Raw genomic sequence first — 70,477 nt, forward strand, 5'->3', positions numbered from 1 at the left:
GAGCGTGGGCCCTCGTGCGCGGCAGAGCAGGCAGGAGGACGTCCCCGAGCCCACTGCCGCGGGAGCCAGCGCTGCCACCGCAGTGGAGATGGCACTCGCAGCTGGGCAGCACCACGCTGCTCATCTGTGCGAAATGCTTGCGGGTAAATATTTCATCGCCCATTTGTAAAGCGTGACTTAATGAACATCCACGTTCGGCAGCCCCCCCGAGCCTGATGCGGCTGCATCCCTAATGAATGTGTTTGCTCAGCTGTTGCCAATTCCCAGCACTTCACGGAGTTTCTCTCATCTAATCAAAGTTTTATTAGGTGCGATACAGACCCATGCACGCAACCTCTGCATCACTCCCGTCAGGCTCGCTGGCTTTTGCAGCTCAGGGTGCCCCGCTGGGCACAGGAGCCTCCAGCGGCTGCCGCCGCGGCGGGGAGAGGAGGTGCTGGCACTGGCCGCGGTCGCGGTGCCCTGTGTGGTCTCAGGATGCCAGCTGGTCACTCTGCACCGAGGACATCTGCTTCTCCTGAGAGGTGCCAAGGCCCCTCGCCCGCTCTAGCAGCCCACCAGCTCGCGTCAAAAGTGCCCGTTTGCAGTGAGCTTTGTGAACAGTTGTGCAACGCTCCTCCTGGCACAACTGATTCCTGAAAGTCTGGTTTGCTAATAAACCAGGATTCATTAAAATGGCCTTTTAATTACTTACATCCTCTAAGACAGCTGCCACCCTAAAAAAAAGGGACGAGGGGGCAGATGCCTGGGGAGAACACCTTATAAGCGCTCTTCATTGTAACAGAAACAGCAGAAACCCTCTAAACAACTTCCCGTCCCTCTTCTTTCCCCCTTTGCCACCAGCTTGCAGCAAGCAGCTGGGTAAGGACACGTCCCAGCCAGCAGCACCATCCCCATCCCAGGTGTGCTTTGCTTCCAAACACCGTGCAGACAAAGCTAAAAAGGCGGTGGCAGGGGCAGGGGCAGGGGCAGGGGCAGGGGCAGGGGGGGCACAGCCCCTGTCAGCCCGTGGGCTCCTGCTGTCAGGGCTCCGGACGTGGCAGGTTGTTGGAATGCAACAAAAGCAAGGCAGGAGAAGGCCAGCTCAAGCTCCCCGAGATGTGGCCGTGCGGCAGAGCCTGTGCCAAGGTGGTGGCTCAGGGACTGATCCTGACCTGCTGACTCAATACTGTTCCTCTGCTTTTGTTTGTGCCCCTTCAGCTGTGGCTGCTGCCCAGGAAAGCAGCCGCTGCACAGAGCGATAACGGCTTCTCTTTGTCTGATGCTGAAGGTGCTTGTCAGCCTCGGCAAGATAAAAAGGCCAAAGACATTTATAATTGTGTAATTAAATGGCTCCTGTGCCTTGCAGGCATCTCTTGCTGCTGGGGAGGTGGCTCTATTGTCAGCAGGCAACAGTAAGTGCAAAGGCAGGTAAGGTTATCCACGGGGGGCTGCGCGGGTGCCGCTGGTGGGCACCCAGCCCTGCGCCAAGGCCGCCTGAACCGGGACGTGCCGCAAACTTCAGCACTTGCTTCAGCCCGAGCCTGCAGCCTCTGCTTTAATTAGAAGTGGCTTAAGCGGATGGTGCTGGGCCAAAGCAAGGAGGAAGGCCAGAGCCGATGCAAGGCAGGCAAAGCCCTGAGTAGCTGAACCCATCCCCAACAACTCCGTCTCTGAAATTTGCTTATCACGCCTTCGATGACCGTGAAGTTAATACGTTACCTTCAGCGCATTTTCAGCTTTTGCAGTTAGCAAAAGAGCGCGAGAGCTGGCAACACTGCAGGACGCAGGCAGGACGCAGGCAGGCGCAGGGAGACCCGGCTCTGCTGCCTGCTGCCTGCCGCCCAGCCGGGGGTCACACAGGCACTCTTCTCCAGGAAAGCCTGAGAGCTGTGGGATGCGCTCCCCTCGGCAGTGCAGCCTCCGTTTTTCCCAACTGATGCGTTTGGCCGCTGCCATGTCCCAGCGCTCCCTCCGGAGCTGACAGCTGCCCGCGCTTCCCGGGATATCGCTCCACCGCCGGTCTGCCCATCACCCGCAGCGCTGCTTTACGTGCTCATCAGTCATTTTGCTAAGGAAAGGCTGATGAGCCCCATGTGGGTTTTTAGCCTTCCGTGGAGCCCCGGCTTGTGCTGACCGTCAGCAAGCAGAGCCGTTCAGCGCACCAAGGCATGGCTCAGAAAGCACACGGGGTGGACACCTTGTCCCTTGCTCTGCAGGACGCCGGGGTCTCCGCAGGGCTGCTCCGCTGCTGCTCCTGCACAGCTGTGCCTGCAGGATGGCCGTCCCTTCGTGCCACCACACAGGCCAGCGCAGAGGCACCTGCCTTGTCCAGCCAAGGCAGGCAGCACGCAGCACTGCCGGCAGCCCGGCGCGGCGGCTGCGAGAGGACCCATCCTTCGCGGCAAAGTCCTGGCGGGGAGATGGGCGCTGGGGAGGGGCAGGGGGAGCTGCGGGGTTTGGCCGTGCCCCAGCGTGTGCAGCACTCTTCTCGCACACCGAGACGGTGGGAGATTAATACGAGGAGGAAAGATGCATCTGTCCTGGTGACACTTGAACTGACAGATCGCTGATTATGATGATATATGGCACTGGCTCTTCCTGATAATTAGCAGTCGTTCATATTTAAACGTTGCTCTTCCTCCAGAGCCAGGCTCTTTTTAACATTCCCTGGGCATCGCTCTCCTCCTGCCCATCTCCTTCCCGTGTGGGGAGGACGGGGGACATGCGCCAGCAAGGCCGGGCTTGTCGATCCCACCACGCCGCTGTCACGGGAGCAGTGGCTTGTCCCAGCCTCGTCAGCCATCACAGCAGAGACGGGGCCACGCAGCCTCTCTGCACTAAATGTCCAAAAGAGGAAGGAGGAAGGTGATGGATTTTGTGTCCGAGGCCGCTAAGTGGGAGCGAGGGGCAAGAGGAGGAGACTCGGCTCTTCCTTTGCTCTCCCTGAGACACGGAGCTGCTGGCGGAGCTGGCCGGACGCTGCAGCCAGCTGCTCTCATGAGCACCATGCAATAAATGTTTTATTTAAAAAAATCCCCCTGTATGAGGCAGCACCTGCCAGGTGCTGAGCCCTTCCCTGACTGATCGCTGCTGCATCTCACGTTTTACTGTGTCTCAGCCGTAACAGCTTATTGATCCCTCCTTTGTCACCAGAGAGTAACGTCCTCCATTACAGCATGCTCTCCATGAGCGCCGGGGTGAGCCGGGGGCCCGGGCCCAGGCTGGGCGCACAGGGGTGCAGGGCTGGCAGTGGGAAGCTCGCCGGGGTGCAGGACCTGACACCGGCACTGCTCAGCCATGGGCCGGCCGTGCACAGCAGGATAGCCATGCTGTTTGCTATGATTTTCCAGACATTTTCCAGAGCTAGTTTTCTTCCTTAAAGACGCTGCATGTGTCAGAAGCTGGTAAGTCCATTGCTGGATACGCAAGACACATGCACAGTTGCAGACCAGACTGTAATTTTCCCCTCAAAATCCAGATCAGAGAAGTAGAATTAGATGGAGAGAGGTTTTGTCTGTTCTGTTGTGCAGAAAATACTTGCAGTCTGGTCAGCTGCATCAGCAGAGGGTGGGGGAAGAAGGAACAGCAGCTTCAATGTCAGCCTGTGCAATCCATCACCGCAACAGGGCAGCTGTAAAACTGTGAGCACTAAGTTATAAAGACAAAGCTTCCAACTCAAACAGGGCAGGGAGACACCGACACTGCTCAGGGCAGCAGCTTGACCCAATAAGCCAGAAAATCTGCCTCCACAGTAGGCGATGCAGTGAACTGCTCAAGTGTGGACCTGCGGCGGGACAGCCGGGAACTCTGCTCCCTGGGTGGCAGAGGGGAAGGAGCCCCTTTTGTGCCATTAATTAATGCCAGCTAATTATACAGGTGTGTAACAACTCATTTCTGGGCAATTGCCTGCCTTATTTTTTTTTTTTTTCACTCTTCACACAAGGCATCAGGTGAGATGAGCTCAAACCTGCCAGGGCAGACAGGAGAGGGGCTCCTGAGTCTGAAAGCCAGGACCAAGGCTTAGACCTGGGAGGGGGCCCAGAGCTGCTGGCTCCCACGTAGGCGGCCGTGGCCGTGGAGCCATGGCACGGAGCTGTGGCCAGTGCCCGCCCCGCTCCGACCGCCTTTCACGCTGACCTTTCCCGGTGCACAGGGAGGCAGCTGCTAATGATTTCTTGGCCACCTCTGCAAGCCGCCACACGCAGCCTACGGCAGACTCGTTTCCGTATGACATGATCTCAATTATTAATGGCTCTACTTACGCGGCACGCCGCAGCCTTCGCCTGGCACGTTCCCTGGGGGAGCCGCCCCTGCCCACGCACCACGGGAGCACCGCGGGGCCCAACGCGCGGTACCTTTGCCATCACCCCTGCCTGCCCACCGGCCCCGAGGGAGGGCGATGTCTGCAGCTGGAGACCCCCACCATCACCCATGTCCTCCACTGCACCCCCACGTTGTCTGTGCTGGGGTTAACCAGCCCCCCGGCAGCACAGGGGTCCCCAGCCCCCCCGTCGCAGCCAGGAGGGGAGGTGTCCTACGGCCCCCAGCCGAGACCGTGCCAGGAAGGTCACAGAGAGGTAAAACCATCACCCGTGGACCACAGGAGGCATGAGTGCAGGTAACTCTGGGCAAAAAATACATCTGCTTGGCTGTGACTTGCAATCCACTATTCATAACACCGCTTCAGAGCTCTAATTATTTCTTTATAGTGCCAATGTAGCCCTGGCCAGGCTCCTAGTGAAGACTGGCTGAATTAATTGATCGACAGAAGGCAAATAGACTTCACCCATTTTAAGCACCCATTCAGTTCCTTTTTCCTAGCAGCTGTCACTCTGTCAGCATACCGAAACGAGGCTTTTGTACATGTTCTTTGGCACTAAGCAGCCTAAGAAAAAGAAATGTGAACTAGTGAGAGTCGCATTGAATTATTTCTAAATATTATTGTTTGTGCAGTGTTTGCATTTAACATGCTGGCCATACACTGCTTTCATTTACTCAATTGAACAATTAATTACATGCCTTGAGCACAGTAACTCTGCAGTGTTTTCCCTCTGCTCAGCAGCATCCCCACACTTACGCAGCAACACGTATATCAGACTGACAATTGCACTTGTATTGACAGCTCCGCACTGCGAGCACTTCCAAGGTTATCTGGTCCTCTGGGTGACAGGAGGGATTCTTGCCGGCCCGAACAGCATCTGGCCTGACAGGCCAACCGATGGACCTTTCTGTCCACAAAACACACACGCTGTACTAGTCAAGTAATGGGTTTTTTCCCCCTAACAAAGTGCCAATAGCATGAAACCTCCACCCTGAGTTCCACTGTTGCTGCCACCTCTGCAGCAGGAGCAAAGGCTCTCATCTTAGCACACGTGCTATTTAATAAAACAATGCATCATTTCACACCTTGCTGCTACTAAAACTATTCCTTGCCTGACACTGCTACCCTTGCTAAAGTGGTACTTCTCATCAGAACACCTGAAATGACCCACACAGACAAGCCAGGGCAGAATCAGTGGTTGTTTTTACTTAGGTATTTAGATATCTCATTATTGCAATCTTCAAACATAGTTCAATAAATACAAAATTAACAAAAATGTCAATAGATCTTTATTACCATTTATTATTATTACTAATTATTCCAAACCAACTGTGATTCCCTGGAGATGTCTTGACTATAGTTCAAACATGAAATGTACACAGTGTCCCTTATGATATTATATTACATTTGTTTCAAGCTTATAAAAATATATATTGACTTCTCAAGTACATATTTACAGTATATAACACGTGGTTAATGAATATCAAAAAGCATCTGGAGATGAACCAACTTGATTCCAGGTTTGGTTTCACACGAGGGGGGTGTTGCAGGGTGCCGGCGATCGCGAAGCCGTGTGTCCTGCCCGCACCGAGCAGTGCCGAGCCATGCCGAGCAGCGCCGCGTTGGGCTGCGGCCGGAGCTTCCCCAATTCTGGCTCCAGCACATCGTTCCTACCCTAACGCTGCCTCAGGCCTTCGGCCATCCCTGGGGATGGGAGATACGTCCCTTGTCCCCCCTCACTCATGCCCCCCTATAGCCCCACGGAGTCTGATCCTGCAGGCGCTGTGCAGGACACAGTGCACAGACCGGCCGTGCAGTTAGGATCCGTCCTTCTGACCTCCTGGAAAACAAGACACAACACAGGAGGGGGACATTTGGGGACTGCAGATGAGGGAGCTCAGGGGAAAGGGCCTCTCCTGCAAGAGTCTCTCCTGGAAGGCAGAGCTGCAGCGAGCGGCAGGAATCACTCTCCAGCCACCCCAGGAGAGGCTGTGCTGCGCCTTTTCTCACCGGCGGAGAGGAACATCTAGTGGAGACGTTCCCACGAGGAGTATCAAGCAAAGCCCAGAAACAGGGGGTGCTGCCCTGATACAGTAGCAGGAAAAGTGCACTGTCCAGCCTCCCAAACGCCGACGATGCGAGGCTGGACACCGGGTTCGTGTCACGGCCCCCCCAAGAGCACTGGCCTTTGGCTGCTGACAGGCACAGCCGCCGTGCTGCTCTTCCAGAGGACACACGATGGAAACAGCATCCTGCTTTACAGTCGCAAGGCACAGACAACCGACGGGACACGCCAAGGGATCGGGATTGCTTTCCAGGTGCTTCCCCTCTGTGCAAGAACGGCCGACGGTCCTGTCCGCACACGAGCTTAGACACACGCGCTTGCTCTGCTCCTCTAATTCATATCTGGCCTCCACTCTGCCTGAGCATCTAAAATCTCATCCTCTCATAAGTGTATTTATTAGCTCCAGCAAAGCCCTCAGATTACAAAACACTTGTTCTTTTTTCTTCTCTGAACAAGTCAACTAACGCTAACACTGCTGCAGAGAAGGTGAGTGTGCTCGGCCAGTCCTGAGCCCTTTTTAGCACCGATGTGATCAGGGCTTCCCCACAGCCAAGGGAGGGGGAAGGAGCCTTGCACAGTGTCAAAGGCTGGATGGGCAAAGAGACTGAAATCATTTTGAGGCATTTCCCTTGGTTGAGCAGCTTCAAAACAGTGTTGCTAATTAATTTAATTATAAGGCATTGAATACTTCCCCAAAGAGAGGTGCTGAGAGGATGCAAGTTAATTTTAAAATCATAACAACATATATAGCTTAATCTGCTCATTTTGTTATCTTCAGTGTTGATGAGGAGCTCAATTAAAAGTGTTTCTTGTTGCAACAAGCTAGGCTAGAAAGCATACTTCCATTATGTGCTTTTTCTTTTCTTTCTTGAAGGAAAGGCCAGGAAAGCAAATACCTCTTGTGTCTGCTGAGTTAGAGCATGGTCCCATCCACAGAACCATGCTGTCTAAAAGAAACAGCTTCTGAAACACCACATCTGAGTCCCTCACCAGAGTAAGTCAGAAAAGTAATTAAACACTGAATTTCTTTTGGAAACAGCTAGAGAGACTCAGACAAAGAAATTACACCTTCAATTCTGATTGTGCTAGAGAATGTAGTATGGGAGCCTAATTCAGTGGGGGAAACACTAAAGAAATGATTGAAAGATGGTCTCATTTTCACTTGGAGTACTCTAGCACAGAGCGAGCATCACACAATCACACAAGCAAACGGCACAGGAGGCTGTGGGGCTGCCAGCCCCGTGCAGAGCTCAGCTGCCGTGGGAGGGCAGGGATCCCTGCCCGCACGGCCACGGCCGCTTCCCAAGGGACCCACAGCTCCCGGCCAGCCACCGGTCACTGCAGCCCAGGAGAAACTGCCACGGCTCTAGATAAGCTGTGCTGAGGTTTCTCTCTCCAGCTAGGCAATGTTCAGAGGGACTGAGCAGCAGATCCCAGCAGCTCTGAGAGTGGCTGCAGGCAGCACCCCGAGCTGGCCCCTCCTCGCATCCATAACTTTGGAGACAGAGTCATTCTGGGGGGTTCCAGAGGAACGTGTCGCTGTCTGCTCACGGCCAGGTCTGTTTCCCAGACTCTGAAGCACTCTGTCACCTCGTCACCAAGCCCTGGATTTCCTCAGATCTCCTCGAAAGCAGCTGCACCAACCTGGAGCCAGCCCCTCCGGCAGTGACCTCCCAGCACGGCTCCCTGCATCCCAACGCAGGACGCTGCTGGAAATCCCGGTGGACAGGAACAGAGCAGGGAGATGGGGGAGAGGATCCAGAATCAAGTTGGTTCAACTCCCTGCCTACAGAACTATAATATACTTTCTCTATAGATAAAATGTAAACATAAAGAGCATACAAATTGCACTTGATCCTTGGGATCTGGCATTTCTACCAAATGAAGGTTTCGGTTCACCATTATTACTCTTCTGGGTGTGAAACAGCAGGATGGCGAGTGACCAACCAGACCAGGCAAGGGCCAAACTTAAAGATAAATTATTTCCATTAAAAAACTAACCAAGTGACACTGGGGAATGCTGTTTTAAACTGCAGAGGTGGCAGGAAGGAGAGAGCTTGTTTACCCCAGAGAGCAGCAAACTCCCCGGAGCGCGCCCAGCACTCGCCCGCTGCCGGGGCGGCTCCGTCTGCGCCCACAGACTGACGGCAGCTCCGGGTCCCGCAGGGCGAGCGCTCCTGTCTGGAGCTCTGCACACGCGTGTCTGTGCTGGCTCACACTCCCCTTCGTGTTCACTACTGGGAGCTCAAAACCTGCGCGGAGGAAGGTGCCCTTCTCCCGGCCAGCCTGCAGCGCCGGGGCTGCGGGACCCGAGAGCGGCTGGGAGTGCGTGGTGCTCACCATGGCACAGCCTGGGAACACCGGCACAAGGCAGAAAATTGATAAACCAACATTAGCTGGCACCTTGAGACCACTGGTCGGTGAAGTTCAGGCAGAGAGTTCTGATCTCTGATGCAATCAAGCTAAAATATCTGAAAAAAGTGAAATCTTGTCAGTCTTGAGCACTCCTGGACCCAGCCTGGCCACGCAGCCAGGTCAGAAGAGCCCGAGGGCCCACGAAAAGGAAACGACAGCGAATGAGGCTTTACTAAGCAGAAGCTGGATCCCTATGGTGACGTGTTCTGCGAAGGCCAGCGGGCCCAGGACAGTCACCAGCACCTACAGTCGTGCCGCTCTGCTTGACTGCGCGACCGGGAGAGAAGGAAGACGCCCGGGCAGGGCAGGTGCCGTGCCGGCCCCGCGAGAGGCTGCCTTAGGGCCCTTCACTCAATCGTCATTTAGATCCCCATCCTCTCGGAGCAGGCTAATAGGAGGATCTGACTCGAACAGATTTCCAGCCGCACTGTGAACATCTCCCACAGCATTCATTCCCTTTGTAAATCTTTGCCTTTCATCACTAATAATTCACTTGCAATACTTACAGATGATAATAAAAGGCCTACAAAACTCTGTACAAGGCTGCAAAGACCCATTTAATTAACTAACTTCAAGGAAACTTGTATTATTAAGCAGATGCTATTTATGTCTTCCGTCAGGGATCATGCCTGCATCAGTGGGAACTGCCAGCGTGCAAGGCAGGCAGCACTGCGCTACCGTCTGCAACAAAATAAAGTGCTGATGCGCCCTGGTTTGCCTGGATTGCGTGGCAGGATTTCAGGGATCCCACGGATGCAATGGTCAGTTCTGCCCAAGCCCCAACATCTGGCTGGGGTGCGCGGTCCCTTCGGCACAGCTCCTGCAGCCACCTCAAACACCCAGACCTGGGGTGCGCCCCACTGCAGAGGCTGTGGGTGCTGTGGGGCGCGCTGGCACTGCAGCCCTCAGGCATAGACCTCTGCCCAGCCATTAACCTGTGCTGGAAAACTGACGCCCTGGCGTGAAAGAGCAAGACACTCCACGCAGACTGCTGCCTTTCCCTTTTCTGCTCCCGACCAGGCACGGGGCAGCCGGAGGAGGAGGAGGGGAAGAGCACTCACCAGCTGAGGTGGCCCTTCCAGCGGCCAGGGGCACGCTGCCAGAGCGGACACGGGAAGCGTCTCCCCAAAGCACAGCCATGCCCACTGTCTCTCTGGCCCCAAACCAATTCCCTGGTTTTCATCCCATTTGTGGCTGAATTGGGAGGTTCCTTTCTGCCGCTGTGGGTTGAATTAGTGCTGTTGATAAAACCTTGTCCCCTGCAAAACCTTCCAGGCCTAGAGAGGGAAGAGCACTCGTCCCTCTCTTGCTCTGAGGTAGAGCGGACACCTCTGAGCGGGATGCTCCAGCTCAGCTGACAGCAGGGAGTCCCCAGGCTCTGGCATCAGCCCACGGCTGCGGGCACACAGCAACGCTCTGCCTGCTTTGCTCTGCAGCCTAGGGACAGCAGTCAGAGCCCATCACGGCTGCCCACGAAGCCAGCAAAGGCAAGATGTGGGATGCTCTGCCCGCAAAACTGCAAGGCAGGAAGCAGGGAAGAGAGGCTAAAGTAGCAACCGACGCTTTAGCATCAGTCCTGCCCGGGCAGCAGGTCTCTGCCTGTGGGCTCAGTCTGCGTGTGGGCAGCACTGTGCTGCCTGCTGTTGCTCCGGTCTGTAAGTTCCTGCCCCACTGCTGGGCTCCAGCAGTAAAATGAGGGACCGGGACCTGCACAAAAGGCAGCGAAGGCTGAGAGCATCAGCAGGGCAGCCCAAGGGCTCCACTGCTTGACCTCTCTTGGCTATGGCTCTCTTCAAAGCTTTTCATTTCTTCCCCTGAAATTGTCTTGTCAAGAGAGCCTTAGAAACATTCAGCACCATTTGCTCTGCACTTTAGTGGAGAATAGTTGTTTTTGTTCACCAACTGTGCTGTCAAGACTCAGTGAAGTAACTCTTGGAGCAGAAGGGACGTGGCTGGGAAAGAGTTTCCTTCAGCATAGCAGATGGGGAAAGTCACCTTCCAGAAGTTGGGCACTGGGTGTGAGCTGTGCTCCTGTCTCTAAAAATAAAAGCAACAAAAGCTACTTGTGGGGTTGCCAGAACATGTCAGCTTGTATAAAAATACCCATAGATTTCACCAGTAGGATGCTAGATACAAAAATGCTGTCAGCTCTGGATTAAGACAGTGCACAAACGTCCATCCACCCTGTTAACCTAATTACCATATGAAATGACATCATTACAGTTTGACTCAGCTTACAAAACAGTGCTAGGGAGAGCCACATCCACCTAGGCACACCGCACGCATTCCAGGAATCCTTGGCTTCTGCCCCAGCACAGGGGACAGGAAGCCCTGCTCTCTTGCCACGTGGAATGACTTGTTTGGCAGCAGCCCAGCGATTCCTACATCCCACCTAAAACCACGAGGTTTCAGAGATTTGGTCCGGTTTGGGGCCGGCTGGCTGTCTCCTCCCCGGGAGCGCCGGGTCAGTGCTCTGCACCTCTGCGGGGGACTGCTTCACACCTGCACGCCTCGGCCATGCATTTGGATCACCTGGGCCCGGAGAGTCTGGATCCCGCTCAGGATGGTCTTCTGGTGCTCCGCCAGCGTGATCCCCAGGCTGAGGACATCTCTGCAAAACGAGCCCCGCATCAGCCATGAAAAACAAGCCCTAACTGTAACGTGCCCCGACACCAACTGCTCCCAGGCAAGGGCAGCGCAGGTTTCAGACCTGCCAGAGTAAGAAATCCCCAACCTGCTGTCCCAGCCAAAGCAATATGGACCCTGACGGGGAATCCAGGGGTAACATGAGCCTGCAGCACGCCAGATGTGAGACAGCTCCCGACCCTGCCACCCTGTGCTGCCTGCATAACAGGTTATCAGTAAATTGCATTAGATTTGACTCTGCTTTCTGGAAGGGACAGGCAACACTGCTCTTGTCAGAAACGAGAGCTTAAAGTCACAAACTCCAGGTTTAAATCTCAGCTTCAAAAATCAGCAACTGAGATGCACAACACACACAGCCCAACCCACGCTAGCGAGCTCTTACAGACATGTTTTGGAAGATATATCCTCTCGTTTAGTGACGCCTGAGTGTAACTGCAAAGCAGAGCTCACTCACGCTGCACCCAGCAACACAAGGTTATAGCCAGGAAACCAGTTCACTTACTGGGCTGTCATCCTGGCCACCGATTCCAGGTAGCAGTAGCCCGCAGCAGTGAAGTTGTCTTTGTACCTGCCCATTTCTATCGCTTCCAGCCACTCGCCTACGGAGCTGAAAGACGGGAAGGCTGAGAAGGTACGCTCGGTGAGGGGGATGGACGTGCTGTGGGACCTGCCAACAAAACGGGGTGGTGAGGAGGGAGCAGGGCACGGCACGCCCGAGGTGGGAACCGGCAGGCAAAGCAGAACAGCAGGCAGCAAAGCAAGAGGGCGGTCACCTGGTGCATGTGGAGCTGGGGCACTTTGGGGGCTCCGGGCTCTGCACCAGCTTGCTCAGGATGTTGTGGATGTGCGAGAACTTGGGTCTCTGGCTGCGGTCCTTCTGCCAGCAGTCGAGCATGAGCTGGTGGAGGAGTGGCTGGCAGTTCACCGGGGCGGGCAGGCGGAACCCGTCCTCCACAGCCTTCATCACCTGCAGTGGCAGGAGGGCAGAGGAGGTGAGGGGACGGGGTCAGGCGCTGCGACGCAGATCGCAGGCAAACCCCTGGGGCAAACCTCCCTCCTCACACCCCGCCTGGGGAGCGGCAGCAGCTCCTCCGCACACCACGGAGCCACCTGCACGCCATTAGCAACGGCAACGTCGTCATCTACCGCGCGGGCGCCAGGGACTCACGTCCTGGTTGGACATGTCCCAGTAGGGTCTCTCGCCGTAGGACATGACTTCCCACATGACGATGCCGAAGCTCCACACGTCGCTGGCCGGACTGAAGTGGTGATACTGGATGGCTTCGGGGGCTGACCACAGCACCAGGCTCTTCCCACACTGGACAGGCAGAAGGGGAGAAATTACATGCTCGCACAGCAGGACATGGCCGATGCACGCGATTCCCGGCTGGCCGTTCGTCGTGCCCTGCCTGGCATCGCAGGGCAGACACCGAGCAAGCCCACGTGCCACATGCAGGTTTAGTACCAAGAGAAAACTTCTGCCTCGGTTTGTTTTAAAATGGCCATGCAACTGTATGCCACATGGGAGTGTGAGTCCTGAAATATTAATGGGAGAGGAGAATGTCTCTGGGAAGAGCTGATGGCATTTTATACATTAATATTTAATGAAAACCATTTCAGAGCTGCGCAAACACACAGTCCCTCCACCCTGGCTTGCTCTCCTGTAATTAGCAGTCCCAGTCTCGGCGTCTGCAGAGCCCTCTGGATGCATTAGGGGAAGCCGGTGACAGACACCGCAGCTCATCATAATTAACAGCAGGGAGACCTTGACCCCAAAGCCACAGCCCCACTGCACCGTGGTGGGACAAGCCAGGGCTCCCGCTGGGCTCTCCATCCCCCTCGCTCAGCGGGCTGCTCCGTACCCGGCGGCACGCCAGCGCCAGGGCAACTCTGCTCAAGAGCTTTGCGGCACAACAGCCACGGCTGAGCTACAGCTCTGCAGGCAACGCTGGCCACGTCCAGCGAGGAGGGGTTGCGCTTTGCCAGGGACTCTTCGGGACGGTGGTGCTCTCCCTACGGAGCGCACTGAGTGTGCCTCCTGCAGCTAGCGACAACGGCTGAAAAAGTTTTCCAAGACTCTTTCTGCCACCAGCCTGCTCAGAGCTGGCAAATGACTGCAGCTCCTGGCAGAGCGTGGGCCAAACCCTGCAGAAAGGCTCTTCCTCCTGGGACACCCACACCCTGCACTGGGACACAGGCACCCGGTCCCTGCAGGCAGCGCACATCAGCTGCTGCCTCCTTGGCGCTGCCCAGTGCTCCCTGCAAACAATAAGTGCTCATTTGATTGAGGAATCAGTGCTCTTTAAAATATTAATGCCTGGTTAACGTGATGTGCTAACAGCCCCAGCTGATACCAGGCGGCTGAAGGGTACCAAATGAAATAAATCTTATTGCTCTGCAGTTAAAAATGCATTGATGCACCCTCAGGTGAAATGCGCCGAAGCGGTGTGTGAACAAAGCAGGGAGGGAGAGCCGGCTCCCGCGAGGGGCTGCGGGGCCTCGGGGGCCCACGGGGTGCCTGCCCAGCCCGGCGGGCAGGGGCAGCCCCCCGGCTCCGCGCCCAAGGGCTCCCGGGCAGCTTCTCCAAGCGCACGCAGGCACTCGGGAGATGTGCTGGCTAGCAGAGCTGACAAGGCATGAGTGTGAATCAAGCAGGACTTAAATTCTTAATTGAAAACCATGAATTTCATTACAAGTGATAAAACAGACGTAAGGAATCCTGAGGCTGCCAGGGCTGCCTCCAGCCACCCGCTGCCTCTCTGCCAGTTCGTGCAGACGTGCAGGAGGCTGCGGCCAGAGGAAGAATGGTGCTGGATGGCTGCTGCGCAGTTCCCTGGCTAAACGCATTTGATTTCTAGCTGAGAAAGAAGCTGTTAAGATGCAGAGCCCGCATTCATACATGAGAAAGGAAACAGGACCCTAGGAAAAATACTAGTCCTGGAGTAGGATTGCTACATGTCGTCTTAACTCCACCTGTGGAAGCTGGCTAGCTTTGGATTTGATCCTTATTCAGCATTCAGAGCAGGCTGCAAACCTCTGCAGTGACCCCAGGCCCCAGTTCAAGCGCTCCTGGCTGTGGCCATGCATTGCAGCCAGGGAGATCCACCTCTGTGGAGGTTTTGTAGCCGTTCTGTCAGCATTTTGCTTTCAGTGAATGTTGGCAATAGAATTGGAAATGCAGCTTACCATGGTGGAGAAGATGGTCTCCATCTTATCTTCTTGTGGCCGTCTGAAACCAGTTATTTTGCAAGCCAGGCTGCTGTTCACAAGGACTTTGTGGGCAGCAAGGCTTTTATGTATGTAACCCATCTCTGCCAGGTACTTCATGCCAGAGGCAATCCCCTGCAACATGCAAACGAGCTGGGTGGCTGTGAACTGTCCCTCATGTTTCTGTAAAAAAAGAGGAAAAGCCACAGGTGAGTAATGCCCAGTTCAAGGGGGCACCGCCAGCAGAGCCCGAGCCGGTGGCAGACCCCCCCCAGTTACCACCAGCTCCCACAGCACTCACCCTGAGAAAAGAGTCCAGCACGCCGTTCCCCATGTACTCCATCACTATCATCATGGTACTCCCTGCACGGACAGACAAGGAGCACTGCGTGAGTCCTGCCCACTGCTCAGGCAGTTCTAACACTGCAGGTGTTAGAAATCTGGGTGCTAACCTCCAGCGCGGTCAGCCTGCACTGCCTGGCTATTAAGGGAGACAAGGACCTCATCTCAGACAGTTCGCAATGAGCAGTGGGTCCAAGGCTTTCCCGTGGTTCCCAGTTGGGAACCCACTGGATCCCAATATCAGATCCTCCTTCAATCAGGACACTGAACCACATCACAAAGGAGGACAGCACTACCCAGTGAAAGCAAAATTAACCAGCTCAGCCCAAGACTCAGGACCAAAATACTTCCTTACCTAATAAAAAGGCTAGTTAAAATCAGCACACGTGCTCATGTTTCTTTGGATTACACAAATATCCATTTAACTACAGCATCTGCTGACTAGTTCAGTGCACACCAGAGCCGGGAGCAGTCAGTCATCTGTTTTACTGACAGAACCTCACTTCAATTTGCTTTCATTAAGAGTGCACCGTTTTGCTGCTAAGCCAGTCCTACTACCTGGATTTATTAATCCAGCTGTAAGCATTTTATCAATCATCAGAATGCTAAAATAGCTAATACATGAGGAAATACCTGATTTCCAGAGAGCCAACAGTATTGCACCTCCAGCACCAGATCATCGCTCCAAAGCAACAGCTGAAGCACACTGCCTGCACCAGAGCCTTCCTCCACCGTGCGTGGCTCAGGCTGCCCTGTGTCGTACGGCCCGGGACCCCCCTTACCTCTGGTGATGACCCCCTCCAGGCGGATGACGTTGGAGTGATCGAACTGGCCCATGGTGCATGCCTCCGCCAGGAAGGAGCGCTGCTGCTTCTCCGAACACCCTGCCCGCAGGGTCTGGATCGCCACCGGCAGCTCTCGCTTGCTGGGCAGCTTCAGGCACCCCCGGCAGATCTCTCCAAACTCCCCTGCACAGCAGAGAGATGAGTTAAACAGCATCCAGGGCAGGATGTCCCTCGCAGCCCGCTGCTCAGCGCCGCGCCTTCCCAGAGGACCCCCTGCAATCGCGTTCACAGCACTCCGTCGTGTGCTGTCACAGATCCCTCTGCCATTTCCAGACCATGAAAGAATGAGCTACCTGCTAGCTGACTTCATGGCTTCCTCACAGCTTTCGGTATCATTGTGTAAGGGTGATGTTTTACTGAGCTGTTGCAATGCACTAACTATAAAGACAGGTTATATACACACACACACACCTGCTACAAAGCAAAGGGCAGCCCTCTTCTGGGAAGTCAGCTTCCCTTTAGGGGATATTTTCTTTGCTTTGGGACCATATGCCACACAGGCATTCCTGTAGCACGAGTGATGTGTCTTGCTGTGTAGACAAGCAAGACTTTCCCATTGTTAATCAGAGGATTTGCCAATCCATAGACTCAGAAACGCGGAGCCCTGCATGGCTGCAAGTTTCCCCCGCAGAGTCTGTTTCACCATCTTCCCCCACCTTTGCTGAACACACAACCCTCCACACAAGTTTAGCATCAGCATGTGATACTAAAAACGTGTGATAATGCAATGCAATTTCTTCTTCCTCTTCCTACACCTCCAAGCCATTCTCTCCACGCTCTGCTCAAGTGCACATTGCGCTTTTTCCCATGAAAAGAGGATTAACCCCCAGGCACCGAGTTCACGCCTGGCCCATTCCGCTTCCCAGCTCGGCACATGCAGGGTCTGCTTCTCATGGAACAGAGCGCGGCAGGGCCAGGAGGGTTTCTGCAGTCTTTGAGGCAGAGCATCCCACTCTGCACAGCCACGCGCCTGACAACAGGAGCTACCAAATTCATAACATAAAAGGCCAATATTGGCTTTACAGCAAAAAACGTGTGGCTATGAAAAGCTTTACTGATTTCAAAGCCAGGCACTTGTTAGGTCAGCAGTAAGACAAATGCACTCCCAAATTCCTTATATTTAAATGTATTCCTGATTAATTTTTCTTGATTTTTCAAACACCCATTTGCTTCTGAAAGGTATGTGGGATTAATCTCAGCTGCTCCACTCAGCAGCTACAAAGATAACCTCCTCTTCTCCTCAGTGTCCTCTTCCCTTCAACATTGTCCTTTAAGCTGGTGGGCAAGCCCTTCCCTCTTCCCTTCCTCCACCTCTTCTTTTTCTGCAGCTGAATTTATCTTTGGGAAAAGAAACGACAAAGAATAATCGTGTTTCCCATGTTCTGGCACACATTAGCGATTAAGGCTCTAGGGCCCAGTGAGGGGATTTTAATTTGCTTTTAAGTTTTAGGCCGTGAAGTTGATGAAAATCAATAAATCATTAGGTTCACATATTTATAAATAGTTTTCATGCTGCTGTCAAACTGCCCAGATGCAGATAATTGCTGATGCTTTCTGGTCTGCGCCTCACTCGGCTGGCTGTACTTAGTGCCTCAGAAAAACAAACGGGAATGCAAAACCAAGCTCCCGAACAAAATACTCACCAGCCCCACTCCCATCTCCCCACTGCAAGCATGTACCCCCCCGAGACAAGAGCAAGAGCAAAAGCCTGCGGTGCTGATGGTGCCGGAGGATGAGGAGCTGCCTTGGGAGACGCCGGCAAGGCGGGCAGAGCCCACGGGCAGCAGCAGGAGGGCCGGTATGCGCCCACGGCACCGCGGCTCCGGCAGGACCGCAGCAGCAATGTCATGGCACCACCGCGGCCCGGCGTGCCGGGGGCGAGAGGAGAGTGCTCCAGCTGGGCACACGCACAGACTGCGGCACGGCCACCGCCCCGCGGCACAGCCGCCGCCACAGAGGGGCCGGTGCGGAGGAACTTGCCTGTCCCAATGATCCTCTCAATTTTAATACTAGCATTATCCAGCTCTTTGGCAAAGAGGTGCACGGCCTGCATGGGGTCTTCGCAAGTGTCTGGGTCGATGTACGTCCTCCTGGTTGGTATTTTAACTGCAGGAAAGCAGGAAAGGCAGAAAGGGCGCATGAGAAAGGCTCGGCAGAGCTCCCACCCACCTGTCCCAAGAAACACCCTTGCAGGTTATCCATCTCCAGGTCTGCTGGCAGGGCTAACTTGCCATCTTTTTACAAGCAAAGCAAAAGACTCAGCTTTAAGGTTGCTAGGAAATTTCTTGTGGCATTAAATGAACCTGATCGCTCTGCTCCACTGCAACAACCCCTGGGTTAAAGGAGAGCAGCTCCTTCACTCTAGTGCAGCTCCCTCGCAGACTGAGCCTATCTGCCACCCATGCTAATCCTCGAGCATCCAAATCATCTCTGTGCCCAAGACCTCTAGGAGAGATAATTATAATAATAAACAACAGCCATGTTCCAGGTCCCCTCGATTAGCAGCATGGGCAGCAAAATACCTCCCACAGGCGCCTACCATCTGCTGCATGGCGAGCGACCCTGCCCGGGAGCACGTCCAGGAGAACCGCGCGGAACAAGGCTGACCGGCTTACAGGAGCCCTTGCAAAGCTCCGGAGGGGAAACAGCCACCCGCTTGCTGGGGCTTCCTCAAAACCCTAATTCACATTTCCTGAAAACAAACAGCCACAACAGCAGCCGAAGCACGTCAGCCTTGCTGCTCGCCGGGCCCCTGCTAGAGTGCTGCTGCATCGCCTCCTCTCCCTGGGCAAGGCAAGGAGGACGACGGATGTTTTGCACGAGCTGCTTGGCCCGTCCAGGACCAGCACACAGGCAAACAGCAGAGCCAGATTGCTTCAGGAAAGGGTCACACCACACAAGGCTTCCCTTCCGCCTCGGCTCCATTCGCCTTCCCAAGACCGGGTGGCTGCTGCACTCCCCTCGCCCTGCACGGAAAACCTTCGGCAAACTCCTGAGGGCAGCTCAGCAGCACGAGGCCCTTCAAAGCCAGGTGAAACGGCCAAGCTGCATCCAAGAAGCATACAGGCTCTGCTGCTTCTGAAATGCTTCGTGGAGCAGAAGAGCATGTGTGCGCTTCACGGGCATATGCCAGGAATCAAATAAACTCATCAATCCTGACATCTGAATTTCCTTTGACAACTGTTGTCTGTAAAATTATTGCTGCTCAATAATCAAGAGTAGCCCCAGAAAACAAAGCTGTGTTCTCATGTAGCTGTTTGTGAAAAGCTGATGGAATAATTCATACACCCCGTGGAAAGCTGAAAGCATCCCCATTTCCTTCGGCACGGCAGTGACCTGTGTGCGGGAAGGACAGGCACTGGCTTATGAAGCTGTCAAGCCCGCCGTCCCCAGAGAGCCTCGCTGTGCTGAGCCCCTGCTCTGGGATAACGCGAGATGACAACACTTCAAAAGCAAGGACTCAGGGCTGCTTTGTTGGGAGCTGGGTTATTAATAGCAATAAATACAGGGATTCCCACACAGTTGTACCAGCCACGGTAGCCAGGCTTCACTTACAATGGAAGTACAGCTCCTCGTCCCCGTCCTGGCTGGCTTTGCTGTACCCACACTGTCTGCAACGAGAATGAAGATGCACACCTTTATCTGGGCAGCAGCCTCTCGCTGGGTATAAAAGCCTCAAGTCGCAGCACTCAGGAACAGAGTCCAGCCCCACGGCACGAGGAGCCAGCACACAGTTCAACCCAGCTCCCACGCTGAGAGCCAGTGCTGCCCCGTGCTCCCGAGAGCCCCTGCTGCGGGGGCTTCGCTTCGGTCCTCCTCCCCTGCCCCTGCCCCAGCCCCGAACCTCCTCGGTCTGTGCCCCGGCTCAGCCGCGGCTACGCTCACCTCCTCCAGACCATCACGCCGATCACCATAGACACCAGCACCGTCAGCCCCGCGATGGCCACCACCGCGATGATGAGGACGGGGTTCTGCTCGCTGGAGGCCACCGTCACTGCGGGAGGGAAGCAGAGCGGGTCAGCAACGTGCCCTGGGGCAGGTCCAAGGCATAGGGCAGCCCTGGCCGCTCCTCCCAGTGCTGGCCCGCGTCCTCCAGCAAGGCTGTGGGACAATTCACCCGCAGTGCCAGGCTACTTTTCACCACCCTCACAGCAATTCACATTCTGGTTCAGTTTTAAAAGCTCGAGCTGGTGCAATCAGACCAACATGCAGGGCAGCGCTGCAGGTGCGGACGGAGGAACCCCAGCACTGCCACACCGGGCTCCTGGTTCTGTTAATCAGTGCTGAGGAAATGTTCCTGTTTATCGGAGGGACGTATTAAAATTTATGGCTTACAAATAGTTTTCCTTCATCACATTAATCCCTTCCCTTCCTGCTTTTGCAAACAGCGGTATTAGAAAGCTACATTCTATATAAAATTTTTATTGGCTTCAATTCATTCTGAAAATGTCTTCTGTGTGGCAAATGGATGCAATTTAAAGCCCTGTTAAACACAATCTGTGAGAGTCGTACTGAGCCAGCCATCTCAGGGCTTTCATTTCTAGCCAGGGTGGGTTATTAAGCTGAAGCCCTACCATCTCTCCAAGCCCTCTTTTAATCAGTGAAATAAGATGCTTCTGGACTATAGTTATGAATGGAAACTGTGAAAAGGAAAAGCCCCAGCACATAACACTGATGCTGGCTGACCTTATTCAGCCAAGCGGCTAACAGGCTAACAAGCCAAGTGCCTCACGAGCCAGGATGGCAGTGGGGATAAGCAGTCATCTCCTATCTGGGGCACGCATCCAAGGCCAGCTGGATCTCCAGGCTGGCCTTGCCTCCTCTGCTGCAGCCTGTGCAGCCGGCCACCCCGTCTCTGCAGCGCCCGCTGTGGGCTGCACAGCTTCGCAGACCCGGGCAGGATCGTGCCCTCAGCAGTTACGCCAGCAGGGACTGACACTCGCTCCCTTCCAGCGCCTCTTTGGTGGCCCCACCAAAGGGACCTGGTGAGACCTGTTCCAGCACCAACATCGCACCAAGGCAAAACCCCCAGTCGCTCTGGTTCTGCTCAGCACTTTCTCGGGCAATCTCAGTCAAAGAGCAGAGACTCTGTCCCCAGCCTCTGCACCAGCGAGGAGCCAGAGACTGGCTGCCCTCACTGATGCTGCGCTGAGAAGAGCGAGGACAGACACCTCCAGGACAGGCAGACCAGCAGCAGCAACCTTGTTAAAATCAAATAGGAAAATGCAATTAAAAGCAAGTCCTGGGAGGTAACTGCTCTTAGACCCGGAGCGGCAGAACCAGAGGAACAGATGCTGCTCCACAAAATCAAGAGCATCTGGGGCAGGAGCAGCAGCATCCCCACGACTCAGCTCAAAGAGCCTCACATCTGCAGATGCGTGCATAAGAGACGACGACCCTTGCCAACACTTACGCTCTGCCAGTGTCTCCACTTCAATACTAGGGCTGTAGTTTCCATAGTCCAGCGAGGAAGATGTCCGTATTTGGAAAATATAGAGGGTGCCAGGCTTCAGGTTATTGACCGTCACGGCCGTTGATGTGGTTTTCACAGTTGAGTAACTTTGATCTCTCTGATCCTGTGAAATAATGAGATGCTCGAGATCTAGCTGGACTGACAGCTGCGCCACAGAGCAGGCACAGCACAGCTTTATCTTCGCCTCGCCTCTGGGTCCCATCAGGACAGTCTATCTAAACATAAAACCTTCAACAGAAAGAATACATTTACTAGATGTCTTATTAATAGAAATTACATGGAAAGGTCACATGAAATGGCAGATGGAGCCAGACGATGCGCTATGAAGACAGGCAGAGGACAGGGTGGTGGGAAGCAGCTGTACCACCCCGCACGGCTCCTTTCCTCCTGCCTGCCCCCGCGCTGGGGCTCGGCTCCTGGCACCGTCCGGCCCCTTCCCGCTCCCCTGCTATGGCCGCTCGAGCCCTGGAGTAAACACGCGTGTATCAGCACACGCTGAGTAATCAAAGCTGGCAGGTGGGTTTGCCAACAGTCCTGGTCCCCAGGCTTTTATTCACTTGTCCAGCGACCTACAGATCCCTCTGCTTCGACTAAGGGAGAGTGCGATGGGCAGCCCCACTCCCGCAGCCGCTGCTGGAGGCGGTGAAGGCAGGGTGGGCTCTGCCCAGCCAGGCGGCCAGCGGAACCGCTGGGCGACTCACGCTGCTTTCACGTGCCAGAGCAGCAGATCCCCGTGCCTCTGCTTCCTGTGGTTTGCAAAGCAAAACAAGCCCCAGCCCTCCCGTGAGCTCCCGCAAAACTTCCCGTGCTACTGTGCAGCCGCCATCGGAGGTCGTTTTCTCAGCCGTGTCGGGTACTTCCGAACAAACTCCCCGGCAAGAAGGTGAGGCCAGTGTTGCCGCAGTCCCAGACTGGGGTTATCTGAGGCCACCTTCCACCGGGAGCGGGGCCGGGCCACGTCCCGCAGCCTCAGCATCAGCCTCTCTCAGATCCCACACACGCATGCCGCACCCTCGAGACGCCAGGGACCAGCCCCGACGAGTGTCCCAGCCCTGCGATCCGGCACAGGCGCAAGCAGCAGTCGTTCATCGCGCCGCTCCCAGGGCTGGGGACGCCGCTGTGAAATGTATTTTCCATTTGATACGCTTTTCCCCTTGAATCTCCATAGTTAAAGCATGGCTTTAAAAGCAAAGATTAGGGACTAAGTTGATTTTCATGTCAGCCTCAAGAGCCTCATTTCAGTGAATAATTGCTAAACTATAGTTTGAATTCCCTACCCAAGCACGATGTTTCCTCATTTCACATACCCTGAGTATCTTGTTGCTGCAGCCCATTTGCACAGGAATTACCGTCTCGGGCTTCAGCGTTCGCCCTCACCCACAGATTCCTCCTTTCAAATCTATCAGATACTGAAAATCACATTAATATGAATCAGCTTCAAGGTAGCTTGTTTCTAAATACAGAACGCCAACATGTCACCTGCATAGTTTGCTTGACATGTAATCAGTTTCATAACGAGCCTGAGCACACGCAGATAAGGTAATTTGCAGAACTGTGTCATAAACTGCATTTATTTTGATTTAGAGCATTGTCCCTGCTCTCTGCCCACCAGTATTTCTTCTAAAATTCTCAACCCACTGCACCTGTCAAATAACAGCTATTTTTAAAATTAAGAGACTGTCATCAAAATGTTTGCTTGTGTCCCCTCCTGTGTGGAAGACCACTCACAGCTCACCAAAGTCACGGGTTTGGTGGCCCTCAGTCCTAAACCAGTGAAGACCACAAGGTCCAACACTTTCCCAGAGAGCAGGCCATGAATACAGGCGTCATCTCATCAAAGATTTAGAAACCCAGTATGGTTTAGCAGTTCCTGTCTAGCTGGCTAATGGCAAGCACCCAAACCTCAGATTTCTAATGTCCTTGAAAAAAGCCATCCAATGCCTTAAAAAAAAAAAAGACTGAATGAAAATTATTAGCTTTACTCTTTCTCCCAGGGAGATGTCAACATTAGGACTGGATGAAATCTTGCTGCACAGATGGGGAAAAAACCACTAATTAACATAAACTCTACAAATAATCCAAATTTCCTAAAACTTGCATAAGCAGATTGCATAACACTGTTGGGAGAAGAAAAGACCTTATTGGCCCCCATTTGAAGTGCTCCTCTTTCAGGTGCCAGTAAAATCTTCACAACAGCACCGGCCACAGACATGCACTCCCTCCCTTTCCCACCACTCAATCTTCACGCGGTGGGTGGTTGATGGTGACCGGGAGCGGCGGCACACGCAGCACCCCCCCGCACATGCAGCACCCAAGGGGCAGACCTGGCTGGCGAGGGGAGTACCCGGGAGTCGGCTGGGGCACAACCGAGAGCTGGAGCCAGTCCCCAGCGCCTACCTTCTCGTAGTACTTGACCTCATACTCGGTGCCGTTGGTGGTCGGGAAGCCCGGCTCCTGCCACGACAAGGAGACGCTCTTCTGCTCAACTTTATCCGTGCGGATGTCGGTGACAGGAGTTGGCACTGAAAAAGCAGAGGAAAGCAGCGGGTGACTGCGGTGCTGCTGGGGGCAGAGCATCCCCCCTGCTCTGGCAGCACACCCTGTGCCCTCCCTGCGGCCAGCAGCACCCAAATCCCCCTGCACCAGCCCAGCACACCCTGCAAGGTCTGGGGCAGAGCCCGGGGGACACGGCCAGTGACGCTGCGTGCCACCACACTTTGGTTGCTTTGGTTCTGAACAGCCAAGTAAGTGCAACCAGGAGATCACAGGTTACAAGGAATTTTATCTCTATCTTCTTATTCATCTGGGCAGCGAGCCCCATGTCAGCCTGAACGTGTTCAGTTGTGGTAACTTCATTTCCGCTTCTGCCCTGTGATGCCACAGTAAAAACTTTAACAATTTAAACAGCTGAAGAGTGTGCTGTTTCTGCAGATACCAGTTCCCTCTCTGAATTAGGATTGAAATAGGGCAAACTCCAAGCCCACAGTGCTGCAGAGGGTTCTGAGCGCTGGCTAACGTCCAGTGCTCTGAACCTGCTGCTAAGGATTTCTGGGAAATGCAAAATACAGTCTTTGAGCAGGAGGGCTTGTAGGACATACCAAGGCTTCTCCAGCTGCCTCCAGCCACCCTGGCACAAGCTCTGCCCCACACCAGCCCAGACAGCTGGGAAAACGGGAGAGCTGCCTGCCCTACCCGCTGCTGAGCGCACAGCCTGTGCCCCAGGAGATGGCTGTTTATTTCTAGTTAGCACATGCTCCACGCTGAATCTTCCTCCCTGCCATGTGTGCTCCCGTTTAGTTCATCTCACTATGCAAGAGGCACTTGCCAACTCTGCCCATTTTAAACAGGTTTGGCTCCAAACGAGGTGACTTCTCCAGCACAGGGCAGGCAGCTCGCTGTCCCCAGCTATCCACAGGCTCTCTGCCTGACGCCTTTGCTGTTTGTGGCAGCAGAGGAGGGTCTGCCTGCCTTACATCTCTGCTATCCCAGAGCCTCCTCCGCACCATCTCCTCCTCTGACCACCTTCTCCTGCCTTCAAGCCGCTGAGCTGCGCTCAGTGCCCGTACAGCTCCTGCAGCTGACAGGCAGCGGCACTGCCTGCACCGGGCTCCCCATCTGCAGGCAGCATCCCAGCAGCTCTTCCAAAAGCCTCTGCCTCCCGCACCAGCGGAAAGCCAGCTGGACCTGTCAGACTGTCTGCAGCATCTCAGGAGCCAGCCAAGGACACAGCATCCCCCGACTGCCCAGAGCAAGGCAGCGGCGGCTCAGACGCGGTGATCTGCCCATGCCCAGGGCATTCACCAGCAAGAGCAGGTAGGAAGGGGCTGCTTGGGTCATGCTAGGACGTCGGTGTCTTTGCTGCAAAGGTGCTATTCAAGAAAGACACTGAACATTTTAGTAGGGAAAACAAACTTTGTACCTGGTGCCTTGATAAAAGCTTCTATTGGAGCCCCTTGTTCTGCTTTGGATTCATTAGAGAGAAAACTAGGATTGATTAGAAAAACTGACCTCCCCAGTGGCTGAACACACCCAGTAAGGTCTTCACAGCTCTCCTGAGGCAGTGCCACAAGCTGTCCTGGTCGGGGGGCAGAAAGTCTCCTCTCCAGCTGAGGAGAGGACGGGGAACAGCAGAAAAGCCTCCCGTAACTGTGGCTCTGGGCTGCCCAGCCTGCCCTCAGCAGCCATCAGCCTGGCCGTGGCTGGAAGGCACAGTCCCAGCGCAAGGAAGGGTGGTCCCTGGATCACCCCAGTAAGCACCAGCACCAGAACACACCAGTGTGAAGGGGCTGCAGTGACCGATTCACCCGTTTACACCAGTGGCCCTGCAGCAGGCACAGTGAAAGCTGCACGGGGAAATGGGCTCTTTCTAGCTTGTCCTGCTTCTCCATCAAATCAGGACATTTGTTGGACCCTGACTACCCCACAGAGACTCCTGAGGAGAGGAAGAAGTCCCTGGAAAGTAAGCTTAAGTATCTGTGAAATTTTGTATTTATTACTTAGCTCATAAATCTTTGCTGAAGAAAAAAGTCCTCCTGATGTTTTATTCATAACGATTTGCTCATTGATTCCAAGTCCCTTCGGCTTCTGCTGAAAGAGCGAGAGGACCCGAAGGGCAGCTGGGAGCCCCCGCGCTCAGGCGAGCTCACAGCCCCTGCTGCTATCTGGCTGCGTGTCATTTGATGTTTTTAAAAATAATTCTCCGAGCGAATACACTGGCCCCAGAGCTGACCTTTAAGGGAATACCGAATTGTCCACGTGTAAAGAAGCGGGAGCAAGCTCACCCCGGCAGCACGAAGCAAGGCAGAAAGGTTATTAACGCTCCCACCAGGCCAAGCAGGACGTGACCCCCGGGGGGCTGCGCCATGAACCCGTGGCACAATCGGGTACCGAGGCCTGCCTCCTTCTCGGGGATCAAGACAAAAGGCAGGACTACAGAAGTCTTCACGGGCACCCATGGAGCGAACCTCTCCTGCCACGGCCGCCTGCCAAACACCTCGCAGCTTTTGGACCTCCCGCACTTTTTGCCCATGCTTTTTGCACAAGGGAGGCCTGCGACTCCTCCAGCACGGCAATCCCACGGCGCGCGTGGTGCTGCCGTCCTCCTCACGCCAGTCTGGACGACAGCGCATGGGAAACGGCCAGCGCCGGCAGCACCCGCGTGCGGCAAACGTTCTCCTCCTCTGCCAGAGACCTTCAGCCCCGCCGGTACCGGCAGGAAGCCCTGTGCCCTCTTGCGGCACGTCAAACACCAATGAGTATGACCGAATTTGTGCCAGTTTGGCACGCTTCTGCTCCAAACCCTGCAAATTGCTCCTTGTTCCCACTTCATCAGAGCCAGGTTCAGGCTAGCACAGGCTGTAATATGGCATTTGCTGTTGGGGCGGAGTGCTGAGAATGATTTTCATATGTAAGAAGTGTTTCAGTAAGATGAAAAAAACAGAAGAGAAATATTCTCGACTTCCTTCATCAGTCTCACAAACACACACTGACCCACATGCACAAACAGAAACACACACGGGCACGCTCGCAGCTCTCATCGCTGGGACAGCGGGGTAATCCCCACCACAAGCCTGTGGCCTCTGCATCAGTGCACGTCACCGCACGTTTTACGAAACAACAAGTGATACAGGTGGCTGAGGCCAGCCTAACGCTTAACTTGGGTTTTGCTCCTATAAACTAAGTTAAGTGCTCCTTGCTGTTTTATATGATTCCCATCAATAAAATATCACACAGATGCCCTCCTGTATCTCTGAATCTAGCGAATGGACTGAAGAAATCTGAACAAGTGGTCCTGACTTAACAAAGTCATCAGGAAAAATCACACTTAGTGATGGGCTGTAGAGCAGAACCCATGGTACATGCCAGAAAAGCAGGCACTAGCCTCAAACATGTTTAAAAGGCATTAAAGAAAATCACACAGACTATAAAGCACTTCACACTGTGACAAAAATGTGTTTCCCATCAATATTTTAAGCTCCCCTAACATTGCCTCTATTCTGAAAAAGCAAACATTAAATTATTCACCACTCTGCCTGATTTTATAAACTCCATTCCGTTGTACGTGGGTTTACTCCTCTTAATTAACCAGTGTACCAGCAGAAAAGGCATAAAACTAGGTGTGGGCACCACGTCCCTCCACTAAATGACCCGCTGCATCCAAAACCCGAAGGGGTCCCTTTGGGACAACAGCAAGCACTTAAAGATGGTGTTGAACCAAGAGCGCTCGCAGGCCACGCAGCAGGAAGAGCCTCTTTGGTGCCCAGCCCCGGCTCCTGCACCCAGCCATCTCCAGGGACGCTCGCTCTCCACACCTTTTCAGAGCCGGGGCAGCCAAGCAGACACGCAGCAAACAAGAGCAGACCACAACCCGTCCGTTGTGCTGTCTGCTGCTCCCCATAGCAGCAGGGTGAGTAGCACAGGGGTGAGTGGCAATCGAATGGACAGAACTTGCCATCGCCCCCGAACACCTCTGCTACCCCGCACCACGGCACTGCTCGTGCTGGGGAGAGCCAGCCTCTCCCCTCCATCACCAGTTATTAACACCCCAACACAGAAAATACACTGGGCACTGTCCCAGGCAACTCCTGCCCCAGGATCCTTCTTTCCCAACCAGAGAAACAGCCTCATCAGCTACCGTGCAGCTCTTCCAGGTCCAGTTCTCACTGCGCGGAGGGCAAAGACCTGGCAAGCGCAGACCCTCGCCCCGGAGTCGGCTTGTCCTGTGGACCCACCGCCCCTCCTGGCTGGGACTGGGCTGGTGTTGCTGCACCAACAACAAGCAGGCGCAGAGAAGTCTACTTCAGAGGACCTAACTCAGCACAAACCGCTTCTCCACAGTCTCAGAAAGGAGAATGCATTTCGGCGCTGGCTGCATTATTAATCTGCAACAGATTTAAAAGCCATTTAAGATAGGAGCCGATCCCTGCCAGGAATATAAATGACATTGTCCCAGAGTGTACATTTACATAGCTAATGCAGCTCACTCCTGCAGGTAAACAGCTCCGTTCTCTCCTCAAACACTTTTATTTAGTCCCATGCTGGGGCCAGATTAGGAAAAACACAGTATTAATTTTGCCTCCTGCAGACTAAATAGCATCTTTTCTTTTCCCCTGCAAATACAATGAACAACTGCCAATTCCCTCTTGTGACTGCTGAAGGGGAAGGGCAGTGCGAAAGCTGCACTCAGAGCTATATTTAGAGGAACAGGGATCTGACAGCTAAATAGGGTCTTGTTTCTTTGTTTAATTTTTCCTCTAAACCTGCATATCTGCAGCCAGAGCTTCCCTGCTGCTGCAAATGACTTCCCCGAGACCATCGCATCGCAGCTGCCAAGGAATTCACCGCTGCTTCAGGCATCCCTGAAGTCTCCCTTCCTCTGGCCTCATCCAGCACTTCTGTGATGGGCTTTAACGATGAGGGGCTCCAGGGCTCAGGACTCGCTGGAGACAGCATGCTCCGCAGAGCAGCTCCGCAAGCCTCCTGCGCCAGCCGTGGCTCCGCGTCCTGCCTGCACCGCTGCCTGCCTGCACAGGGTCCTCTCCCATGCACAGCCCTCCTCACAGCAGGGGGGCTCTTGCCCGAGAGGGGTGTTACAGGCAAACTAGATGGAGAAGCCACCTCCCCAGGAGATGATCTTCTCCCCCTCTTTGCTGATAGGCACAGGTTAATCATCGCTGTCACTTCGTGCCCACAGTGCCAAAGCGAGAGGAACTGGGCCACCTGGGCACCTGCGGAAGGAGCAGCTCCAGCCTGGCACTGCCCTGGGAGGGGACACCTTCAGCAGCAAAAAAACTTAAGTGTTTCAGGAAACTTCCCGAGCCTCAGCTGCTCAGCTAATTCTGAGCCACCATCTGCATCCGGAGACTTGACAGCTTGACAAGAGACATTGATTTTGAACAGATTACAAGATTAATTATGCCATATTCTTTATGCGTGTTTCAGTTCCTTCAGGAGTATGCAGTGTTGAGTAAGGGGTTGAGATTCCCACTTACCCAGAAGAAAAGCTGTATTACACAGACGAATGGCTAGGGCATGGGTTGGTATCACAGACTTGTTGCTTCACTCCCTACGGAGGACGGGGCGCTTACTGCCCTTACCCGGCTTCTTGTCCCCGGCTCAGACCTGAAGCTCCAGGCAAGGATGCAGCCCCTGAGCACCGGTCCCTCTGCCCAACACCAGGCGGGAGCCTCTGGAGGAACGGCTCATTATTAGACCTCGTTGAGCTCACCCCTCCCTAGCTTGCACGCTGGCTCAGGAACAGCCTGAGCTCAGGAGAGAGAAGATCTTCCCAGAGCTAAATCCATCCTTGAACAGCAAAGACCCTAATGAGGAATGACACCTCCACTGAAGAGCAGTCTGCAGCACAGCATCCACCCAACGGATTCACAGAAATTATTATATGAGGGAAGAGAAAGCAACAACACACACAAAAACATTTGATCAAGTGGTGGGAAAATTATTTATAACAAGATCAAAGTTTAATCTCTTCAGATGAAATTGTTGGCCAATTCCTGCCAAGAGGTATGTGAGGATCATCTGTCTCCATTAACTGTGGCTTGGCAAAGGGTTTTCATGCAAATTTAACATAACCACAGAGGAACAGACAAGGACACAACAAGCCAGAGCTGATTTTCCTTAGGCACAGCTAACAACTGAGGAGGGATCAAACCCGGCCAGCTGGCCAGGGGCCCCGTCCGCGCAGGCAGGCTGGGTGCTCGCTTCCCCTCACATAAGGGAACAGTAATGCAAAACGTAAAGTGGAAGGGGACACTTACAGTAAGAAATTGTGCCACAGACCGGCACAGAAGAGAGAGATTAAATCAATTTTTTTGTTTCCAAAGGATAGCCAATATTTGAGTTATCTATTTTAAGGAGGGTTTTTTGTGAATGGACTGAAAATGTTGCTTCTTTGAAGGTGCTTTTTTGTGATTTGTGAATTCAAACTGCAGCCGGATCACAGAGCAGACTCCTCCCTTCAGAGGAGCCCACGCTGTCACCATGCTCGCTGCCACCCAGCTGTGAGCCAGCGCAGCACAGTGGGAGACAACAGGGCCAGGGGCTCCTCCACTACAGTCAGTTCCTCGCCTCCCCGTGGCACCAACCAAAACCCCCTTGGGCGTGTTGAAGGTCGGTCTCCATCTCCCCCTCCTGCCTGTGCTGCCTGCCACTGCTGAGCACCACGTCTGTGCCACCAGAGCAAACCGAGAGGAATCGGGGCACGGCTGCAGCGCCGGGCATGCAGAGCCCGAGGACAGTGCCCATGCCACCTCCAGACCCCGCGTCCTCCCGGCGACGAAGCCACAGAACCGGCCACTGAGCAGACCCATACACCCCAGAGACGACATGCGAGTGTAAGACAGCGCGGGCGACTGTTTTCTTGGTGCAATCGGTGCGAGGCATCGCTTGCCTTCAGCAGTCGCGTGCGCTATGCAGCAGCCGTACCTGCGAGGCTGGTGGAGACGTTGACCTCGGCGTACTGCTGCCCCGACAGCGGGCTGACACCCGAGACGCCGTTGACAGCCGCCACGCGGATGGTGTAGTTGACATGAGGCAGTAGGTTCACCAGGGTGACCGTCCGGTCCACGAGCCCCGTCTGCTGCGGCACAAAGCCCACGCCGCTGCCGCATTGCTCACAGCGGCCCCGCAGAGCCGCCGGGCACCGGCCGCACCACAGGCTGTAGGTCAGGTCGCTCCGGCCACCCGCATCGGCGGGGGCACTCCACTCCAGGACCAGCGACGACTGCCGCAGGCTGTAGACCAGGTTCCTCGGGGCAGAGGGTGGACCTGGAAGCAGACAAGTGTCTGTGCACGGGCGCCGGGACAGCTGGGTGCTGCCCAGGGAGGAGCGCAAACCTGCGGGTCCTCTGGGAGCAGCAGCACACGCACCAGTGGCGGAGCATCAGAGCACGGTCCTGGGCAGCCACGGCACGTGGCAGCACAAGGGGACACGGATGCACTGATGTGTGCAGCATAGTGGGGACACCAGACAGAAGATCCCTGCCGGAGGGACATGTATGCACAGCAAGCCACAGCTCACACAGTGAGCGAGAAGTGCCCGGCTGGAGCTGGCACCTCCCCGGGGTTCGGCTGCAAGGGGCCCAGGAGCCCCACCGCCGGCTGGACACTGCCCAGCCACGCTCGCTCTCGGGCAAAGCGGGCTGGTTTCTCATCGCTGTGCAGGCAGTTGTAAGGCATCCATCACTGGAGTAGCTGGGGTCCAATTCAATTAACTAGAGGCCATTTAATTAAAATCTGTGAACTATATTGACTAAATGACTGTGCCCTAGTTTTACCAGGGAGTCTGCAAGCCCGACCGCACGTCTGTCTCATCAGATTGCAGGCTCAGCCTGCAAGCTCTGTGGCGTAGGGACAGCCCCTCCATCCCTTCCCCACCGCGGCAGGACCCTAGTGCAGACCGGACCCCCCAGGGACATGCGTGCCCAGGCGCAGCTCCCATGGGCTAGCACACCGTGCTGGCACGGGGACAGCCCCGGACAGCCTCCCAGGCATCCGCTCGGCTCTGCGCTGCAGGACAGACACAGCGTTTCCTCACTTTACAAAGAGCTGCCATTTCAGCGAGACGTACGTGTGCAGGAGGCAGATGGTGGGTCTGACGGAGACCTGGAGTAGTTCTTCTGGCACGAACAGAACGTGGAGGCTTCCTCATGTGTGAAGCTGTGCTCAGGGCAAGGAGAGCAGAGAGGGAGACGGAGAGAAGGCTTGTAAAATCCAGGAAGACAAGCTGAAAAGACAGAGAGAGGGAGTTATGGGAAGAACACCACAAGGTGAATGGGTGACACGTTTGATGACTGCATTTTCCCATTTCCTGGGACATCCTTTGCCTGCCGCTGGCCAGCAGATACCACCCTCCAAGCTACATTCCCTGAGCACCTGCATGATCCTGGCACCAAGAGAGATGTGCCTTTGGTTTGACTCAGAAGGGACATTTGGGTGCTGTAGCTCTGCACCGACTTCCAGGCTAGGGGACTCTTTCAAGGAGCTGGGGAGGGGCTGGAGGAATGGTCAGACATCAGCTGGGGCAATGTGTGAAGGGAGCTGGAGGTTCTGGAGGGACACGGGGGACGAGGTGGCTGCAGAAAGATGCAGGATATGGAAAACACATGGCTTAGGGTATAAATCAGGTGAGCAGAGCAGAAATGACATGGGAGCCACAGCAAGACTCAGCAACAACCCCAAAAGGAGAGGAATATTGAAAATGGAGAAGTTGGAGACCTCATCAGTCACCAGAGCTTCATATACAAACCCAAGTCACAAGGCCATGTCACTGGCAGCTACAGCTTTATCATTGTGGATTATACAGCAGTCACTGTGGGCAGTGAGGTATGTGCTGAAGTTAAACAACAGTAGTATAAATTTGCTTTTATAGGTAACACACAGGCTTCTCTTATCCTTTGAGAAGTACCTTTGATACACAAACAAACAAGTAATTCACACACCAGTCAAGGATTTGCTTGATCCTTATGTACTACAAGCAGCACGCAACCTACAAGCAATACTCCTAGCAGGACACCCCGAAGCTAGTTATGCATGAAAGACTTATCACTTTACAAAAACAACAAAAAAAAGCTGCAAAAGTCCATAAAGCAGTTTGCAACAGCTTCAGTTTGACCCTAAAACATCTGAAAAGGAAGCAGCCTGCACACAAATGCGTGCCTGTCAGTGCTGGGTGTCCCCAGCAATAGGGGACGGGGCAGGCGCACCCGGTGCACACCTCCTGTCTGCCGGCGCAGGGGTCCCCTCGGGCTGGCAGCCCCTCCATGCCGAGGGGTGACCCCCAGCAGGGCCAGCCCAAGGGACAGGAGTTTGTCTCATCTGGATTTCAAGCCAAACAGAAGCACTCCCGTTTTGCTTGGCTTCTTCATCTTTTTGATGTGGTGCTGCTGTCTCCTATCCCTTCATCAGCTCCCTGAATATTTAAACTTAATCACTTGTAAAATTCCTAGATGAACAGCTCCACTAACGCAGTCCCCTCTCTTATCATTTTTAAGGAGTTGGCTACTGAGACTGCTCCTTTTAAAGCAGATTATTCCAGCACACTCCGGTTCATTAATTTTTAGCATGATATAAAAACTGGCAGCTACAGCTGTGATCTGAGGACAAAGCACTAGACACAGCACAGGGTGGAGAGGATCCTTCCCCAGGATGCTGAAAATGGGTGAACATTTAAGGGGAGGTTATTTCACCTACCACAAGGCCTTTAGAAATTCAGTGCCCTGCAGTCACACGTGGGGAGGGACCGCAGCACCGTGGCCGAGGTTTGTACTCCCAGCGATCCCTTCATCCCCTGGCCACTGGCACACGACAGACAGCAGCTTGGCAGAGCTGAGGGCAGCAACACACATGAGATATTTCCACTTTTCTTACATAACAGATACAGCCTTTCAAGAGCTGCCTAAAAGCCTTGCTCCTTGCCAGACAAAATCTTGTGCTGTCGTGTCACCCAACGCAAGCAAAGCCTGCAGAAAGCAACAGATTTGGCCTCCTCAAGCCCATTCCAGTCATGCCCAAGCAATGAAGAGAGACTTCCTTGTATCTGGAATGGAAGTTGCAACTTTCCAACTGACGTGGACTCAACGTTCATTTCTATAGCAAAACTGAAGAGTTAAATTGTTAAAATGGAGAATAAAAAACCCCAAAACTTTTAAAAAATGAGGGAACCAAAATTAGAGATTATTCCTGGGCTCCTCTTGGCTGTGGTTCCTAGCTGAACTGGACAAGACAAGGCATTTCAGCGCGTGCTGCCGTCACCCAGACACGAAGGGCAGCCTCAGCAGTGGGCTCTGGCCAGCTGAGCTGGTGACCGAGCTGAACGTCGGGACCCCGCAGCGGTCACCGGAGACGCACAGGCGTTTCTAGTCTGCCTGACCTGCCTGCGGTGTTGGCACTGGGTGAGACGATCCACATGCCAGGAGCCCTCATTGCTCTCACTGGCTGCAAGGGGAGCCCAGACACCTTCACCGGCTGTCAGTGCCTGCCGGACAGCTGGAGCATCCTCTCCTGAGAGGTGCTGGAGGAGGGATTTCTAGGAAAATATGTGTTTCTAGGACAAAGAATCGACATTTGCTCCTTGATCTTGCAAACTCTTGGCAACAGCTGCTGCCAGTATGGGACTGGAGAGCCTGCAGTTCTGTATTCACCTCTCCTGTCTCAGTCTGCATGCCTCCAATCCCAGATAAAGCTAACCTTTAAAAGCATGGGCTTGACAAACACAACAGAGAAGTAAGATTAAGACAGTGAGCCACAATGCATAATAAATGTCATTCCCTACCTAGGGTGCTAGATAAAACAGGAAAAACTAGCAAATGTTTAAAGTACTCCCAAAACTGCCAGCTTCCTCTTTATATTTGAGAAACCAAACCAAAACTAATGTTACATTCATATAATGGAGACATAGTTTGCTTTTTCCTTTAGGTAGGCAGCACTGACCACAATACAGGGCAGAAATATCACCAGTGGCCCGCTAAAGATCCCAACGCCCCGCACACACTGTGCACAGCCACTTCCAGAGAGCAGAAGCCCGAGAGCACACCCTACCACAACGCAGGAGGCAGCCAGATTTCAGAGGTACCCAGTACGGGCATTGAGCACTTGGAGGTCTCTGCTGAAAGAGCCACCAACAGCGAGCCGAACATGTGCTGCGCCCATCCCGAAGAGGCAGAGCATCGGCAGACCCCCCAGATCCCGCAGTCCCCGCACGCTGGGGACAAGGTTTGAACCTCCCCGAACACTCAAGCATTTCCTCCCAGCTCTGCAGGAGGGGACGGGGCCCGCACTGCCACAGCACCGGCCCTTCTCCCAGCAGCTGGAGGACACGGGGAGACGTGCATCCCGCGAGCAGAGCCGGGACGGGAGCTCGTGGGCTTCCGTGCTGCACATCAATTGCAGCCTCTGTCTGCTGCAGCTCCAGCTCAAGCTCATCCCTCCCCGCGGGGAGAAGTCCATCTCGTTACAGCATCAAAGCCTGGATGCTGGTGCGAGATTCCTGCTCGTACCCTCTGTCAGGCAGAACAGAAAAATCAATCTTGTTTACAAACTTGATGGGACCTGAGCACTAAACCCAGAGCATACTGCCGCCATTCCTGGGATTTCAAGGCGAACCTGACAGTCACATAAATTTGACATGTCATCGTAGGACATTGAACGTTTTCAATTAGAAGCATCATTCAGGCTGTTCCTCCCTGTTTTCTAATAGCTAGAAGTCTACAAAAGTGTCTGTCAGAAGGTATGTCAGTTAATAACTGTACAAAACGCCTCAATCTGCATTTCCCAGAAACACAGGCACCACCACCCCACACGAGCGCGTCCCACGAGGAGCCTGGGCGCAGCTCAGCCGGTGGGCTTACTTGTTAATTTTGTTCCTTGGTTGTCTGAATCTCACACTTGAGAAGAACAGAAGTGCCCCAGCACATGTGATGCATCATGTGTGCATCTCCGTTTCTTTTCTCAGATAAACTCCCACCCTCTTCCACCTCATCCTACAAGTGTTTTTCTTGTTCCCCAGCTGGTTTAGGTGTCCCTCTTATCGCGCAGTGCTCGTTTTTGCAGTGGGTATGTGACAGCTCTCAAGAGATCAGGCCATCAATTTATAGAATGAAATTGTCTTTTTTGTACACTATTGTCTATCCTATTCCTTGTCCTCTGGTGCTATCGCAACTTAATTATTAAACAATAAAATTCAGTAATACATTCTCCTAGAGCCAAAGAGAAACAGCTGGATGGGTCAGACAGATTAATTGCCTCTCCAGCTCCATCATCGCTGCCCACACAAGCTACTCCCTGTACACCAGGCATGCCTTATTCATTTCACTGACAGAGAGCGCACATGTTCCCTCCTTGATAAAACACACTATGCACACACGATCAAACTAGTAGCAGAACAAGCAACATTGATTTGTGCTGCAGCTTGGCAGATTACCCGGCATGATGCACCCATGGGAAGGGTTTCTCTTACAGACTCATCTGCTGCAGCTCCTCAGACAAGAGCGGATGGCTCTATCGAGAGAAGGCAACGTCCTCTCTCATGCCCCGTCTGTGCCACAGGGAGAGCAGGGGCAATTGAGGATGCACAGTCGAAAAATGCATGGTTTCCTACTCAACTGGCAAGGGACAGCTTTAATTTTCCCTCCCCAGCAGTTCAGACATCTCCATCTCACAGCACCATGAAGCCTGCCAACTAGATTTTTCCACCAGCGGCTCCTAGGCATAACCTTCCTCTCCACAGCCAGGGACTTGGAGTCACAGCTCCAAGGATGCTGAAGCTTTTCCTTCACCAGCAAGGATCTCAACATTCTCTAAGCCACAGTTAGCTGCGTGTTCAAGTTTTGGCTTAAAAAATGGCAGAAGAGATCCTGATTAATCGGCAAAAAGGCATCAGAGTTTGAGCAGCTTTATCTTGTTAATCGATGAACGGTCATTAAAAGTGACTCACTAAGTGCATCAAGTCGGACAACCTGACTGCAGGACACAGGCTGTGTAAGCTCCAGGGTTGATCGTAGTTGCTGTTCAAGTGAAGCATGGCCAAGATTTTGCATGCAGCAGTAAAATGAAGTTATTAATCACCCTGGCAGTATTTACCAGCTGGTCAGCAGCCTTTTACGTTATGCACTTATGACACCCATCACTGCAACAGTTGACTATCTTGAACAATTAAGTTAACCTTTGTTTTCTTTTTGAAGTATGGAAACATTAACCACACTGACAAGCGGGAAACTGGGACAGAAGAACTGTATGATTTGCACAAAGTCATACAAGACAAATAGGACCAAGAACAGAACTCGGGTCTCTGGAGTTCCAGCCTGACTGCACAAAGACAGAAGTTGACCCTTAAGGATTCACAGCTTTCCTCTGCAAATGCTCTGCATGTTGGTTTACACACACGCAAAGAAAAAAAATGGCTTTTAAACAAACGAGAGCAAAAACTGAATCCTATTCCAGCAGCCTCTTGGACAGGCGCTGCTCCTGCTAGCGTTCTCCCACGGAGCAGTTAAGCTCAATGCAAAGCTACTGTCCAGAGAGCATCCCCCCTCCCTGCAGACCCACGGCTTCCACATGTAATCTCATTGAGAGCAGAGCCGAGCAGCACGTCTCTGACTGTAATTGCATTGGCAGCAACTTGCCTCCTAGGGAAAAGACAATCTTCTTTAAAAGAGCAGACAGCCTGGGTGAGCAAGCGAAGGTGCAATCCTGTAATTTGGCAAGTTTAAAGGAAATTCCCCCTCCGCCACCCGCCCCGAGGACTGCACCCCTGGGGACCATGTAGCTGTGGCTGTGCCCCCAGGGGAGATGCTGCAGATGTCAGCAGCAGTGGGAGGAAGGGCAGGATCCCCCCAGTGCCTGCTCAGCGGAGAAGCCTGCAACGGACACGCCGCAGAAGCAAATTCTACTTCCACAGAGGAAGCCGGAGCAGAGGCTCTCCGGCTCCATCCTGGCTACGTGACTCTCAGCCCTTCAGCCGAGTCCAATGTGACTTTCCTGCACCCGTACACGGTGTTGATCCCGCTGCCAGCTGAGGCAGTGAAGCTGTCTGTCCTTCCCCAAGCTTGTGCGAGCGTCCGGCTGCTCTGCACAAGGTAGCTGCACCAGCTGCAAAACGTTTTGTAAATGATGCAGTGGGTTTCAATAGACAAATGTGAGCAGCAGTATAGAAGCATTCACCAACACTGCCCCAGACACATCGCAGGGTCCAGTAAAACCAAAAATCCATTTCCTGCAGCTTACAAGTCTCTTCTAATTAAAAAGTGTTCATCATTTTGCAGAGAGGAAGGGGCCGAGACCTAAGTAAATACTGAAGCTTAGCATAAAATATTAAGAGAATGAGCACAGATGGAAGATTAAATACTAGGCTGAAATTGCTTCCTATCATGGATTTAGGAATAAAGCTACTTAACCCAGACAACTTCATGTTAATGTTAATACAAAAATCAGGCAAAACCCATCAAACATACTTCCTGCCCATCTCCATAGCTGGAAAAAAATGTGTGTGTTCCCTTCTCCACTTCTCCAGTCATGCCGTGCTATGCCACAGACAGAGAACTCGCCTGAAGATCCCACCTGGGGTGCAGTTCAGGAGGACCCTTTTAAAGACTGTTTCAGGATGCCGCTCTGGGTCTGAGCTTCTCAGCCCACCCGCATAAAACCAGTGACAGACACCAGCATGGCCTTCTCTCACCTTTGGCCAGGACCCCCTTCCCCTCCTGGACCTCGATGTGGATATGGACCACCACGACTCTTGCACCCAGGCCCCGGACCCACACCACGCAACGGAGATGCCACTTGCTAACGAAAATGTTATCGACTACTCTGTACGTATCAACGCAGTTTCTGTTAAGAGTGACCATGCTGAGGCACAACACCCAGCCCAGGGCAGCCAGGCGGCAGGTCAAAGGGTCCGGCAGTGACCCCGCTGCAGGGCAGACGGGATGGGACAGGGCACGCAGCGCAGCCGCAGCTCTGCGCAAGCACACCCGTGCTAGTGTCAGCGCCTGGTGAAGACCATGGCCTTGGGTTGGCTCCTCTGGGCACCATCAGGATAAACCCCTTGTTGGCCATGGAAGGCATTCGCTGTCTCAGCAGCGAGCTTCAGCAACACCCTCGTAGCCATGCTTACCCCTCCTTGCTGTCTGGTATCATTTTCTTCATATTGGAGTTTGTTGGTTTGTTTACACCCTCCTCAGCACTTAGTCTTAATACTTTTGATGGGTTCTGCCTTTTTTTTTCCCTCCCCAAACTGTCTCAGGTCACCTTGTTGACCCACAAACCTTGCAGATATCTTCGAAGAAAGAAAAAAAAAAACCACAAAGGACACTGCCTGCGTTAGCACTATTGAAGTCTTCGTGTTGCTGAACTCCTGCAGATAGTGGAAGAGCCGTCTGCGTGCCAGCATGAATCAATAACGCCTGCAGTTTCACTCAAAACGCCTATACAGTCATTTATAATTAACACTACAACTCGGTTGTCTTCCAAAATCAATTCCTTTCCATTTTTTGTCATGAGATTCTATTTGACAAAGTTCATCTGCTTTTAACGTGTGTTAATTTTCTCTGCTGAAGGAGGCATTCATAAAAATGCTATTTAGGAAAGACAACAGCTAGGGGAAACAAGCAGCCGGCACCGAGGGGGTGCCGCAGCGAGAACTGTTACAGCACCCAGGGCTCGAGACGCCCGAGCAGACCGACAGTCCCTCCCGGTGAAGGACAGACTCGGAGCACTGGGCCCCCCGAGCTCTGAGACTTGCATCCAACCCTCACCTAGCAATGGTCAAACTTGCAATTGCAACCATCAAAACAGGATGGGAAAAAAACAAAAACAAGACAAAACTCTACACCATGCTTATCAGGGTCTCAGCTGCGTTGGTGTCCACACTGGAAACCACCCCTCCCTGGGCAGGGCGGCTCCTCTGAGCGCTTCCCGCAGGCAGGTCTGCCCCGTCCCTCTGCCCAGCGCAGGCAGGATCCGGAGCGTCCCCCCTCCCTGCCCCTCCGCACTCACGCCTCCCCTGGGCTTCCGCTGGAGTCTCCCTCCAGGCCCCGGGGTCACTCTTCCTGGGGTCCTTCCTTCCAACACGGCAGTCCAGTTTTACTTGAGAAATGTTAATTGTACACCAGTCCCCCGCAGAGCCCCCCCACCTCCAGCGGGACAGGGCAGGTCTCTGTGCCTGGTGCACACAGGGCTTACCCCCAGGAGCACAGAGAATAGATGTGTCTGCTCCTGCGATTAACGTAACTCGAGGCACACTAAAGGTCCGTGCCAGCCCCTTCGAGCACCAAGGGGAAGAAGTCCTCTGCTCCCCACGACACGGGCCGCTAGGAAATGGCACATGTCACGGACTGCATCGGTCATATAAAATATGAAGTTGTTCTCAACGTATCTCTCACAGGAGCTATTGCTACTGCTGACCCCTCCCTGGACCAGGCTGGCACATCCAGCATCCATCTATCTTAATTCCATTATCAAGCCAAGCAAGTCACTATTATGTTCCAAACATTTCATCAAGAAGAGAGGTGCTTCATGCCAGCACAACAGGAGGGACAGGGCAGCAGGCCCCAAGGAGGAACAGAAAGAGCAGGCACCCCGGAAGGACGGCTGTCAGCACGTGCCCACAGACAAGGACAAGTTGCCCAAAACCAGACAGGGCACCTTGTGCAAAACACACCGACAGAATAAAGTTTCAGTGGTGTACTGAGCTGGTCAAAGAGCCTTGTCAACAAATGTCCTCCGGTAATAGAGAGGCTCCTGTCTTCCCCTTACATGCTGGGTTTGCAATCTTGCCTTGTCTTATTGCAAAAACTGTAATCAATACTTTGCAGGCAGAGAGCGATGCCGTTACAGAGCCCCACTGTGAGGAAGGGAAAGAAATCATGTCCAATCTCCGCGCCTGTGCAAGAGGGACAAAGTCAGCGTGAGGGAGCAATCAATACAAGCACTGGATCGGGTCTCCAGCTCCCCTTACCTTGGTACCTTGCCTGCCAGGACGGGTATTTCAGGCTGCGCCACTCAAGGGAATTCAAAGGCAGCTTGTTTTCTGCAAATTTTTTTAATAACTGGTTTTCAATAATACTTCTCAGCAGCCTACAGTCCAACACGTTCCCAGCATCTCTGAAACCTTTAGGACAATGCTACTCTATAATTTTTGCCCTTGTTAAATAATTTGAAGAGCACTGAAATGAAAACTTATGTCCAGAGGCTAGATCTTTGTGCATCTCCAACAATGAGCTCTTAATAGCTGAAATTAAATTCAGTGATTTAGTCCAGAAGAAAATTAAATACCCAAGAATATTTAGTAAGACAGCCTTGAAATATCTAACAGAATGCATTTGCTTGAATTCAGTGCTACAGCAGTACTGAACAGAACCTCATTGCTATCTATGCAGGAATGTTCCTCAAGGACACACTAAAGCAGGCACATCCACTGAGCCAACTGCAATTTACTGTTGTCTCTCTCAGTTCCCTAATGTACCTACCGAATGATTCCCTGCAAAGGACTGACTGACCTGCATCTCCAACACACCCTACTCCTGCCAAGTGCTTTATCTCACACAAACTCCTTTAGCCATGGGCAAGATATGTTTCCCCCTGTATTTCAACAGAATAACCAGCAGGTCCATCTAGCAGCCAGGTATCTATAACCTTAAGCCTGACAAGAATTCTGCAAACGAATTGTGATGCTTGTAATTTTCTGAATAGTTTGCTCTAAAATTAAGTGTCATAGAGTAATTTGTGTCTGGCTCTGCCACAATTTCCATGGCCATAATTATTTCAGACACACTGTAAAACAGCAATATAATATGCAATCCCGAATAATAAATATCTCCAAGCTTGATCATTACTCCAAAAAGAGACTGAAGAGAAAGCATATTTTACCTGGGTGTTTCATATGCATGACTGATGGAAAGCAGCATCTACCATAAGGCGTTACGGCTGCCACAGAGGCTACCGCTAACGGGTGGATGGAGGCAGATACTCCAAATTCATTTAGTACAAAGCTCTCCATGCCTTCAAACTGTCACTTTGCCCAGGTCACAGAGGTGCTCCAGCCACGTTCTGCTAGAACACAAGACCCAAGAGGAGAAAGCCAAACCATCATTCAGAAAGGAAACTGAAGTATAAATTTCCTCAGCGATTATTCCTTCAGCAACAGGCACAGATTTACTCCCACAGCCCCCACTTGATGTGCAGCCCCCGTTTCCCATCCCACTACCACCCAGCACAGCCACGGTGTGCCTGGCTCCAGCCCTGACAAGTGCTGCTAAACCTGCGCATCAGCACTGGCCCCGCGAGCGCAGCGTCTGCAGGATGCCAGTGGCTGCATCAGTGATGAAAGTAAAACCTGGTGCTTTGTGCAACTTACAGAATCCCAAGAGAAAAAATAACCTTATTATGCATAATACTCAAGCATCAGTCAGAAGATAAAATAAACTCCAGAAGCACATACAGGTTTGTAAGCTAATGTATAAAAGATGAAACAAATCAAAAGCCCCAAGCGCTGTACATTTGGATCCATCTTTCTTGTATTTAAACGGAAAAGCAGACCTTAGGTTTCAGGAGGTATCTTTGTACTAAAAGACAAAATACTGTAATTTATAATTCTAAATTTCTCTAACTTTCAATTGAACTATTTATTTTCCCTCTAAGGCCACTGTAGTGACATGATGCCTTGATGGGACACATGCAACACACAGGAAAGCATCTTACCAATACCGGTTCCCACTCCCACCCCAAACTTATGTTCAGCAAGAGCACGCCCTGGCCATGCAGAGCACACATGCACTCGATTTCCAAAAACATCTTCCAGAAGGAGACAGCCTGCTCAGGAAGTCTCCAGCTCACACAGTCTTCAGATGCTTTCCTTCCTCCTTCTCTGCTACCAGGCAAACAAAGTGGCCGATTCTGAGAACAACAGGAGGGACTCCAGTTGGTGTAAGGCCTCGCACTTCCACCCCAGAGGCTCTCCCAGACCGCAGGGAGCACGGCCATTGCCTGCACCCAGAGACTGCTCTCACACGTCCTGCCGAGCCGCCAGCCGCAGCAGGAGCATCGCTGCCCGCCGGCCCCTCGCAGCAGAGAGCTGCTGATGTGCAAGGCAGCCACGCAGTCCTTGAGACTTACAAGGACACAAGCCTCGCTCACAGCTTGCTGTCATTAAGAGAAAGATGGTGTCAGGAGCTCTCAGGGCCAGGCCACTGCTTTGGGACTTTTTTTTCTTTTTATAAAGTCGGTGTCTGCAATCCACTGGCAGAAGGAAAGGCACCGTCACCTCCGGGAGGCACCAGCGCAGCCTGGCAGCACGGTGCAGGCAGGAGGGTGCTGCCACGCGCTGCTGCTCCGCAGGCAGGAGCTGCCCGCCGCCCATGGCCCCGCGGGACCCCCAGCCTGTGCACTGCCGGCTCCCGAAGCAGAAACTCGGCCCAGGAGGCGCAGGCTCCTCTGCCAAAGCAGCCTGGGGCTCCTGCCTTTGGCACAGCCCCCTCTCCGCGGGCAGGTCTGCTTGCCTCCCCACTGCAGACACGGGAACTGAACGATTCCGTTTCCCTCTCCCGAGGAAGGGGAGAGACAAACGCTGCCCTCTGATACCAGTAGCCAGGCAAAGGTGCTCGCTGCGGCAGTCTCAATGGACGAGCGTAAGACGAACGGGTCCAACACCAGAGCAACCTCTCTCCCCACATTCAGCTTGTGATGCTCAGCAGCAAAAAGGCAAGGACTAAAAGGGGAGGTACAACAGGACACAAATGGAAAGAGGTTTTTTAAAAAAGAAAGCACTTTCTCTATTGTAGCACTTCCCTTTGGAAAATAAAAATCAAGGACTTTATCCAAAACCTCTTTTTTACAGAAAAATTCCTTTTAAATTTGCTCAAAACGTTGACCAAGTTTATGTCCAAGTAATGGCTGGCAGCAATGAAGAAACTACTGTGTTTCACTGTATTTACAGCCGTGTTTTTGTCCACAAACCTACTACTCACAACAGGCAGGATGATCTTCGCAAAGGCTTTGTTTATCTGTTTGTTCCCCTACTATTCAAGAAGCCAAGCACAGGAAAGATAATATTGACTTTCCTGAGATCTCTGTAGCAAGGCACAGTCTGCTAGGAGAAGCGTTCTCACTGCTCACTGGCACTAGGACAAGAAGTTATAAGCTTAAGTGACTGCAAGGGCAATTTGTGTCAGACACGAGGAGAGCAAGGCGTTAGGACAGACTGCCCAGGCAGGCGGCAAAGGCATCGCTGGAGGGCTTTGAGAGGAGGATAAACACCCATCAGAGCCGATCCCGGGGAGACCTGCGGCACCCGAGAGGCCCAGCCACGGCAGAAGAGAAGGGAGCAGCCTGGCTGGCTGCCTTTGCACGGGCACAGTTCTGTAAGGAATTACTGGGGGGGGGCTGAAAACAGGTTAGGAAAAGAGCAACAACAACGGGCGACAACAGAATCCAGACTGTGCTGTCACAAATCTTGTCTCTTCATTAACAGCAACAATTATAAGCTGCCATAAAGCGTAATTATACTACACACAGTGTTAGGTTCATCAGGCAATTACAGCCATTAATAACGCACCCCAGCCTGATGAGCAGAGCGGACTTGCAGTCCGGTGTCCTTCATTTTTCAGCAGACCACTGATGAATCCCACAGTAGATCAGAGAAGCCATTTCTTGCCTACTTGCACAGTGTCAAGCGTGCATTACATTTTGTATCACTAGCAGTCACCATTAGCAAATGCTTCCTTCTAATTAGCGTTGACTTGTGCCTTTCATCTTATCCCTACATTTCGAGGCCAGCAGTTGTGCCAGCTCGCCTTGTAAAGCCCCCAAAGTCCTTCACACAGACATTGCCAGGGACGAACCCAGTACAGACTGAAGACAGTCCCCTTCAGCCAGAGGAAAACACCCCAGACGCAGACGCGCAGGCTTGCACCAACAGCCTCGCGTGCTGGAGCCTTCTCCAGAGCGTGCCTGCACCCTCCTGGGAAATGCTCTGTGGGAAGACTTGCCTCCAGCCCTCAGAAAGTCCCATTTCCATGTAAGCAAACAGGCAGAGCAGCTGACAGGTTATCTGTGCAAGAGAAGCGTACAGGAATACCCAACACAGTGGGACAAAGTGTGCAAATCCGCCCAGCCGAGCCTGGTAACTCGTGCTGGTTTATCACAAACGTACAGGGAGGTGCTGGGAAAAGGAAAAATCCCACAACAGCAACACCTTTCCCCTCTCTATCGTTTAAGTTTCATTTCAGGAGAGCCCAGAAGACCAACATGCTTTATAAGCAAAGGTGCAAAAGAATGAGTCTAAGGGCAATTATTTTCTCTAGCTTTCTCCCTAAGCAAGACACAGTAAATCTTCCTTGTGTCCTGCCCATGGCATGTTGAATCCGACATGCTGCTCAAAAATCCATTCAGTAATGCAGAAAAGGGGGGAACTTCTTTTATTCCCCTTTCCAGTCACCGTGGACATCGGTGGCTGCTCCTCATGCCCACGGGCTGCCACAAACAGCAAGTTGCTGATGCGACTTCTTGTGCGAGGTTTTACTTCCCTGAAAAGCAGCAACACCCGCTGCTTATTGCAAGGGAAGAAAAATACGTGCACATGTTCAGCTGGACCACGAAACAGAAGCAGCACTGGCCAGGGACCGGCCGGAGTGCCCGCACCAGGGCTAAGCCAGGCCCTCCCTCGCTGCCCGGTCCCTGCAGCCAAGAGCACCAGGGGTGTCAAATCTGGCCCGGCCGCCCACATCAAATTCACTTTAAAACATCATTTAAAAATCCTGACATAGCACTAGAAACTATTTCCTCCCCAAAACTGGTTTCAGTAGTGTCATCCCTGTGTAGGCAAGGGATACAGCCCACTAATTAGACCATCATCTATCGGAACGAGCACAGTGCCAGGCCACCCTGCACGGGCGACGCCGGTGAAGGAGAGCAGAGCACAGGGCATTTCCCCAGCACAACGGCAGCAGAGCCAGCTCCCGCCGCTGCTGTCAGAAGTGGAGGGAAATAAATTGAGAAGGAAACTTAGCTACAGCACAAATTTACGTTTCTGTCAAAGAAGAGTGGCTGACAGCTATTTTTGGAAACTGGTCTCCATCATATTAATTCAAGGTCTGGTTGAAGTTGTCTCATTTGCAGCAAATCTGGCTGGTAAATATTAACCTTGGGCTTTGTTGAAATTCTCCTTGCAGATATTACAAGGGATTGGATGGAAAAGACGAAGCAGAAAGAGACAACTTTACAGCAAATGTCAGGCAGATCCTCCACATCACAGTTTCATTTACACAAAAGCTATTGCAATGCACCACAAAGTAAATGGCATGAAGGGGCCACAGCTCATGCCTGGTAAAATTAAGGGTAAAAAGACATCAGTGCTGAGAAGGCTACCGAAAACAAAATAGGGATGGACAGGTAATCATCCGCAGTGCAACAGGACTTCTCACTTGCCTGCCGTGCATCTGCTGGAAATAGGTTTTAAGATCAGAGTAAGCACAGACCAGCATCTGGCTATAGATATATATTAGACAAGAAAAGCAGTCTAAATGTATTAACAGTGACAGAACCTCTCCTCTTATTTGAGAGTAGATGTTAAACAGATGCTAAAGCTGCTCGGTTCCTCCCTAGAGATGGCTGCATTTCGACGATCACTGAAATGATTCATCAGAAACGTGCAAACCCACGGAAGCCTGTCAGGTACGCTGGGGCTCCTTCAGAGAAGTGGTGCGATATAGAAAGATGGACAGTAAAATGGCTCGGCCTTCTCGCAGCAGTAATTAGCAGCGCCGTAAATCCTACTAGTCTTCTTTCATCTCTCCCAATTTCAGTGTGAGGATACAAATGTTCTCTAAGCGGCAGGATGATTTCGGCACTTAAATCACGGTTACAGGGGTACTAGCTTTGTGATTTAGTTCAAACAGCTTCACCAGTTCAGCGGGAAACAAAGCTTGTTCTTGCTGCAGAGAAGCCCGCACCTCTCACACCTCGCGGCCACGCGCCGCGGCTGCCGCCAGCGCTGCCGTCCTGGCACAGCCCTGCCCGCTGCCGCCTGCGAGCACCGATCCCGGCCCCGGCACCACGCCAAGGCTGCCAGCAGCAGCGAGGCCCCACCACCACCCCCGGCCAGCGGGGCTGGGGTCTGACCGGCCGAGGGCCTCGAACGGCCCCTCTGCCCGGTGAGCGCGGCGCCGGGGCACCGGCCGGTCCCCGCCGAGGACGCCGTCGCGTGCCCCGGCTTCAGAGCACACCGATGGAGGGCAGTGCGCAGCGCGAGATGGCCTGGGGAAACTTCTCCTTTGCTTCTGCCGTCCAATTTCCTTTAGATTGAGACGGAAGAAGCTGCGCCACGCACTTGGCCCTAAGCACCACCTCGGACCCATCCCAGATCCGGCCGGCGGCCAGGCGCCGCAGGATCACCGGACACGCAGCCACCCCGGCAGTCAGAGCGGTGAACGGGTGACTGATTTCAGACACCAGCACCTCCCATGCCGCAGGCACAGCCAGAAAGTCCTCGGAGAAGATCGAAGGATAAGGGAAAGGACCAGGAGCTGCGAAGCGGCACCCGAGGCAGCCTGGAGAACCGCCAGCCGCCCCTGGCACCGGGTGGGGGGTCAGCCCCCGGGCTGTCCCTGCTCCCCAAAGCGGCCGGCCCTTGAACAAACCCAGGGTCCGACCTCTCATGGCCACAAAAGCCACGACAGAGACTGTGGCCAAGAAGTTTCACGGGCAAGGAGGATCCAGCAGACTCGCCCCCGCTGAGCCCTCCAAAGCCACCACCACGGGACCACGGCGGTGGAGCCAGATTTGCTGTGCCATCACCTGGCTGTTTTAACATCCCCAAACTCTCACCGTATTTACCTGCCTCCAGCTCAAGGGCTTTTGTCCTTGTTGAATAATTTCTGCAGCCCTGGATGCTTTCATCAGAAATCTTTTAAAGTTATTCACTTAGCACTATGCTAATGCAGGGCTCTAAAACAAACTAAAAACTTTCAACCTTTAAAAACTATTTTCTGATATTTGACCAGACATCAGACGCTGCTCCACAGAGAGTGACTAATGACCTGCTTTCTGTGAGAGGGGGGAAAAACTTAATTATGTCCATTAAATTACTTCAAATATTTTTCCTTAGAGAATATGAATTATTTAAACTCAACACAGAGAAACCTGAAACATTAGCAAAAGGCTTCTGGGACTCGCTATGTAAATTCCCACTCCAAACAGATGGGGAAAGCATGGCGAGCTGCCACACAGCCACTGAAGCAATGAACAGCGCTGAGATTTCAATTCGATAGTTTTAATAAGGTCTTCTTAAGGAGGGCACCAAGCGAATAGCCACTACTCGGAGCACAGGGAAAGGCTTCCCACCTCCTGGAGGAAGGCGGCACAGTTGGCACAATTTAAATCTGAAAAGCCTCAAGTAGCTCCTGAAGGGCAGACCAGATTCCTCAGGAAAAGCTCACTCTCTTACCGTACCGTATGCCTCAAATATCGGCGAACTGTACCTGTTTGGGACTTATTTTGCTATTTTCCTCTCAGTCTGTTTTCTACCAGGTGAAAAGGTAGAGGTCCAAGGTATCACCTGGACACCAGGCATGGGCAGCAAAGGGTCTTTTCAGGCGTATCTTACTGAAGAAAACATCTCCTCTCACACATCCCAGCAGGTGGTCTGACCTCTCCTCTGCCCCAGAGGAGCTTTGCTAACAGGGCAGCCACGCACACTGCCAGTTAATAACTGATAGCCAATTACACCTTACAGAGAAGAAAAGCCCCTGGGCGCTGACGGACAGAGCAACAGCCGTTCCTGGGGCAGGCGATGCCCACCCGCCGCCCTGCGCCACACCAAGAGCTGCCTCCGCTTGCCCGGGACCGCTGCTGGCTTGTGCTGGCACCCGACTCGGCGCAGAGGCCGTTGAGACCACGCTGAGCTGGGACTAGGTCCTGACCAGGGCCTGAAGCGGGAAGGTGCCCGGGAGGAGGCACGAGCCTGGCACCTCTCTCCTTTCAGAGGCCCACACACTCCGAGAGGATGAGCACGGCAGCCGGTATCCCACGCTCAGGGCTGATCCCATGCCTGGCTCTCACCTGCCTTTGAAAGTGAGATCCAAGTGGTCACAGCACCAGGTTCGTCAGAGGGATACCCGTTAAGGTAGAGGTTACATCCATTTTTACAGCTGTCATTAAACACAACCTTGCGAGCTGTAAAGTCACCGAATTATTAAGTTGGTCTAAAGCATGACAATGGGGATGTTAATGTTCTGGAGTAATTTTATAGTTACAGACAAAGCTGTGGGAAATGCCTGACGGTATTCACAGCTTTGGCACGTCTGCCCAGCCAACACCATGCTGCAGAGCAGCTACTAGCAACGCGCCCCATTTACCCCATTGCCACCCTTCAAATTAAGGTCCGGCTGTTAGCCGGGGAGCTGCAATCAACTAAAAGAATCATATTGCTGACAAAAGGCAATTCCACTTGCCTGGCTCAGACACCAGGCAGACCGGAGCAGTCTGGCAGCAACACAGACTGACACAGACAAACACTGCCAGAGGACACCGACGGCCGCTTTTACCTCTGCATCCCCCGTCCTTCTCCTCGAAGCCGGGACCGCACGTACATTTCCCTATGGGGACGAGCCACTCGCCCTCCGCGCTGCAGTGCATCCTGGGGGGATTATCCACGTCCACTTCAGCGTGAGCGACACAAGTGCCCTTAACTTCCACCAAAGTTGCGAAGGCCGTCTCTGCCACCATGTCCGGAAACACAGCCAGGTTCTGCACGGTGGCGAGGCACTTCTTGTAATAGACCCGCACGGAGACCAGTGCCACGCAGGCGCCCACGTCCTGGAAGCCCAGGTGGAAGCCTCTCTTGCTCAGGTGCCCAATCTCCCTCAGCTCGGTGTTCAGCTTCATCTTACGCTCACCCAGGTCCCCCTGCGTGAAGCTCTCATCAGCAGCAATGGTGTCGATCTTGGTGTGCTTGCTCTCATGGATGCTATGGCCCAGGTCGGAGTCAGACTCGACGTAGTACAGATTGAAAGTCTCCTTGCAGGTGCCCGTCACGCCAGGGATGCTGTTGCAGTCCCGCAGGGTGAACTTCAGCTCGATGAAGATCCTCTGGCCATCGCGCCTGGCAATCCAGCCCGTCTGCAGCCAGTTGTTCTGGTTTGGCTCCATGACATTGCAGACCTGGTACGTGCGTATCGGCTTGTAATTCTCATCCACGCCACTGATTTCTTCCCACTGGGGAAAGAACACAAAGGGCTGTAACAGCTCAAGAGCTGCCATGAGCAAGAACCAGCCGCCCCAGCAGAAACACACAAATCAGTATAAATATCACCACCACAAGCCTCTCCACCTACAGGCCATTATATCATAGGCACTGAAAGTCCTTAGCCCACCAAAACCACAAGCTGTAGTAACACAGCAGTGCTGCTGGACCACCGAACACCTGAGCTCTTTGCAGAGATGCAAACATGGAGACACAACCAGAAAGAGGGCACTGGCATCAGACCGTTCAAAACAAAGTCTAATATGAAACTGGACGCATCATCTGCTGAGAAGCCAGAGCCTTTATCTCCCACATGTGCCTTGGCTTTTCTGTCCCTGGGAAGGTGCATCTGCACGGCATTACCACACAGCGTAATGCCAGACGGGGTTGGGCTACCCAGAGAGGTCAAAGATGGCCAAGGAGATGTGATGCCAGTCACACCATCACACAAGGACAAATATCTTCGTGAACAGCGAGCAGCAGCTTCGCTGTCAGGAGAAGTTTTAGCTAGAACAGAACAAATCCTCTGACTGCAAGTGAAACGGTACTTCCCCAAAGTTACTAGCAGAGATTCTGATTAGTGAAATGATGATTCAACCCTCACAGCCTTAAGGATGACCTGGCAACTTCCCAAAGCAATTCCTTCTGGGGGTAAATTTATGCAAGATTGCCAAACGTACCCAAAACAGAGTTTCTTCTGCAGACTAACAGCTGGGCAACGCAGATGACTCCAGGATCTATCACTATTCCCTCTGAACAGTTTGTTTCCATTCTGGAAAATGAACCCAAAGCAGCAAGGAACACAACTCTGAGTTTCCCCAACACACTCTCCTGAAAGCAGCTATAGACTGACCTTGGAAGCAAAGCAAGGACCTGATCAAACAAACCCTATGTGACGCAGAGCTCCTGACGATCCCATCCCAGCCACAGCCCTCTTCCACAAGCTGTGTTGATCCCCAGGAGCTCGCGCTGGCGTGCAAACTACAATACAAAGCCTTAACTGGCTGGTGTTTACTTGCTTATTACAGAAGTATAAAATTCATTTTGAGGAGCTGTTCCACCTTGGTTGTACCGCTCACATAACCAGTACTTCACTTCTCGCTCTGCTCCCCGGGGCGCCCGGCGCTGATCAACACGACAGCTCGTGCCGAGCTGCCCACCCGCCCCCGGCTCGAGGAGACCCCACGGCTGCCAGCCCCCTCCACCGGCTCCACGCGAGCAGGGCGCTCACGCCGCAGGACTTTAAATACTGCTGAGCGCCAAAAGGCAGACCCTCTCTAGCAGCACAGAGGGACAGTCCCACCTCCGCACGTACCCCGTTTGATGGGTGCGAGGTCCAGCCCAGCTCCGCTTGCGATTCCTTCGAGTCCAGCAGGACAACTGCAGGGAAGACAACACATTAGAAAGCAAACGCAGCGACCCAGGAAACGCCAGTAAACATCCACGCGGCCCGCCCGTTGGGAAGCTCAGTGCCGAGCCGCGCACCCCTCCCCGCGCACCCGCCCGAGCGGTGGGTCAGGTCCCAGGGTGCAGGGAGCAGCTCCTGCCCCAGCTCCACCAGCCATCGCGTGAGCACAGAGCGCTGCACCGAGCAGGACTCGCGCTGCAGAGCTCTAGGCTGCGCATCCAGAGCAGACCTCGCAGTTATGCGGTTAGCACCCTAACCCAACGAGGATGACGCCCCAGGGAAGGCTGCAGTCCTTCCCACGGGACTCTGCAAGGCAATCCCTCTGACACCACCAGCCAATGCTGCAACTGTACCATGCCCGTAGCATGCACACCTCCTGGAACTGAAAGGCACTGCTTTGAAACAAGAATTTCCTTGAAAGACTACATCCTTTTTCCACAAAACCCCTAACTCTCCGTTTGACAGGAAGAGGTATTTCCCCCAAATTCCGAGTTTCACGATCCTTCCACAGCTAGCAAACAGAAGCAATCCCTGACTGGCAAGTTGTGTCTCATCTCAGATTCGAGATGCCGGATAACACCGTGCGCGGCGGGCGCATCCTTGGCCGGCCGTTTCGCCGGCGAGCGCTCCAGGACGCTTTTCCGGGCGGCGAGGCGCGGCGGGTCTGTCCACGGCAGCGCACACAGACCTCTGGGGCTCCAACCATCTCCCCACATCGCGGCCCCGATGAGGTCGCGGTGCGGGGTGCACCCTGCAGTGGGGGTCAGCGCTGCCCCCCAGAACTGCTGCAGCCGGGCCAGGCTCCCGCGTGCCAGGACGGGCAGCCCGGCCCGGTACCGGCAGCGCTGCACGGGCAGCGGGCGCCGCAGGAGTTCGTTCCTCCCAGCGCCTCTGGGGATCGCGGGGACCGGGACGCCCGAGTCCCCTCGCTCCGGGACCCCCCGGGCTGACCCGGCCACCCCGCGGGGACCCGCCGCGCCCCCGCGCCGCACCCGCCCGCCCCGTCCCGCTCCTCCCGCGGGTCCCCGCTCCCCCCGCGCCCCGGAGAGCGGCGGCACATCCACCCCACGAAGCCACCGCCGCGCCGCGCCCGCGGGGGCTGGCGGCGACACCGGGGGAAGGAAGGCGACGCGCGGCCGGACCCGACCCGACCCGACCCGCCGGCCCTGGAGCGGACCCGCCGGCCCTGCCACCGAGCCGCGCCGGCCTCTCCCGGCGGCGCCGGGCACCGCAACGCGCAGCCCGACCCGCCGCGGGCGACCAACGCCGGAGCCGACGCGGCGGCACCGGGCGCCGAGGCCGCCGGGCACGGGGAGGACGGGGGGCGGCCGGTGGTGCCGGAGCACCGGGGACACGGCACGGCCAGGAGTGCCGGCGCACCGGGTGCCGCGGCCACGCCGCTCCGCCCGCCCCGGTCCCCGCGCGCCCCGCCCCGGCTCACCCTGCTCGGCGGCGGCGCGGGGCAGCACCGGCAGCAGCACCGGCAGCACCGGCAGCAGCAGCAGCGCCCGGGGGAAGCCGCCGCCGCCGCCGCGCGCCGTCGCCATGGCGCCGCCGACTCCGCGCGCCCCGCGCCGCCGCCGCGCTCCGGCCGCCGCGCCCCGCCCCGCCCCGCGCCGCCAACCGCCGCCGCCGGCCGCCGCGGGGGCGTGGCCGCGGGCCGGCACGGCCAATCCGCGGCGGCCGCCGGGGCGCTCGGCGGGAAGGGGCGGGGCGAGGGCGGGCGCGGGGGCGCCGTTCACTCTGAAGCCTACTGATGGCACCTGCAGTTCAATCCCCGCCCAGCTGTGTCTCATTGCATGATCTGTGGGGCAGGCTCCTGCTGGAACAGGCTGAGCGGAGTGGGGCTGCACTTTGGGCTGCCTGGTACCGCTGCTAAGGGCAGGAACTGCCCTCCCCATGGAAGCCAAAGGACTGCTGGGGCACAGACAGCCCTTGCTGAGGCGCTGCAGCCTTGTGGTCACAGCCATAATGAGCAGTGCTGTGGGCCCCCCCGCACCGGATGACATTTGCTCCCTGCTGCCATTAACAGGCAGGCAGTGGTGAGTCAGAGCCCTATTTCTGCACCACAGGCCCCAGGAGAGCAGCGGGGCAGGTCTCATTACTGCCCTTGCCTGCAAGCGATGCCCAGGAATGCCAGCTTTATGTCAAGCCCTCTGTTCTGCCTTTCTGGGTTGAAATCTGATTCCCAGCTTCGTCTCAAGGTCCTCCAAGCCCAGCGGCTGCCGTAAAAGTCAGAGTGGTCACAAAGAAACCCCAGGAAAAGGCAGCCCCAGGCAGGGCGGGTCCTGCCAGACCTGCGCAAAGGGCAGCGCTGCGGCGGCAAGCACAGCGCGGGGAGGCTGCGGGGAGGTTGGTTGGGCTGGGGGAGGCAATTCCCGGCTTGCTGCAGGCGAGGTGCATGCCACCAGGCCCACAGCCTCCAGCAGCGGGGGAGGAACTCGACGGGGTTTGAGTATCGCTAATTATAGGTGTTGCAGGTCCCTGCAAAATTTAGTCAGGCTGAACGCCTGTCAGTTTCCCACCTGATGGCTGATACTGCGACGCCAAAGTTTGCTTATGTAGCAACACTTGTTCCTGTGGGATGTTCCCTTCGCTGTGATTATGTGCTGTCAGAGGTAAAACATTGCAAGTCTGAAATAAAAACATTGAGTCTCCATCTAACGCAGCCTGGCTGGGCTATGGCACCCCGTGCACGGCCCCCCTTGCTGGTGGCCAAGCCCTGCGTGCAGCCCCGCAGAGGGGCACCCCCAGCCCTCGCCGTCGCTGCCGGATCCCCGCTACCGCGGCTGGCCACCCCCAGTGAGGGCGGTGCGGGACTCAGACGCTGACTCGGCAGGCGTGAGGAGCATCCAGAGCGGAGGGCTGTGTCCGGACACGGAGAGCTGAGGGCTGGGTCGCACTGGCAGCAGAACTTGCCTGGCTAAACCAAAACCCACGCATGAAATGAGAGGTGCGGCGAGTGCCCTTGGCAGTGAACGTGCCGATGTGAAAACCGGCGGGGGGCACGGCGCTGCAGGGGAGGAGCAGTGTCATGTGTCTGCACAAACACACGGCACAAACACCTTAAAGCGTCAGACACTAAAGCCTGAATTCTGTGGTGCCTCACACGTGCATAAGTTTACTGTACTGAAGCAGGTATCCTATTGAGGCCTGCTGCCAGTCAGACTCAGATTTGCACATTGCATAATAAGATTAATTAGATATGGTGATTGCAGTTCATTTGCCTCGTGCCCCAGCTAAGTACTCTCCTCCTGAAGTCAGTAAGACTACCCACGTGAATACATTTAGCCATATGTGAAAATCCCTGCAGGATCAGGAATCCTGAGCAACCCAGGTACCAGCTCAAAACCCCGAGCGCAAGGTTTCTTTAACCTTTTCCACAGGCATCTTGCCTTTCCAAGCACTTTTAATACCTAAGGCATGTTTGCTTTCCAGAGGTTTGGGAGGCATTGCATCTGAGTATAAATCTGTTGGAAATCTGGGGCTCTTGACCAGCTCAGAGGAAGATGCTGCTGCCGTGGCCATTCTGCAGAAACGGAGGAAACATTTTTCAAGCACGATGAGGATTCACAATTGGATTTGACAATATGTACCTCTAATATTTCTACTTGCTCTCCATGTCTTCCAGCACCCCCCCCCACACCCGAAAGCACAGACCCCCCCCATATTCCAGCTGAGCCCCCAAAACTGCTATTCAGCTACCATGTTAGTTGTAGCCTGGCAGACCTGGGGGAGAGACCCGTAACGGGACACAGACAGCCCAGCCGGACGCCTGAGGCCAGAGGGTGTTTCCAGCTCTCCCTCCATTTCTCAGCCCCTCTGGAAACACAGCCACTGCCTTTTCTCTGTGCTAACTTGGCCAGCGAGAAAATTCCTGTCCATTTATCAACGCTCTTTCTGTCCGGGAGAGCTCAGCTCGGGCCGGTGCTTTGCTGCGGCGCTGCCGCAGCGCACCAGTGCTTCGAGCCCGGCCAACGCTCCCGCCTCGTGCCTGCAGCCCAGGAGCTCCCGGCGAGCCCGGGGTACAGCCCTGGTGACTGGGGTCACAAGTTCATACGATTAAAATTCCCCCTACATCACATTACAGGGCAGGGAAGCAAAAGACAGGGTTTATTTATAATCTTCCTCAAGTGGAAACCAGAAGAAGTGACCCATTATTACTGGAGATTGTTCAAGCCACCCAGGAAGAAAAGTGATATTTAGTTGTCGTTAAAGGCTCATAACTGCATAACAATTTCATGCTATGTTAACTTCTAGGTTTTCTTTCGCATATAAATTTTTAAGGAGTAAAATAGAAAAACCCAGGCACTTGACCTTTAATCACAGTTATTTGTGTGATCAGTCAAGAGTGGGAAAAAGCTAGTTTGTGCTTGAAAGATGCCATTTAAAACTAGATTGCTCTAATACGACACACAATTCACATGGTGTAATATATGGGATCTCGCTTACCAGCCTCTGGGGCACAACAGCCTCCCATTTAGTATTCGTGCACAGGACCTTGCTGCTGGTACATTGGAAGGTATTAATGTCATGAAGCAAATCGATACAGACCCCTGGGATGGCTCCGTTCACCACCGAGAGACCCACGGCAGGTGTATGCATTCATGTTATTGAAGAAACAAACAGGGAAGAGTATTTTCAATGTATATGGAGGATTTGATGCTAGAGATATGTTTCACTAGAATAAGGGTATGTCACGCTAATAGAGTACAAAGCTTTTCCACTTATCTGAAATATTATTCCAAGCACTTATAAAAGCTTCATATTAGAACAGCCAGAGGTATTTTAATTACGATTTTGAAGTATCATGTTGTTTTGGGGAAATGATCTCATGAATTTTTCTTTGGCAAGACTGGATGACTAAAAGCCATTGCTGAGGTGAAGGAAACAGAGCAGCCTTTTAAATTGAGACTATTGGATTTATTCATTATCGGGCACGACTGATGACCAGGGATGGGCCTCTGAGCCCAAAGACGGGCTGTGGCACAGCCGAGCCAGCGCTAGGGACGTGGTCAGGGAGCAGGACAGAGGGACGCTGTCGCCCCGGGGCCAGCAGACACGGCAGAGGGATGCTGTCCCTGGGACGGCACAGCAGAGCAGCCGTCTCCTCGAGCACCAGCGGCACGACAAGGGGCCAGTGTCTGTAAGCCAAGGAAGAGGAATACCGGGATTGTCTGGTCACCTCTGTCACTCACATCCAGCTCTCGGGCAGCTTCCCTTACCCTGCTCCTGAGTGCTACCACAGCCATAGGATGAGCCTGGAGAGATGAGAGTGGGAAAGCAAAGACGCCTGGTTATCCAGGCTCCAGATTGCCAGGGGAACTTCTGCAAAGAGCTGGGGCCAGCACAGCCCAGAAAATGTGTAATTCTCTGAGCTGAGCTATTACCTGCTGTAAGTGGAGACAGAAAGATAGTTTTGAAACCACAGTGAAAATAACCCTCCTGGAAAAAAAAAATCAATACAAACACCAAGGAAAGAGGATCAGAATCCCAGACCATCAATTCCTGAGATAAAGAGTTGAAAGTCTCGGTGGGAGGACAGCCAGATCTGGACTGAAAAACAAAACTTTGTTTCTTTTGCTGACAAATGACTTTTTATGCTAAAGGACAAAGGAGCCAGGAGGATGTGGGCCTTGGTATGTGGCTGTGAGAACTGCTCTTGAGGAAAGAAGGAGCAGGCAGAAACCTCATGGAAGCTTTTGCACCTCTCCTTCCTCTTCCACACTTGAAAGGATTTTCTTACAACAGAAAACAAGGGATTTGTGCAATTTCGTCCTGTTTTGGGCATGTCACAAATACACGCTCCAGGATGAGTTTTGCTGCTTCTGCTGTGACGAGGCCGGAGTCAGAGCAGAGCAGGCAGCAGCAATACAGCACAAATGTATCTGGCATTAAGTAAATATCCCACACTGGAAAGCGGCAGAGTTAGCGCGGCTCGAACGATCCGCACCGGGTACCATTGGTGCCTTGCCAACGCGCTGCCCGCGGCCGATCCCGGGGCTCAGACACTGCTTTGCAGGAGGACCACGCTCCGTCGCAGCCAGCGCCTTCACACCCTGCTGCCGACAGCGCCGTCTTGTCCTGCACCATCTCCTCGCTGCTAACTGGTAGAAATCACAGCAAAAATAAAAGTTAATGTAAAGCTTCCCCATAAATCTCATGATCAAAGCTGCACAGCCCTGCATTGTGGGCTGCAAAAGGAAAATACCCTGTGTATTAACTCCTTTTACCTTCTATGTTGTTTTTCTGAAAATAAAAGCAACCAGAGCTATGCATTTGTTTTTAACGGCTTAATTTTTCTGTCAGATGTGTACTCTTTGCCTCAGGATCTCCGTACTATAAATGTTTTGCAGCAGCTCTTTAGCTTTTAAGGTAATCACATAAAAGATCCTTGACTACATAAAGGCAGCTAATCTGGGTAAATGCCTTTAAGCATCTTTACATTTCTTGCTAATGGATTTCTAGACAGCCCACAGAGATCCACGTTCTAGAAAATAATGTAAAATATAGTAAGTGTCTAATTTTTTTAAATGCCTCACATTCGTCATATACTGAGAAAATCCAGAGCTCCAGGCAGCGTGAGATTATTACACTTATATAAGTAATATTCCGTTCTGTCATCATCAATATGAAACCCAGCCTTTCACTGGGGGCAAGGATCCATTCAGCCTTAAATTCCAACTCACCCGGAGACAAATTACCACACGCTATTAATTAGAGCCAGACAGGAGGGATCCAGGCGCTGCAATCTGGTGACAGAATCTGAAGGGCAAGCCAAGGCATTTACTGAGCTCAGGAGTTGTGTGTGGAAAACGTTACCCTCTCCCCACCTCGAATCGCAGTCTGGGAGCAGCAGGAGGGCCCACGGAGGGTGATGCCACGCCGTGCTTTTTGGTGTGCAGAGCCAAGCAGCCGGCAAAGGCGAGAGGTGAGTGCAAACCATTGTGCAGAAGCAGGTCTCCCCTCCTGCCCCGTGCCCTTCCCACCCCTCTGCCCGCTCCCCTCGGAGCCGGGGGCAGGACCCTCCGTGCACAGCAGTGCGGCAGCGCCGCAACCCTGTACCCCGCCGGGCAGCAGCCCCGTCCCCTACTTCCCATCGGGGTCCATGGCTCACCGCTCATCGCCTGCAGCCCAAAACCCCACAGGGACCCAATGTGGGCAAGTTAATGCCAGCGAGTAAATGGTCCCTGGGTGAAACTCTCCTGCTTTATCTTGCTGTCACTTTGCATCTGCATGCAACATCTCTCCTTGTTCTGCTCTATCTGCTGCCCCGGAGCATCAGGCAGCCGGCAGGCAGCACTGCCCTCACCCTGCCAGCAGCCTGACCCGCTGCCGTCCTGCCTGTGCACACTGGGCATGGGCCTATTCAGCTGTCTCCGTCCCCAGTCGCACTGGTGGCTTTGGCAGGGGCGGCAAGAGCTGCAGCAGCCACGCAGGAGCAGCCACTGGGAACACCGTGTAGTACAGCTATTCCTCGGGACTTTCATCCTTTTGCTGCTTACAAACGGCTGAAGGCCACCCGCCTTCCCAGCCCTGCTGAGAAAAACCAGAAGCCAAGCACCCGCTCCCTTAACCTGCAGGGCAGGGACGAGACGTAGCAGGGACAAGGAATGAGGGGCACTTCTCACAGAGGCAGACTGTCTCACCTCTTCTGGCGTCGAGGAGTTACGAAGGGTGCCTGGCCTGGGCAATGCCGTGCCTGCTCAGCAGCGCTCCGGGGACCCGGCCGTCCTGGGGTGCTCCAGTCCAGGCTGGGCGCAAGTCCTCACGCTGCCTTCAGCTCCAGTCACAAAACCCCTGTAAGGGAAAAAGCACCTATTTTAAGAGCTGTCTGATGTAATTATCTCCGTGGAGGAGGAAGCAACGGATGCACAAGTGCAGACGGGCCACCTAATTCTGCAGATTTATTACATGCATTAATTAGACTCCCTGTGCCGTTCCCAGGGGACTCAGAGCCACAGCTGTGCAGCTCTGTGTCAGTGGCATGCGGGGACAGGGGTGTGTGGCAGATCTGGACCCAGTGCCGAGACCACGAGGCCAGCAAAGCGGCCGGCTGCTGGGGGAAGGCAATGCCAGCACCCTCGGGCTCTCCTTCAGCAGCATCCGGGGCAGCCACAGCCCCTGCAGCTCCCAGGGGTCTGCACAGGCTCCCCCAACCCCTCCTGCCCCTCCACAGCCGTAAGTGGGCTTGGCACGGGGGGCCAGGCAGCAACCCACCCACAGCGGGGGGCTGGCTGGCCAAAGGCCCCAGATAGGTAATGAGTATCGGAAAGGAGATTTCAAAGGATTACAAATAAACAAAGGGAATCAATTATCTGATAGGAGGTTTTTGTCAGAGTCACACAATGGCATATAAATTACTGAGGCCGGAGAGCTGAGGGAGTAACAAAGCCAGACAAATCCGATCCCGTCCCAGCCCGCAGCGGCACTCGGAGCCTTGTGCAGGGCTGACGCCAGGCTGGAACGCACAGAGGAGAAAGAATTGCATTTAGTTTTCCCAGGAGAAAACAATGGTTTGTGTTTGCTCAGCTCTGTCCCAGCACGGGGAGGGCTCAGTTCCTTTTGCTCCTCGACGAGTAACCTGGTGCTTCTGGTTCTGCTCTCAAAGGCCACTCCAGCCCACGCGTTGCTTGGCCAGCATGCAGAAACAGTGGCGTGAAGGGACAGAGACCCGGCGTCACCTGCTAACGGCAGACACATGGGAAAACTGCAGCAAAGCCATCCCGGCAGCCAGGCGGCTCCGGCATTTTGCACGGAGCAGTGGGGGTTTGCTGGTCGCCAGGAGAAGGGCAGCGGAGCTCCTCTCACAGCCGGTCGTGGTGCCCGGCACGGCTGCCAGCCCACTACGCCGGACAGACCCTGCCCTCCCTCGGCCGCAGCACTGCTCCTCCCCAAACGCCCCAAGCACATGGCAGCCAGGGGACCGGCATGTCCCCCGAGGGTCGTGGCAGTCACCATGGACGGGCCACTGACCGTGGCTCCAACACTCACCTGGGTGGCATTGATCAAGAGGAAACCATTTGGTGCTAACAGAAAAGTAATTTAGAGCTCCAGAGGAATCCAGCTGTAATTTAGTGCTAATTAATGTCCCATTACTTAAAGTAAACATATTGAATTTGGGACTGTGCCCTGCCCCACCCATTCAGTCACTTCTGAGCAGCAGGATCAGAAATACCAACCTCCTGCGCTCCCACAGACAACGAGCACAGGCACCGGGGCCGATGCCATCCCCGCTGGACCCCGGAGCCTCCCAGAGCCGCTCTGCCTGGCCGGCCCCCGCATCGGCCCCTTTCCTGCTGGCAGCAAGTGCAGACCTTCGCGACGGAGGCGTGCACAGCACAGTTATAACGGGGCTGGGGAGGGGTCCCGACCAGAGAGATGCCCCAGCTCCCCCGGGGAGGACGGTCCTGCCCTCCAGAGACGCTTTGCCGGTGGTGCCGAATATGGGGCAGGACGCCGGCACCCCGGTCTTTGCACAGATGGGCTTCTTCACGCTCAAACAGCCCCTCTCTTTCTTCTTCTCTTCCTCTGGTTGAAAGAGAGAATTGCAGACTGAGAGCTCAGGTGTCTGAGCCTCTGAGAGCCAAGGTCTGTGATAGAAATGATGATATACCTCAAGTATAATGGTACAAACAACCATTATCATAATTTTTATACCAATTACATGTAATTTGAACAAAGGAGTTGTCCTAGCTTTGATTTGCTCTCCTTGTATTCCTGGCTGGTTTCATTAAAATCACTTATAGAGATTTGCAGCAGTTCTGTCTGAAGTGCTGTCATTAGGGTTTTCATTTTCAGTGGCGTCGGCAATAATTTCACAGCAGGCTGTTTATGTTTTACAAAGGGATCTGCAGCATGTGGCCATCACTCGTGGTCAGACGCATTTCAGAAAGACCGGTCCTGCTGGTCATACGGCCACGCAAGGTGAGTGTCCGGCCTCGAGAGCCAGGGAAGGATGCTCCAGAGCGGCTACGGCAGAGGCCGGCGCCTGCCCCGGTGACGAGCTCTCACCGCAGCCCGTGCCGTTCCCGGACCTCCCTCGACTACTCCAAGCAGCGCTGTGCTGAATTTGCAACCCAAACCTTTGTACATTTGAAGACTAACTGTGTGCCAGGCTGGTTCGTGCTGCTCCCGAGGGGACCCACAGCTCTGTGCGTGCATCCCCGTGCACCCCCGAGGGGGGACCCCAAAGTGCCAGCACGCCTCGGGTGTGGATTTCCCTGTTTCACAGTGTTTCCTCTATTTGTTAAGAGCTTTTTTATGTTTAAGTCTTTGCGCTGATCCCCATTTAAAATCAATTACCAAGATTTCTAACTTTATTGGCCCCTCAATAAAGTGGCAGTAAACGTCCCTTAACAACAAGGGCACTGAAGTTACGGCAGTGAGCTGCGGTGGATTTCCTTGGGGTGAATGCTGCTCTGGCTCCTATTCATCAGGCAATCAAAGATGCAAGTTGCATGACACACTGATGAAGAAAGACACTTCGGGACTCGCTCCGTAACTCAATCACCACGAGGCACTCGCCAATTACCCCTTAGTCAGGGGGTGAGGGTGACAGGGCGGTCGTGCAGAGCGAGTCTTTTTCATTTGCGCATGATAAAAGAGGTAATATACTTTGCAAATGATAATTAGCAATTTACTCCAGCTGGGGCTAATTCCTAGATGCATTTTGCACTCCAGGACTCAGCACTTGGGCAGACTCTAAATAAGGCACCAGCACGGTGCGTCCAGCTCCGTTAAAGCTCTCTGGTAATTACAGAGTGCTCGGTGCACAGCGGAGAGCTGGACGGCTTCCCGTGCCCGTGGGTGCCTCTGCTCTGCCTGCCACCGTGCCGGGGTGGATGCGGCCCCTGGAGAGGGACCACCAGGCGCTGGCCACGCTGTCCCCCGGGATGCCTGCCACGGGGGTCCTGCCAGCTCTGTCCTGCTGATGGAGAGAGGGACCCTCCCCGGCCCCACGCTCGGCACCGCTCCCGGCCCCTGGCTCAGCGCTGGCCACCGGTGGAAGGGGCGTTGGGGGAAAAGGCCTGCAGCTCAGGGAAGCAATAAATTCAGTTTCATCATAATGGTGCACTCGCATCCCAGGGCGGGATTGCCATGTAGGTTCGCAAAAATACTGCTTAAATAAACAGAAAGAGAGGAAATGCTGGAGAGAGTGTCCAATCTGCATTATAATTAGAGGAAAGAATAACAAATGGCAGAAACAACCTGTTCCCATCTGCAGCTGCAGTTTGTTCCTACTGTATCTGAAAGGCCATGCACCATCCGTACCAGGAGATTTCTCTGGAAATGTATGAATGTTTCATTCAGCAAGAGTGGAAAAAGAGCATCTTTTTGCGTGTATTGCAGATTCTGCTGTAATGAAGCATCAGGGAGAATTTTATCAACCCAGACACTTACTGCTGTCTCCAGTCTGGTAGCAAAAGTGGGGGGCTGCACCCCTGAAACGGTCTCCATGAAGAGAGCCAACATGGGGACAGCAGTTAGGCTCCGGAGCCGGGGGTCATGCTGGTGTGGGGCCGGGTCTCTGCCCCTCAGAGCGGTTCGGGGTCACCAGAGTCACATCTGGCCACCCAGAGTCGGAGGGTGCAGTGCTCAGTGGATGCATTTGGACATATTATTCAATCCCAGACTGACTAATTTATCCATAAACCTTCCTAATGAGGCTGATGATAGTGTAAGAATGGAGAGAAAGCAGCATTATTATCTGTAAACAGCGGTGGCTGACAGCATGTTTAATCACAGGCTGCGTAATGGTAACATTGGTGGAGGACAAGATTAGACACTTCTCCAATTAGTCATACACCAAAGGCATGAACGCGGAGCCTGAGGGTCACAACCCACAAATGAGAGGAGCAAAGATCAAAGCCGGAGGCTGTCCTGGCGAGGGGGAGGCACTCGGGGCCGGGGGCAGGCAGGGCTGGAGCCGTCCCCGACACCCCGGCTTGTGCAGCCTGTGAGCGGGGAGAGCCCAGGCACCGACGCAGAGCCAGGCAGAGCCGAAGCCACTGCCTGGCACCGAAGCCACTGCTCGGCACCGAGTGCCCCGTGCTGCCTTCCAGCTCTGCCAGCTGCCTGCTCCTAACAGGATTTTGCAGTCTGCGGTGAATGTGCTAATGGGATAGAGAGGTAAAGAGTTCATCCTACTCGCTCTTCTCTGCTTCTTTCCTTTTTTTCTGAGCATCTCTCTCCTGATTTTCTCTGGCTCACCTCTCCCTGCCTGAGTGCTCCTGAGGTCTGCAGATTAAACGCATTAATAAGAGCCAGAAATTATTATGTGAATCCTATTTATCAGAAAGTAAATGGTATCTAGCGGGCTGCAGCCTTGGGAGCCGCGGCCATTGGTTTACAAGAAATGCGGTCAAGGCTGTGGGGTTTCTCCTTCCCCAGCCCCTAAGTCTGGGCAACGCGGCTGCAGGCGAGCAGGCAGCTTGCAGGACTGGGGGGAGCGCGGAGGAGAAGAGACAGCAGCTACAGGAGTCCCTGCCGGTGGACCACAGCAAGAGAGAGAGCAGTGACGGCGCAAGAGGCAAGCTGGTGGAGGCTGGCAGACTCTGCACAAACTGCAGGGAAGAACTGGATGTGCCAGGCACCACGAGGCAGCAGGATACGGCCCTGACCCCAGGATAACTGGGGCTGTGGCATTCCCGCTGCCAAGTCTGCTTCCACGGCAGACAAGATTTTAGCACATGCCCTCTCTTCTTCCTAATCCCAATATCTTGGGTTAAACCAGTAGCTCCTCTGTGGTGAAATCCAGGTGTTTTGATTTATCTGTGAGAGATCTCATTATCTGCTGCAGCAACAGAGACTCTGACCTTTCATGTCAGGGCCCCTTTGAATTTACTTTCTGCCCCGAGGTACAAAAGAAACCATGAGAAATCAATTTTCTCTCCTCCAAGACCCCCTAGTTTTCAAGAACTTTTAAAGGGTAGAGAAACCATAACTGGGACATCTTCTACGTTTAAAAAGGTCCTTCATCATGTTTGATTTTGATTAATCAGCCTCCTACTCTCCCGTCACTTCCACAGTGGAGAGCACCGGAGACCTCCCCACAGCCCCTCTCTGCAGAGGGAGAGGGAGAGGGAGAGGAAGGCTTCGGCGGCTGGGGGAGCCGCGGCCGCCTGCGGGAAGGCTCCAGCCTCGGTGCCAGCCTGCCCTCCTGGTCCTGGTCCCGCTCCCGTCAGCAGGGAGACACGGCATCGCGCTGGGCGCGGGATGCGCCGGTGGGCACTGCCAGTTGCTGACTTCTGCTCCCCCGGTACCGCTCGCCATGGCTGCCTCCAGGCTTTGAGATGGTTCCTGGGGCTGCAAACCCTGAGACTCCCCGGCTTGCTCCAGCAGGTGCTGGGCCCTCGGTGCAAGCATCATGCTCGCAGATGAGCCCGACACCGTAAGGGATGAGGCTGCTCACCCCAGCCCCAGCCCTGGCCCCGGTCAGCAGGCGCGAGGGCCCGGAAGCCCTGCAGACTCTGACTGGCAGCAGGCAGCTTCCTCTGCCTGCCAGATGACATGCATAATTCAGGCGAAATATTCATTTAAGACCGTCTGAGCCATGGTAATAAAGCAGACATTATGACAATACAGATCAATAAGTCCAGAGAGGATCCTTTGCTGAAACACGCTGCAATTGTTCAAACCAAGTCTTAATTGTGACAGGAATTGATTTCTCTTTTCTAATATCCCTGACTTTTAATTAAAAGGTAGTTAAGTAGACGATACATTTCCAGGATCATTTAGAGGCAGGACAACATCAAGGAGCACGCATTTAAAATGCAGAAATGGTGCCGTGTTAATACAACGAGGCTGCAGCTTGGGGAGTTGCTCTGTGCTGATTCAGAGACGCCCGTGGCTGAGCGGGGCACAGGGACGCCGGGGCTGCCGTCCGTGCTGGCTCCCACAGCCTGCGCGCCCCTCTGCCCCGGCCTGAGCAGGGATCTGGGCACATCCCCACTTGTTCTCTCCCGCTCCTCAGGGCCCTCCATCCATCTGCATTTCACACCCTCTTGCACACACGAGTGCCTCTAATAGCTCTGATTATCCTGCAGACTCCAGCGCTTTGCTTTGCCCTTGGACAGCGGCACGTGGCAGAGGCTGGCAGGGCCGGGCAGGGCTGGGCAGGGGCAGGCAGGGCCAGGCAGGGCAGGCAGCGCTGCTCCCACAGCATGCCGGGGAAGGCAGTCGCTGCAGCACCAGCTGCCCCAGGAGCTCAGCAGGGTGGGCGCAGCCCCAGCACAGCCTTTCCCCTGCTCCCATCCCACGGCCACACGCTCCCTGGCATAGTCCCGAGATGTGTCCACAGCAAGGAAGAGGCTGGGAGGAGGGAGCGCTGGAGCCCCTGCAAAGGGAGGGGATGAGCTCCTCCAGCCTTTTTTTTTATAATTTCCAGGAAGCTTCTCGTCGGCAGGGATGGCAGCGGCATGGCACAGCAAGACGTGCGAGGAAGCCAACTGTGAAGGAGGCAGACGCTTCTCAATCATCCTCTATTAGAGTAAAACAGGCCAAAGCACCTTAATCTGACTGGAGGGAGGCCAGTAACATCAGAGACTCCATTAAAAGAAGAAATGGGCCTTTTATCTACTCATCAAGAATCATAAAGGAGAAAACCTTGGAAGACACCCATAAATCCCCTAACGCATCCCCAGGGAAACCCCAGCACTGCAGCCCGCAGCACAGCGCAGCAGTGGCAGCTCCGGCGACGTGGCTCCTGCACTATCCCAGCCAGCCAACCCCACCGACACGTCTGCAAGACCAAGGCATCTGCCGGACAATTTAACACGACAGAGCCGCAGCCATCCATCCGTATTGGAGGCAGCAGCATCACACCGGGTGTCCAAGCCATCCCTAAGGGTGGCCTGTCCCTGCCGAGCGGTCCCTCACTGGAGAACAGGGCTCCCGGGCTGTGTGGGTGCTGGGACAGATGCTGGCTGTGCATCCCTGTGCCCCGTGGCACTGCAGCATTGCCCTGCCTGGACCAGCCCACCCAGCCTGGTGGAGCCGAGCATCCGGCAGAAGCCCCTCTCCTGCCTCCGGGACGAGGGGCTGGACCCAGAGCCAGAGCTTTGCCGGGTTCACACTCCCCAGACAGATGGGCCTTGAGGGACCATTACCTCCCATCACTTGAGCTTTAATAACAGAGCATTAACAGGACTAATCAAATCTCCCCTGCCTTACCACCCAGTCTGGTTGCTGCTTGGAAAACATGTGTGATGTAGTCAGGAAAGTGGCATTTGGACCAGGTCCATAAGAAATTGAGTAGCAATTTAGCGGTAATTCAGGGCTCTCCCTGCCACCTGGAAGCCAGAGCTGGACTAGTGAGTCCTGGCCAAGCAGCCTCTGTCTCCCGTCCCCATCCCTCAGCACAGCCACCCCTCTGCCCCACACCCAGCAGCTCTGCCGGGCTCGGCCGTGCGGCTCGTGAGGAGGAAGGGGCTGCGCACCCCCCACTCCGATTCATCTGACCGCTCTGCGCGCCCGGGAGAGCCCCTTCCCCACAGCCCTCAGAAGTGGCATCCATGCAGCTGGCTCAGACGCGGCACCCGCAGCACGGGCAGAGGATGAGAGATCCATCTCACCTCCTTGTGAGCTCCGGCCATGGAAATGGGAAACAGGGCTGGAGCAGGCGGGCGTCTGGACCCCAGCACTTCACCTGTGGGCTCCGAGGGATGGGACAGGGACGGGCTGCGTCCCGTGACAACAGCCAGAGCCGATGCAGAGCTCAGACCCACAGAGGAACAAAGCCACGTTTTCAAAACTGACATTTTTAACCGCAGTGGCTGCAAGCATGTCTTGTCATTGGACTATGGTCACAAGCAGCTCTTTATGCTCTTTGAAAAGCTTTTTCTCTTTACCCTTATAAACACACACAAGCACCAGTAGAGAGCTGTATGGTGAGCTGCTGTATCAGTCCTCATCACAGGGCTTTAGAGAGGACAGTAATTACTTCTCGATACTGGAGTTCCCTGTGTATATATCCTCCTCTGTATCGACGAACCTGCCTGCCAGGGTCTTGCTCAAAGCTGGCAGTGGTGGAATTTGGAGCAGCAGCACAAAGCAGGGAGAGGTCCAGGTTCCGGAGACCCTGTCTCTGCATTAAAAGGTGCTGGAATAGCTTTTGGCCATTCTCACAAAATATATCTGGTATTTACTCTGCTGGTGAGTACCTAAGTGGTCAGACACTGCGGCAAATCCTGTTTCCCTAGGACTGATTAGATTAGAGAGCAGAGGTGCTTAAGAGCTTGCTGATATTGCCAGGAAAGAAGAGCAAAGACTGAAGAAGATTCTCAGAAACATCCACGCCCTGCTATTCTTCCCTAAAGCTGCTTGTTCATGCCAGTTAGAAATGCAGAAGCATCACCTTTGCAAATACAGTCCATTTATTTATATTATTTGGCTCATCAAATACAAGCCAAAACACAGACAGTGACAAATGGTCTCCTGGCTTTTTGAACCCCAAGAGCCCCACCACGCTCCATCCCTGCCAAACACGCCAAACACAAGGTGCAACCCCTCCACCGTTCTGCCCGTTTCCTGGCTGCAGCGTGTCCATGAGCAAGGCAACTCCTTCTCTGGCCGTGGGGACAGGCAAGTCCCATCCTCGCGCCCGACGGGTCGCACCGGGGAGCCGGGGCAGGCAGGCAGCTGTCGCCTGTGAGGAATGGGGCAAGCAGCAGCACCGCCACAGCCTGCCGTCCCCTAAAGCCTCCTTCCTAGAAGGAGGAAATTCAGCAACTGAGCATGTGAACAACCCCCGGGGGAAGGACAACGCTGTCTGGCAGGGACACCAGTCTCAAGAAGGAATGGGATAGCCCAGACAAGTTCCCGAAGAATTTGTGATGCTACAACACCTCTTCATGCTGTTAAGCTTTTAATTCATCCAGCTTTGTTACCTTGGATATTTCGTTCTCTAAATCAATGCAGGCCCCAGAATGATAAAAACCTTCATTAATACCACTGGGCTATTGCCTAAAACAACAGCACACTATCTGGTGCTTTTTAGTTTGATTTTGCTGTCGCTTGGGACAGGATTAGAGAGAAATACATCTACTAATTCTTCCAATATCCTTCAGCAAACATCAGCTCCGACCAAAGAGGACATGGGATGCCGATGCTAGTAATTGGAAAGAAGCTCTTCACTTGCAGATGGTCGGAGACCCTTGATGGCACCCCAGGCTTTGACATAATTATCGCAGGCACAGAGCAGCTGCCAACCAGCACAGTACTTGAGTGAAAAGGAAGAGAGCTGCTTAATCATACAGCCTCTCTTCCTAAAAGGGGGCTTTCATCCTTGTTCAAACCCTTTGCAAGGGTGCTGCGTGAAGCACAAATCAAATATCACGGAAGGGCTTACATACAATTAGTGGCTCTTCTTGCTCAGACAGAAATTAGCATTTTGCCTTTGAAGGGGTGGAGGCAGTGCCACCTCCTGCTGCAGAGGTGGGGGCAGGCGCCGGCGGGACCCCGGCCCCGTGCTGCCAGGGCCCGCAGCACCGTCAGCAGCAGGCGGGTCTCTCCTGCCACCGTCCCACCAACGTGCTCTCCTGGCCGCAGCCGTGCCCAGGGATGGGACCGAGCCCTCCACCCGCAGCAAGCCCGAAGGCGTCAGAGGGCGAACGGGCAAAGCGCGATGCTCGAGCCCCTCCGCGCAGCCCTACGAGACCACTGTGCATCTGCTGGAAAAACCTCCTTGTGAAGCAGCTTGGGCCACTTTCCGCAGGCCAGAGGACGGTGATATTGAAGGCCAGACAGAATCATCTTATGACGCACTGATAAACTCAGGTCTTTCTCCAGTGCAGCTGTTTCTAGCTGATGAACTCCGCTTATAACAGAAAGTGTTACCAGGCCTGAAGCACAGCACTGCACTCTGTAATAACAAATTTCCTCCCAGTTACCTTACTCCTGCATTTTTCTCTGAAATATTCCAGCACCCCGAGCCATCAGTGCCCTGTGCCTGCTGTGCATTTCCCAGTCCCAAGGGGTGCCCTCAGCTGGGTCCCCACCGCCCCACGCCACTGCCCCGCGGCTGCCGTCTTTACCCAGTTCTTACTCGCCTTGCTGTTCTTGCTCTAATCTCAGTTTGCTGTGTTTTAGCCAACAGTTTGTCTCACATCTGACTGCAATGCGTGCGGTTTAGATCTCCTGCACTCCCGTTCTCTGGCAAGTAACTGCTCGGATGCCTGCCTCGCCGCGGTGCGCACGGGACAGCCTGCCCGGACCACTTCCTGAGGAACCCACGGTACATCTTATCCTACTTTCCATTTACTGCTGGTTTTTTGGAGCTGTTCATAATCTAGCTAGCTCAAGTGTTGCGGCATCGCAGTGGCCTTTCCCAAACAAGCCAGAATTTTCCAGCCGGACACCTCTGGCTTTGTGTCAAGTTCCAGTTTCCCCAGCCAGCAAGTCCCATTGCCTGCCAGTCATTAAGTTCACATCCAGTCATTAAGCTCGCATCAGCTGTTGGCCCGTCGTTACAGCGCCAGGGTGGCTGCGCTCAATGCTGACAGCTCGCCGGGGTTGTTTACACACCTGCGGGAAGATTCAGCCTCACCGAACATCCCCGTAAGGGAATGTGGCAGTTGGGGCTGAGATGACTTCCCATCCATCCCTGCCCAGCAGGAAGGCGCAAGGAGCATTGCCTTTGTTTGCAGTGGCAGCAAGTGTAATTAACACGGGGCCGCAGACAGCCCCAGGCAGGGAGCGGGGCTCTGCGCATCCTCGTGCTGCCGCACGCCACGGGAGCCCTGTGGCACCGGGACCAGAGCCGAGGGAGCAGCCTGGCCCTTGCACTCGGCATAGGACTGCAGTTTATGTTTTGTTTTCTCTTGTAACTCTCTGTTCCCGACCTTGTAACTGTCAACTCTCAAAACCTGACCTTAAGCCTTGCTAAATAAATTTTTCCTCTGTGTTACCGTAAGGGCTGTGTGATGCCGGGAACGACGCTCAATCAAGGCAAGCCGGAGAAGCAAAGGGTCTCCGCAGGGCACGCCAGGCATGCACGCCGCCAGGCTGCACGGGGCCGGGAAGCTT

At 54.1% G+C, this 70,477-nt stretch overlaps 1 protein-coding gene across 3 annotated transcripts; it reads right to left on the bottom strand.

Moving 5' to 3' along the window:
• Positions 1-10,914: 10,914 nt before the first annotated feature.
• On the bottom strand, positions 10,915-52,998 carry EPHA10 (EPH receptor A10). 3 transcript variants are annotated; one of them, XM_050909753.1, is made up of 17 exons: positions 52,893-52,998; positions 51,359-51,423; positions 49,346-50,015; positions 31,882-32,037; positions 30,738-31,079; positions 23,694-23,818; positions 21,237-21,399; positions 19,709-19,817; positions 19,379-19,434; positions 17,804-17,929; positions 15,761-15,946; positions 14,938-14,999; positions 14,616-14,819; positions 12,598-12,747; positions 12,203-12,396; positions 11,932-12,096; positions 10,915-11,394 (listed from the first exon to the last, which is right to left on the bottom strand). In XM_050909753.1, the coding sequence occupies exons 1-17, from the start codon at positions 52,996-52,998 to the stop codon at positions 11,280-11,282; spliced, it is 2,994 nt and encodes a 997-aa protein (XP_050765710.1). In that variant the 3' UTR covers positions 10,915-11,279. The 3 variants fall into 3 exon arrangements, with proteins under 3 accessions (XP_050765710.1, XP_050765711.1, XP_050765712.1); XM_050909754.1 differs by lacking the exon at positions 52,893-52,998 and having other exon boundaries at positions 11,932-12,087; positions 21,231-21,399; positions 51,359-51,418; XM_050909755.1 differs by lacking the exon at positions 52,893-52,998 and having other exon boundaries at positions 11,932-12,087; positions 17,804-17,913; positions 19,375-19,434; positions 21,231-21,399; positions 51,359-51,418.
• Between the last annotated feature and the right edge of the window lie 17,479 nt (positions 52,999-70,477).

The sequence above is a fragment of the Gymnogyps californianus genome, chromosome 22 (genome assembly GCF_018139145.2).
Source record: "Gymnogyps californianus isolate 813 chromosome 22, ASM1813914v2, whole genome shotgun sequence".
Classification (NCBI taxonomy): domain Eukaryota; kingdom Metazoa; phylum Chordata; class Aves; order Accipitriformes; family Cathartidae; genus Gymnogyps; species Gymnogyps californianus.

Bases quoted from the DNA above. Each gene is read 5' to 3' on its own strand.
- EPHA10 (XM_050909753.1), bottom strand. From the start codon at position 52,998: ATGGCGACGGCGCGCGGCGGCGGCGGCGGCTTCCCCCGGGCGCTGCTG. The intron at 19,435-19,708 runs GTGAGCGTAGCC...TTCTCGTTGCAG, and splicing joins GGCGTGATGGTCTGGAGGAG to ACAGTGTGGGTACAGCAAAG. The intron at 15,000-15,760 runs GTAAGGGGGGTC...CTGTCCGTGCAG, and splicing joins GGAGGGGGTCATCACCAGAG to GGAGTACCATGATGATAGTG.